We start from the raw sequence: 72089 nt of genomic DNA on the forward strand, positions 1-72089 counted from the left end.
AGGCCTTAAATGACAGCTTGTCCTTACTGAATACTGAAATGCCTCTAAGAGAAATGTTGTCATCCAAAATAGGATGGCCTTCAATATTATCACTGCCTAGCAAGGAGGCACCTGTGCCATTATCCAAATGGATATTACATGTTCATACTTGATGAGTCTGCTAATAAATGATCTCCATTTAATCACATGAGGACACAAGTGAATGCCCTGTGTGATCTGACCCATAGCCTAGGGGACTTAATAAGTCAATGATTTGGATCATAGGGCTCTTGATAGGAAAAGTTGCCACTGATTTGGGGAATCAATTTCTTAATCTGTGTTTCCTCTTGCATGTACCTATATTGTTGCTGTGGCATCTGCTCCACTGCAGCCAGACAGCTGGCCAAAGGAGCCACCTCCATGCTACCAAAACCTCTTGCTGACTGCTCAGGACACATTGCAAAAGAGGGGGGCATATGAGATCATAAGAACTGCTCATAGGGTTGAAATGTCAGAAAAGATCATGGAGTGGACACGACTGCCAATTGGCCTGTGAGCTAGATGCAGGCCTTTACATTACCCTTACCTCTACCCCTGTCTTTGGAATGTACATTCTGCTTGTCTTCCTGTGCTAAAAGCTGCCCAAGACACAGCCTTGAAGTAGTAATGTGATGTTGAGACCAACAGAATGGTATACCTAAGCTCAGTTAAGGCCTCTGTATAAGCTTTTAAGATTTAGTGGGCAGGTGCAGACATCTACTCTTAAGGCCATCCAAGACAAGTCTGGTATGTAAGTTCTCTTGCTTACTAAACCTGCCACCTAACAAATCTATCTGGAGTGGCCTGCCTCTTTCTTCATTTTCTCCTAGCCCTCAACATACAGGGTCTGGTTTCAGATTATTTCCAGGAAGCTCCTAAGGTTTCAAACTAACACAAGAATACTACAATACCATTTATGTACTATCATCTATATATTTCTCTCTTCTTATTGTCAACATTCACTATTGTTGCTTTCTTTCTCCCTCCTTTTCATCCTTCTCCTCTTTCTCCATAAGTGTGTGCTTCTGAGTGTGTGTGTGTGTATAGACACACATTATTTTTCCTAAGAGGGAGAGCATTAGGGTTATTAGTGAGGCATATATTACCAATGAACAAGTATATTCTCCAAAATAAAATAAAACAATAAACACACTCTGTAATAAAATAATAAAATAAACAGTCTGTAAAATTAACATATATGTAATACTTCTACTTAATCTATAACCCAGATTCTAATTTCCCCAGTTCTCTCAATAATACACTATAGCTGTTATTTTTTTTATGACCCAGGATCTGTAAGCTAGAATCATTTACTTTTACTTGTAATGAATTTAATTCTCTCTTAATCTAAGGTAATTTCTCCAAGAATTTTCTGCCTTTCATGACACTGAAGCCTTGCAAAAGTATACAGTTGATGTTTTAATAACTGCTTTTCCCATAGAAGCATGTTTTTGTGTGTTTCATACAAGTGGGAATGTGTATGTAAATTCAGAATATAAATTAGAATGATAAAGGCTAGTTCTTTCTAGTTTGTGCTCAATTCAGTGGATAACTACTTTAAAAATAATAGCACTGTTTATTTTCCTAAGAAATCTCATTTGTGCTTTGTAATACAATTTACTTAAATGTACAAGGTAATATGAACAGTAATATTTAAAAAGAAAACAGAAAAGCTTATCTCACACTCTTTCTTCACCATTAAAACTTTTCCACAAAAATTAAGCCCGTTGATTCCATCTGAAAAGTAATAAAGGTTTTATTTTGAAGCAATTTCACTAATATATCTCAATGCTGAAAGTGATTAGTATGATTTATTATATACCTTCCTTAAATGCAACAAAATATAATTATTGGGTTTTCTGTATTTTATTGTGCTTTAGTATGTAAAAATTGGCATGCATTTATCTACCCTGTAATTTCATGGTGTTACAATGTTATTACTCAATAATGACTTAGCAATTACTCTATAATTACCCTATCACTGAATAGTAATTATCACATAATTCAAGGATCAATTTCCAAAGATTGGAAAAATATACAGCAATTTGGGCCACATAAAGTGAGTGTAAACTTACATGTATTTATAAGATTATTGTTTGCATATAAAATAAAACCAATAAACATAATTTAGAATCCTATAACAAGATTGCAAGACAAGTTGAGGATTAAGTTCATGAAAAATAAATAGTAGTGTGCTTATATTAATGGAGCAATTATTCACTCCTCATTAAAAACCTATTAGTAAAACATTGTTGTTATTTATAATAAATAATGTGCACACTTGGAAAACAGTTGGTATTAGGAACTAATAAGTGATAGTTTTTATTAGTGGGAAAACAATAAATGAAATGCCACCAGAGAGGATTCCCTTCATATGTCATTATACAAAAATATTATTCACAAGCATTAATTGTGGTAACAATTTGAATAAAAATCAAAATAAGTATATATAAAATGAAATAATTTGAGTTTCATTGTTTTTGTTTTTTGCTTGCGCTGCATGCTACTGCTGGTAAGTCTTTAAATCAAAATTCTAAAGTAAATAAATTTCATTTAAATCTAATAAAAATGCTACAGCTGCCCCAGATTATTAATTCTAGAATATTACACTTTTATTTTTGCTTTTTGCATTAGAAATTTCCTCGTCCTCAACCATCTATAAAGTGTTTCCTAGGAGGATTGATGAGTCTTTTGTTCCTGCCACAAAGGACTTTAATATTTTCTTCTTTTTTTTTTCAGTTTATTTATTTATTTATTTTGAGAGAGATGGAGAGAGAGAACCAGCAGGGGAGGGGAAGAGAGCGAAAGGGGGACAGAGGATCTGAAGTGGGCTCTGTACTGACAGCACAGAGCCCGATGCAGGGCTTGAACTCACAAACCGTGAGATCATGACCTGAGCCAAAGTCAGACGCTTAACCGACTGAGCCACCCAGGTACCCCTTTCTTCTTTTTATCTTGAAATTCACTGGCAGTGTGAACTTTTGAAAGTATATTAATGGAGTTGTAGCATGGGCAGCAGGTACAAAGAACCAAATGGAATCTTACACAACCTAACCCCAGCAGACTCATTGAACTGTCACCTGTGAGTAGAGTATGAACAAGAACATAGTCCTTGCTTTCAAGACCTTTCCAGTCATTATTCCCTCTCTGGAACCTCCTACCCCTCCATGCATTAAAGATGTTTTCTTAAAAGCCAGATCATCTCTTTTGTTTATGGTCTTATTTTCAGCTAATGTGTTATTATTAAAAAAAACCCTGCTCCCTCGATTAAACTCCTTAACACTGATACCAGCTACTTTTGAATGACAGACTTTGAGACAGACTGTGAGAAGCCTAAAAGCAGGTCTTGTTGACAGAAAATTGGTCTTGTTTACTTCTAGAAAATTGCTTTCAATTCACTTATTAACTTTCAATTTACCTATTTGCACTTTAGTTTCTTGGAAATGTGCTATGGATGTTATCATGTAAATGTACCTGATAGGTGAACAGGTATTCAAGAGTCTCTCAATGAAACAGAAAATCAGTAGAGGGCAAAAACCCAGTGGAATTAGTAAAAGTAGATTGAGAATTGATGAATTCTAAGAATGATAGGGTGATGTGGGCAGTGGCACATCTCCCATGGTACCTTGAAGACCAGAGATGCTTAACTCCAACCAGCAGTGCTACAGTATCTGAGGAAAATTTCAGTTTTCATCTGCATGGAACATCTCATTCATGAGACCCATACTGTTGGAAAATAGCGAAGGCTGCAGTGAGTGGTGAGGGAGGAATGAGGAGGGTGGCATTCCCTCCTAGCACCTCTCCTCTGTCTAGGGACTCAAATCATCCTCTCAGAGCCTCTTGATAATCCCAGGGGGACAGGAGAGTGGGATGACAGTCCTCACTTTACAGATGGGGAAATGCCAATTTTAAGATGCCAAGTTTCTCCAAATTGATCTACAGATTCAATGAAGGAGAAATCATTTTACACCAGAACTATTTACCCACATTAAGAGATCTTATATCTTATGGGGTGCCGGGGTGGCTCAGTCTGCTAAGCGTCCAACTTTGGCTCAGGTCATGATCTCGTGGTCTGTGGGTTTGAGCCCCATGTCAGGCTCTGTGCTGACAGCTCAGAGTCTGGAGCATAATTCTAATTCTGCGTTTCCCTCTCTTTCTACCCCTCCCTGCTCGTGCTCCGTGTGTGTATGTGTCCCTCTCAAAAATAAATAAACATTAGAAAAAATTTAAAAAAAGATCTTTTATCTTATGATTTTACCTATTGATGTCATTCACTCAATCACATTATCATTCCACTGTGGCAACCACGCAGTCAATATTGGACATTTAATATATGCATCTTTTTATGATTATCATCTTTTAAAATAGGTGTTTTATTAGGGATCTTTAAATGTCTATTTATTTTGAAAGAGAGAGAGAGACAGAGAGACGAGAGAGAGAGAGAGAGAGCGTCAGTGGGGGAGTGGCAGAGAGAGATGGAGAGAGAGAATCCCAAGTAGACACAGGGCTTGGTCTCAAGAACCCAGATCAGGACCTGAGCTGAAATCGAGTCAATTGCTTAATGGGCTGAGCTGCTCCGGCGCCCTGGGGTTGAATTTATACAACTCTCTATCTTCAGTGTCTTGCATTGTGATCTGCAGAGTTGGTGCTTAATAGAGTCTGAGAGTCTCAGTGAGTTAAGTAGATTAAGATCAGAGTTATCTTTTTCTCTAGCTTTATTGAGGTGTAATTGAAGAAAATTGTAGTAATCTAAAGTATACAATGTGATGATTTGATGATTTGATATGTGTGTACTTGTGAAATGCTTCTCACAATAAGTTAATTAATATCCATCAACTCACCTAATTACTTTTTTTTTTTTTTTTGGTTAGAATGCTTGAGACCTACTCTTAGCAAATTTAATTTATACAATACAGTATTATTAACTATAGTCACCATGATTGTACATTAGATCCTGAGAGCTTATTTTAACTGGAATTTGTATATCCTTTAACCAACTTCCACATTTCTCCCACTCCTCAGACCCTGGTAATCACCATTTTACTATCTGTTTCTAAGAGAGCAACTTTTTTCTTGTTGTTGTTTAGAGTTCTTGTATAAGTGATACCATGCAGTATTTGTCTTTCTCTGTCTTGCTTGTTCTACTTAGCATAATGCCCTCTGACTTCATCCATGTTATTACAAATGGAAAGATTTCTTTATTTTGTATGGCTGAAGAATATCCCATTGTGTCTATAGCTAAATCTATATTTATATATCACATTTTCTTTATTCATTAAATCTTCAATGGACACTTTGTTGTTCCCATATTTTGACTACTGTGAATAATGCTGCAATGAACATGTGAATACAGACATCTTTTCTTTTTTCTTTTTTTTTAATGCCTATTTACTTATTTTTAGAGAGAGAGGGAGAGAGAGAATCCCAAGGAGGCTCTGAACTGTCATCACAAAGCCGGATACAGGGCTCAATCTCATGAATGGTGAGATTATGACTTGAGCTGAAATCAAGAGTCAGACGCTTAATTGACGGAGCTACTGAGGCACCCTCAGATATCTTTTCAAGATACTAATTTTATTTCCTTTGGATATTTAACCCAAAGTGGGATTACATGATTGGATCGTATGTTTATTCTCAGAATGATTTTTTTAAGTATATAATGGCAAAAGCACTGGCAACAAATGCTAAAATAAACAAGTGGGATTATATCAAACTAAAAAGCTCCTGCACAGAAAGGAAACAATGAAATGAGAAGGCAATCTATGGAATGGGAGAATATATTTGCAAACCATACATGTGATAAAGAGTTAAAATCCAAAATATATATAGAACTCATACAACTCAATAGGCAAACAAAATAAAACCGAAGCCAAAAACAAATAACAAAACTAAATAGCCCCATTAAAAATGAGTAAAGGGTGGAGTGGACATTTTCCCAAGGAAGATATACAGATGGCCAACAGACACATGAAAACCTTCTAAATGTCACTAGTCATTAGGGCCATGCAAATCCAAAACACAATGAGATATCACCTCACACCTATTAGAAGGCTATTTTAAAAAAGACAAGAGATGCAGGTATCTGTTACTTGAGATACTTGTGAGGTGTGAAGTGTGGAAAAAAGGGAACCTTGTGCACTCTTGGTGGGAATGTAAATTGGTGAGGTCACTATGTAAAACACTCTGGAGGTTCCTCAAAAAATTAAAAGTAGACCTACCATATGATCCATCAATCCCATTTCTGAATATAAATCCAAAGAAAACAAAAATCACTATTTCAGGGAAATCTGTGCTCCCGTGTTCATTGCAGCATTATTCATAATAGTCAAGATATAGAAATCACCTCAGAATTAGATTTTAAAGACCCATTTGTAATGTTTTCAAATAATAAAAATTCTGAAGAATAAATTTAACAGATACTTGCACTAAAAATGACCAAATGAGCAAAATTAAAGAATCATGAAATCCACGTAAAGATATATCATATTCATGTACTGAAAAGCACAGCATTGTTAAGATGCCAATTTTCTACAAATTGATCTACAGATTTAATACAAGAAAAATAATTTTCCCCAAAAAATATTTAGTAGAAGCTGAAAATCTGCTTTTAAATTGTATGTGAAAAGGGAAGAGATTATTATATACAAAGCAATCTTAGAAAAGAAGAGCAAAATTTGACTTCAAGATGTACTAAAAAGATACAATAATTAAGAAAGTTTGGTACTGGCATTACCAGTATAATACTTATTATGAATAAGTAGACACATGAAACATAGGAGCAAGCCATGAAATACACCTAAACTAAAATGGCTATTTGATTTTTGATGAGGGCACCATAACCATCCAGTAGGGAAAGGAAAAGTTGCTATAAATGATCTTGGAAGAACTGGCTACCTATGAACAAAACCCACACCTCTATTCCTACCTCACATCTGAAACAGCAGCTAACTTCTAATAGATTGTGAGCCTAAATTTGAGAGAAAAAGCATAAAGATTATAGAGAAAAAGTCGACTAATTTCTTTGTGATTTGGTAATAAAGCAATATTTCTTTAAAGAGGTCACTGAATAGGGTAGCTGCATGGCTCAGTCAGTTAAGTGTCCAACTCTCGATCTCAGTTAAGGTCATGAGCTCACGATTTGTGAGTTCAAGCTGTCATTGGGCTCTTCACTGATGACATAGAGCCTGCTTGGCATTCTGCCCCTAATCTGATTGTGCTCTCTCTTTCTCAAAATAAATAAACTTAAAAAAGAACCCAAAATTAAAATAAAATATATAGAGGTCACTGAAAACAATAAACAGAAAAAAAAATAATCAATCTCCTTCAAACTTAGAAATGTCTCCTCATCAAGAGACATCAATAATAAAATAAAATCATTTGGGGTATATTACAAATTATTATAATTAAATAATAAAATAAGTGAAAATGTAGTAAAAATTAGGCAAATGATTTGAACAATCAGCTCAAGAAAGAAGGTATAAACATGGACAATAAGCACCTGGAAAAGTGTTCAGTATTATTATTTATGATGGAAATTTAAGTAGAACCATAATGAGATATTGCTACACACCTCTCAGGGTACCTGTCAGATGGACGAAATATAAAAATCTAATATAACACCAAAGTGGAACAACTGATACTTTTATCCATTGTTGGTGGACATATTTAAAAAAATACAACTACTTTATAAAAAGTTCAGTCACTTTCATACAGAATTAAAGATATACCTAGCCTATGACTAGAAATTCAAATATTAAGTATTTATCCAAGAGAAATGAAAATATGTATTCACAAAAGAAGACTTATACAAAAATGATCATTGCAGCAAAAAATTTTAAATACCCTAAATTGGAACTAATAAAGGGTGAGAAAATGGTGGTATATTCACAGAATGAAGCATAACTGACATGATGAAGGTACAGACTACTGATTATATGTAACAACATGGATGAATCTAATCTTTGTTTTTAATGTTTACTTTATTTTTGAGAGAGAGAGAGGAGAGAGAGAATCCCAAGCAGGCTCCACATTATCAGTGCAGAGTTGGACATGGGGCTCAAACTCACAAACTTGTGAGATCATGACCTGAGCCAAAACCAAGAGTCAGATGCTTAACTGATTGAACACCCAGGTGCTCCTGGATGAATCTAATCTAACTTATCAAAGTGGAACAAACCATACACACAAGAGTGCATATTCTCTTTTTTCCTTATTTTTTTCTGAAGCTCTAGGACAGTCAAATGAAGTCTATGGTTAAAAAAGAGAGTGATATGGTTACATTGGGCACAAGATGGTGGGAAGTAACTGGGGAGTAACAATGGAGAACTTTCCTGGATGGTAGTAATACTGTATCTTGACAGGCATTTTGTTTACATGGGTATATGCATTTCAAAAAACTAAGCAAATACACTAAGATCTGTGCATTTCAATGTATATAAATTTTGCATAGAATTGATAAATAAATACTGAACATTAGGTAACAATAAACATACTGAAGTATTTATGGAAAGTATACAGAAGCCTACAACTTATATTAAAACAAACAAACAAACAAACATTGCCTTTGACTTCATACCATACACGTAAAAATAGAGCATCCACAGAATGGAAGAAAATATTTGGAAAGCATATATCTGATAAAGGATGTACATTTAGAACAAATTGGGGAACTTCTAAAAGTCAACAACAGAAAAACAACAACCAATTTAAAAATGAGCCAAGAATTTGAATAGTCATTTTTTCAAAGAAAATATACAAGTGGCCAATAAATCCAAGAAAAGATGCCCCAAATCACTAATCATTAAGTAAAAGCAAATTAAAAACACAATGAAATAGCATACACACACACACACACACACACATAAAAAAGCTTGTATGCAAACATTCATGCATCGTCATTTGTAATAGGAACATTTGAAACAAAGTTAATGTTCATCAATAGTGCATTAATATACACATTTTATACAGACCTAAAATGGAATAATAGCATTCTGCTATAAAAATGAACTATTGATTCAAAAAACTACATGGATGAATTTCAAAAGCATTATGTGCAGTGAATGCAACCAAGCAAAAATACGTACATACTATGATTCCATTTATATAAAGTTTCAGGAAATTCAAGCTAATGTATAATGGCAGAAATCAAATAATTGCTTGCCTGTTGACATGAGTGGATGTAGACATAAGTTACAATAGAGCAAAAGAAAAATTGGGGGATGACAGAAGTGTTTATTTATTTGATTATTTTCATGGTTTCAAATTTTGTGTGCATTTGTGTGTGTGTGTGTACACATATATAAGTAAAGATTGATAAAATAGCACACTTTTAATATGTATAGCTTATTGTGCTTCAATTATACATAGAAGAGATATTTTAAAAGACATTGTTAATAAATTAAAAAGGCAAGTCAGATACTGGATGAAATTATTTGTAAAGCATGTATCTCAACTACAAATCATTTCTGGAATATATATATAAACTCTTAAAATTCAATAACAACAACCAAAGAAGACAAACATTCAATAAAAAAAATAGGTAAACATTTGAACAGACACTTCTGCAAAAGAGTTGCAAAGCTGAGAAACTAGTCCAGAAAAAGATGCACACCTTAGTTACCGAGGAAATGCAAATGAATTCTCCAATGAGATATCCCAGCACGTATTAAAAAGACTAAACGTAAAAGGACTGACAATGCCAAGTATTAGTGTGGATGTGGAACAAGTAGAACCATCATATATAACTGATTGAAAATCAGTTTAGGATTTTACTAGAAAGTTAAAAATATGCTTCCCATCGGACCCATCTATTCTACTCCTTTGTATTTTTCCAAGATGACCCATGTCTACACAAAGGCTTGTATGCAAATATTCATAGCAGCTTTATTCTTAGTAGTAAAAAATGGGAAAAACATCAATCCTCTGGGAACAATAGTAAACATATTTTGGTATAACCATCAATTTATAACTTGGTAAAGAAATTGTGTTTTACTCAGACAATGGAGTAATACTCAACAATAAAAAAGGCTGCAACAATGTGAATGAATCTCAAAAGCTTTATATTAAGTGAAAGAAGCCAGACACAATAGGTTACATATTATATTATCCCATTTATATGAAATCTGAGGAAAGCCGATACTAATAGAAACCAGATTAGTGGCTTCCTGAAGCTGGGATGTGGGAATGTGGTTGAATTTAAAGGGGAATAATGAAATTTTTTGTAGTTACAGAAATGTTACATATCTTTTGTGGTAGTGGTGATTACTTGACTGTATGTATTTGTAAAATCTATTTAATTATACACTTAAACTGGGGCATCTGGATGACTCAGTCAATTGAGTGTCCGACTTTTGATTTTGGCTTAGGTCATGATCCAGGGTTGTGGGATTGAGCCCCACATCAGGCTCCATGCTGAGAGTGTAGTTTGCTTAAGATTCTCTCTCTCCCTCTGCCCCTCTCCCCAACTTGTGTGCTCTATCTTTCTAAAATAAAAAAATAAATAAACTAAATTTAAAAAAAGAAAATAAATTGTACACTTAAAATGTAAAAAAAAAAAACTTAGATAAAGTATAACTCAATATAACTGATCAAAATGAAAACAAAATATTACAAAATAATGAAGTTGAATTGGCACAGCATTGTCATCAGTACATATTTAGAGTTTTCTCCAGGTCTAGCTACATCTTCTTATACTATTCAGAAGAGATTTGGACATCACATTGAATTATTAAATCAATGATCTGTGATGATGCTGCAGGACCAGCAGGAAGTGGCTAGCATGAGGGAGGCCTTGGGAAAACACATAGACCCCAGAAGGTTGAATGTAAGCTCCATGATTATTTAGGAGCCTGCAACATAAGTAAAGTTGTTAGAAGTCCAGGTGTTAAGAGCATACTGGCACATCCCTTATAAATTGGGAAGATTTCCTGAATCGTTCATCCCATGCCACGAGAATCAAAAATCCATGGTAGGCACACATAAGTTCCCAAAGCATATATATGCCATATGTAGGAATTATGTTCCAGCCCGTATATTAATTGACACTGAAAGAATTTTGCATCAGGGCCAGGCAGAAGTGAAAAGAGTCTTGTCATCCAACCCAGGTGGTCCAATAAAGCTTCCATATGTCTAATCTAACTTGGCACCTGCTTCTCAGAAACACCCTAAACTAATAGGGCATGACTCCTCCCTGTCACAGGAAATCTTTGCGCCGGGACTTACTATTGAGTTGGTTGAAACGTTGTCGGGTCTATATTTGAGTTGGAGACTCTCCCTGCCCAACTTTGTTTTATTTCCTTTTTCCTTTGCAAGCTCCAGGTCTGCACTATAGTCCTCTGCAATCCTCTGACCCACCCAACCCTTTGTATTCCATGGGTTTTACCTCCAAGTAGAGGTTTTGCACTCCTAACTCTGTCTCAGCATCTGCTTACTGGAATATCAGAGCTGCAAAACATGTCCATACCAGATTTATGCATGACTGCTCATAGCAGTTTCTGCCATAATAACTCCAAAATGGAAACAGTCCCATCTCTTTTATTGTTGAAAAGGTAAACAAAAGTAGAATATTGGCATGGTGGAATACCACTCAGTGATGAATTTCATATACACAGTAACGTGGATAAATTTCAAGCATATTATGCTGATTGAAAGAAGCTGACCAAAATGCATACTGTATGATTCCATTTATATGACTTTCGATAAAAGAAAAAAATATAATCTGGGGCACCTGGGTGACTCAGTAGGTTAAGCATCAACCTCTTGGTTTTGGCTCAGGTCATGATCTCACTGTTGGTGAATTTGAGCCCAGCATCAGTCTCTGTGCTGACAGCAGGACCCTGCTTGGGATTCTATCTCTCCCTCTCTTTGCCCCTACCTGCTCTCACCTTCTCTCACTGTCTCTCCCTTTCTCAAAATAAATAAATAAGTTTAAAAAAATATATATATAATCCATTGGGCAGATGCTCTGTGGCTGTATGAAAACAGGCATAGAGTAGGGATTAACTGGGAACTTTCTGAAGTAACGGAAATATTTTATCAATTATGGTGATGGATATATGAGTGCCTGTATATTTTAAAAATTCATCAAAACGTTCACTTAGGACGTTTTATGATATGTAAATCATACTTAAATAACTTATTTTTTTTTTTTTTTTTTTTTTTTTTTTTGGTAAAGAGTGTATGTCAAGGCAGTTTGTAGTTCACAATGGCAAATAAAACCATGCATGTATGCATACATATGGTTGACCCTTGAGCAACACAGTCTAGAACTGCATGTATCCACTTATATGTGGATTTTTATTTTATAAATACAGTACACTACTATAAATGTTTTTTTATTCCTTATGATTTTAACGACATTTTCTTCTTTATTGTGAGAATTCAATATATACAAAATATGTGTTAATTGATTGCTTGTGTTATGGGTAAGTCTTCTAGTCCACAGTAGGCTCTTATTGGTTAAGGTTTTGGTGGGCTCAAAAGCTGTATGCGGATTTTTGGCTGCGTGGAGGGTGGGTGCTTCTCACGTTGATACGCAAAAGAGAGAAAGTCCTTATCCTCAGAACCTATACTTTCATGACAAATAGAGTTCTAGAGGTGTCATTTAAAGTGGGATGTTTATGGAAAGACACTCTGAGAAGCAAATATTGGAAAAATTCATGACTTTGGCTCAGGTCACCATCTCATCACAGTTTGTGAGTTCGAGTCCCGTATCTGGCTCTCTGCTGTCAGTGCAGAGATCCTCTTTCCCCCTCTCTCTCGGCCCCACCCCCACTAACATTCTCTCTCAAAAATAAATAAACAGTTAAAAATATATATTTTAAAAGGGGGCCCCATCTCTTATTAAAATAGTATTAAATAATATAATTAAATAATATATAAATAAATATAATTCATATATCAAATAAATACAATTAAATAATTAAAAATTATTAAATAATTAAAAATTATTAAACATTAAATAATATGTTATCAAAATAAAATATACAAAAATAAAAGAATTTCAAATTCTTGTTCAAAAGATATGCGATTCAAGAAGTCTCTGTTACTGGAAATTATTAGGATTTTTATGGCTTTGGTGATCTGGAATATTAGCTATCAGCAAGCATTTCTGATTACCTCTATATAGGATTAAATGAATACAAATATCACTATAAAGCTCTACTAATTACTACATAAGCTTCCTTGTTGTATTTGCCACTCAGTTTCTCAAGAACCATTAGCTATCAAATCCAGTGATTAAACAAGAAACATCTAAATAGCCAATATCTCTAACAGGTATTACAGCAGCCTTAAAAACCTGAGGTTTATTGATTTTGCTCAAATATGATGGCTATCGGAAGCTTCATTAATTCTTGAAAGGCCAGGGGAAAAAATGTATTATTGCTTTAGGTACACAAGAGCTGAAAGTGTTCAAATACCAGTGAGCTTCAGAATATATATCAAGATAAAAATCAATGTCTTTCAGGTTAATCTTCATTATACATTTACAGTGGTGAGTGGTTTTCTAAGTGTGCCCCAAACCTTCCAATTCAGACTAAAAAGCGTTACTTTCGGTCTGGTCAACTCTCTCATAAGAGTTAAATTACACAGTGTATTGAATTTAGCTCTGAAATGAGAACACCAAAATTGATTAGAGGGTTGCCTTATCAGGAAAGATTAAAGGGAATACGTATTTATAGCTCAGCTGAAGGGGGAATAGGTTAATTTGTACACATATTTGAATAGAGCAAATGTCAAAGTAAAAGAGGAGTTATTTATTTTGGTATGAGGTATTAGACAGCTGAGAGTGTTGAGATGAAATATAGAAAAAGGGATATTTGGTGAAATTTGAACTGTAAGATATACACAGTCTTTGTAGGAAAGTAGTAAAACTAGAATGGACTGACTTAGTTCTAAGACAGGTGTTAAACTTTACTCAATGAGTGGTGGAAACTGGATGTTTTATGCTCTCATTGCTACTGTTTTTACAACAATTTTGTGTGTATATATGCGTGGAGAGGTGGAGGTCTTTGAATAATCTCTGAGGATCTGTTCATTTTAGATTTTAAGTAAGATGCATCCACCAAAAAAAAAATAACATTAAGTAATATATGGATGGTCTATGATATGTCATTTGAATTGTAATAAAACCGCATTAATTAAGCTGTATTAAATACTTCAGTGTAAATAATTCCAATATTTGGATTCAAATGAATTTCACTCCGCATTCCTTAAAAGAGAAAAAAACAGACAAAAAATAATGACACAACAGCAAACAACAAAAGCAATAATGACAACAATAGAAAAAATTATTTTAATTCCCTTATGCACAGGAGAGAACTAAGAGTGTAAAGTATGAATTAATTGCACCTTCATTAGACTCAGTTCATGGCCCTACCACAGAATAAGCCACGCTGCACTCTGCGTAAGTCTTGTGTTAAAAACAACTTTTGGGATGGGGTGCCTGGGTGGTTCAGTCAGTTCGGTTTGCCTCTTGATTTTGGCTCAGGTCATGATCTCAGGATCATGAAATCAAGCCCTGCCCTGGGTGTGGAGCCTGCTTAAGTTTCTCTGCCTCACTCTCTCTCTCCTCTCCCCACTCATGCTCTCTAGAGTGTTCTCTGTAAAAAAATTTAAAAAAATAATAAAAATAGCAAAAATAACTTTTTATATAATGCAGTCTAAATACAACCTAAGGGTTGTATCTGGTACTTGACTGAAGAAAGAGAGATCTCTTTCTATGATGGAAGAATGGAGGATACATTGGTCATTCAGACATGCGTAAGGAATTCGCTAGGGTGATTTTGGTCTATAGAGAATAATGCCCTAAGTACTGACTTCACGACTTAAATCCTGTATGAGATGCAACTCCACTGTATTCAAATTAGCTCCTTTGATTCTCACACCATTATGCAGACACTTTCATTGACTCTTACGAAAAGGAAATGAATAAATACAGAACTAATGTAACTTGCCCAAAACCAAATTAGTAATCCAGGAAGTGGCAGAGACCTACCTTATCCAACAAACTGAAACATATCTGATGTTCAAGTCTGTGCTTTCCCCCGCCGCCCCAGCCTATGCTCTTATCCACTTTCCTGCAGTTCAACATTGTGATTTTCAAACTATAGTGTGCATCAATATCATCTACAGGCAGTGGTATAAATCACTTCCCAGCTCTGGACCCAGCGATGTTACATTTGCATCTTGAAATTGACTGTGGTGGGAGTATTTATACCACAGAAATAGACAAATACTATAAATCAGGGTCTTTCTTCTTTTCTTAAAGAAAGATTTCTGGGGCCCACCACAAAGTTTCTGACTCAGTAGGTCTTAAATTGGTTCCAATAATTTGCATTTCTCGGAATTTTTCAGGTGATGTTGTTGCTGATGATCTGGGACCAAATTTTGAGAACCGCTAATACAATTAATTTTTTAATCCATATATTGATAGGTTTATTTAAAAGGCCAAATAATATATTAAGGCACTATGAATTCATAAAATCATATTTATCTTTGTTTTTAATTGAATACTGAATGATGTTAATTTAATCTTTCACCACATTTTAGGAGACTACAGACAACGTTAAAAAGTAAAAGGGAAAAATATAAACTTTCATTAATGGTATGGGGAAAAATAAACTATAGCTTTATTAGGTGATTAGGTTGAAATATATATTTTTTTAATTTTATTAGTTAGGTGATATATACAGTCTCTTTTTTAATGTAATGATTTTTATGAATTTAAATTGGACTAAGCATTTACTTAATACTAGAACAAGTTAACCTATATCTTTCTGTAGGCTGGAAAAAAAAAGAGCAAGTTAGTACCTGAACTTACACACTATTTGTTAAGAGTTATAAGAGAAATAAAGTTAACATGTAGTCTCAGAAGTTTTAATTACATTCTTGAGTTTATCCATAAGCTTATTTGTTTCAATTTTTATTTTCCCAAATTTCAGTGATTCATTCTCATACAATATTCTCTTTAAAAAAATTTTTTTAATGTTTATTATTTATCGTAGAGAGAGATACAGAGAGTGATGGGGGAGGGGCAGAGAGAGAGGGAGACACAGAATCTGAAGCAGGCTCCAGGCTCTGAGCTGTCAACACAGAGCCCATCTCAGGGCTAGAACCCACAAACCGTGAAATCATAACCTGAGCCAAAGTCAGACGCTCAACCAACCGAGCCACGCAGGCGCCCTCCCATACAATATTCTTAAGTATGTCCTTAAAATTATTTATCTCTGAATTATTTATCTCAAAATTTTTTATCTACACCAAAAGTCAAAAGAGGGGAAATCTAGTGGTGTGAAAAATAATAAAAAAATAACTAAATATAAAATAATTGAGTAAATTTATGAGTATATTTAAAGAATCGTAAAATTTATAATGGTCATTAAAATTCTGGGTCAGTTAGGGTGTCTGTGTGGCTCAGTCAGCTAAGCATCTGAGTTCGTCTCAGGTCATGACCTCATGGTTCATGGGTTTAAGCCCTGCATCAGGCTCTGTGCTGACAGCTCAGAGTCTGGGGCCTGCTTTGGATTCTGTCTCTTGCTCTCTTCCTGCCCCTCCCCACTCATGTTCTGTGTCTCAAAAATGAATAAATTCTACAAAACATTTTGAAAAAAAAAATTGTGTCAATTTTTTTGTTTTTACTATCACTCAATCCTTTATGAAATAACAATGTATTGAACACAATTTGGAAGCACCTTAAGTAAGTAACTTTTTTAAAAAAGATTTTTTATTTTTAATCTCTGCATGCAATGTGAGGCTCAAACATACAACCCCAAGATCAAGAGTCGCATGCTCCATTGACTGAGCCAGCCAAGAGCTCCTAAATGAGTGACTTTTTAAGAAAACATTTGCAAATTGTAAAATTTATAAAATGAAACTTACATTAAATTAAAAATTATACATAGAAACTCTATTGGGCATTGTCAGCTAGGTTAAGTTGTACACAGGATGCTTGGTTCTCTAGATAGATAGATCGATTAGATAGATAGATAGATGATAGATAGATAAAAATAGATAAATAGATGACAGATGATAGAGTGATATAAAGATAAAGATAGAGGGGCCTGGGTGGCTCAGTCCTTTGCGTGTCCAACTTCAGATCATGCTCTCAGGGTTTGTGAGTTTGAGTTCCACATCAGGCTTGCTACGGTCAGCATGGAGCCTGCTTTGGATCCTCTGTCTCCCTCTCTCTCTGCCCCTCCTCTGCTCACATTCTCTGTCTCAAAAATTAATAAACATTTATTTTTTTATTTTTTTATTTTTTTATTTTATTTTTTTTTTAATTTTTTTTTCAACGTTTATTTATTTTTGGGACAGAGAGAGAGAGACAGAGCATGAACGGGGGAGGGGCAGAGAGAGAGGGAGACACAGAATCGGAAACAGGCTCCAGGCTCTGAGCCATCAGCCCAGAGCCTGACGCGGGGCTCGAACTCACGGACCGCGAGATCGTGACCTGGTTGAAGTCGGACGCTTAACCGACTGCGCCACCCAGGCGCCCCAACATTTATTTTTTTAAAAAAGAGATACAGATGTATAAGTATAGGTATAAACAAAGATATAGATGAAGGCATAAATACAAGTACAGATATAGATACATCTATATCTATATCTATATCTATATACTTATACCTACACACACATCACATATATAATATGAGGGGGGAGGTAGGGAGTGTGTGTGTGTGTGTGAGAGACAGAGTGTGTATATCTTTAACATCCAAAATATTTAGGAAAAACTTTTTTGATCCTGTCTTCTGTGCATTAGGGCTACCACATTGCCAAACTCCAGGGTGGGGACATTGTACTCACAAGCAGTACCCGGGGTACTGGCAAACATGGTGGCCTTGCCACCGTATTTTTGAATGAGATGCAATTATTGGAACTGCTCCTAGAAGATCGTTTGTAATTGTTAAAACTGCATGTGTGTCAAATACATTTTCAGTGTTAAATTTAGCTCTGTCATTCTCAGAGGCATAAAATGCTGCACACCATACCCTTGTCACAGATACACGCTTATTGTTACATAATGGATAGACCATATATATCCTTGTGACTACAAGGATTAGATCATCGGGATGTTGGAACTATGGTTAGGCTGGGATTTGCACAGCCATACTGCCTACTTGTTTTCTTCTTGATTAGTAAGTTTTACAGAATTTGTTTTTTAGGGGTTGCTAAGTGAATTGTTCCTTTTAAAAATAGTTCATCTTCAGGGAAATGTTTCAAGAATTCATGGTAAAATCATATATAATACTTATTTGAGGTTCACCAATCACCTGCACTGAAAGGCATTATAAAACAGTTAAGCTTCTTTTGGTGATAAGAGATAAATAAAATATCTTAGCTCTTGGTTCCAAATGCACAACATGATATGAGCTGGAAAGGAAGGCAGACTCATTGCTTTCTTGCTCCAAATCTCTTCATTGCTGGCTGCTGTGAAAGAAGTATGTTTTGAGCAGGCAGAAATTGACAGGAATACATAAGCTGTTTTGGCAAACATATTTGCATTTGGCCTTTTCCAGCTGATGCACCAAGATGATGAAAGCCCCAAATAAATTAACAATCTTTTTTTTTTTTATTTACCACCTTAAAGTCAATGAAAATATAGGGCAAATTGAAAAAAGATTCAAAAATGAAAAGAAACAATGAGAAAAAGGGATAGCTAGAAGAATGAAAAAAAAACATTAAAGCAAATTAATTTCCACCTGATATGCTGGAAAAATAATTTAACCCTTATTTATTCAATGCTTACTATATGTTGGGCATTGAGCTGACAATTCAAATACACAGTTCTTGTTCTAATGAAGAGTCTAAGTCACATTAACAAGCATTTATAATGTTATGAATCCTGTATTAATTGTATGAACAAAAACCTAGAAGCACATAGAACCCAGTTAGTCCCTACTCTCCTCTGCTTCGCTGTGTATCTTTCATTGAGCAAGACATTTCTTTCTTTTTCTTTCCTAGTTTTTAATGTTTATTGAAGATTCTTGTCCAAATTTGTCTATATCATGATGATTACAAACTTTCAACTCTATGGCTCCTTCTAGTGCATTTTGGAAGGGGGAAAAAGTCTCATAATCTCAAAATCCATAATAAAACAATGTTGGAAACTGCCATGAAACACAAGACAAGTGAAAACACATCTTTTCTTTTCTTTTTAATCTTTTTTTAAAAAGGTTTATTTTTGTGGGAAATAGAGCGTGAGTAGGGGAAGGGCAGAGAGAGAGAGAGAGAGAGAATCTGAAGCAGGCTCCAGCCTCTGAGCTGTCAGCACAGAGCCTGAGGTGGTCTTGAAGCTACAAGTCGCGAGATCATGACTTGAGCAGAAGTTGGATGCTGAAGCGACTAAGCCACCCAGGTGCCTCAAAACACATCTCTTCTAAGAGTCACAGAACTATGAATTCAGGAAGTACACAAAAAAGTAAAAATGAAGCCAACTTATCAAATTCTATGCTTTAAATGCATAGCTTTTTGTGTTGATCACATCTCATTTGAGTGGTTTAAAAAAACAAAAGAATCATGCCAAAGAAAATCATTGTTCTGGCTTAATTCTGAGTTAAGAATATTAACAATAATCTGCCCACAAGGCATGTGATCTGCTATAAACAATAGATGATTTTATATATACATTTAAAAACCAAATACATAATATATTTCTGATTCAGAAGTAATCTTAAACATTTTTAAGTAGCAGAAACATACATAACAGTTACAAGTGGAAATAATACGGGCAACGTGCCCTGTGTTTTTATCCCAGAGACACAGCACAGCAGTCTCAGGTTCTTAAGAAAACATCAAAAAATGTTGTTTTTTATATTAACAGTATGTTTTGGGGAGTGGGGAAAGAATAACCGCTTTCCCTTTGGTTTAAAATACTCAACAGTTTAAGGGTGTCCGGATGGCTCAATTGGTTAAGCATCTGACTCCTGATTTTGGCTCAGGTTATGGTCTCATGATTCGTTGGATCAAGCCCCACGTAGGAGTCCACACTGACAGCTGGGAGCCTGCTTGGGATTTTCTCTCTCCTCTCTCTCTCTCTCTCTCAATAAATAAAGTAAAACATTAACAAAATACTCAACAGCTTGAAGTCAGGAAACTGAGAAGGTAGCCGCCTCCCAAGAGAATCCCAAGAGAAGGGAGATCCAGCATGGAAACACAGCTGTTTTCCACTTCACCCCTGCCATGATGGTGGTAGCTCAGGCTCCCACTTCAATTTCAGAAGGGTAAACATTTGGTAGTATGAATGACCTTTTATTTTTATTAACTGGAATGAATGGTAATTGCTGTAATGCTTTTCCAATTTCAAACATAAGAACCTCTGTATCCCAACCCACAAAGCTTCAGGCCTTGTTGACGTTCTGAGGATAACACCTGTAACCCACCAGCTTGTGTGTTCTGTAAGCAGGAAGCATGGGAGGTGTGGAGCCGCCTTCCATCCAGCTGTCAGTGTACTATGGAGTTGATCATGGTTCCCTTCCCACCGTTAATTATAATCACAGCATGGGGCACCTGGGTGGCTCAATCGGTTGACACCCAACTCTTGATTTCGGCTCATGTCGTGATCTCATGAACAGTGAGATCAAGCCCTACATTGGGCTCTGTGTTGACAGCAAGGAGCCCGCTTAGGACTCTCTCTTTCCTCTCTCTCTACTCCTCCCTTACGCCTGCATGCTCACTCTCAAAAATAAATAAAAATAAAAATTTATAATCACAGATGTACCTCTTTTCCTGGTATTATAATCTCATTGAGGCTTTTCATTAATACTTTATTCTTCTGAACACATTTGGGGTACAGGATATTGTCCTCCAGGTGGGGGGGGGGGCGGGTAGAAAATTGCAGGCCAGAAGCCAGAAGAGAGCACATACTCTCCCGTTTTTCAGGCACTCAGGCTTGTCCTGCATGAAATTGCAGGTGAACCCAACCCTCTGTGTCTTCAGGCAGACTTCTCCCAATGAAACTATCTGACACCATAGGCCTCCTGTGGCTATTCCATTGTCTCCATCTTCCCAGTCCTGGTTGCAGTTCTGGACCAGGAGGTAATCACAGCATCTGGGCCCAACATTGTCACAACAATGGTATGGATTCCCTTCAGGAGGCAGGCACCCCCAACCCTTAGGGGGAGCAGCCACTTCAGGGGTGTGCATTCCATCAGAAGATACCTTTTTTCCAGAACTTTCCAGGGACATTTCCCTCTTGTCTGTCTTTGGTCTTCTTTCCGTGAGATTCCTGGCCTCCTTTGTGATGATAGGAATGTTCTTATTTTGATTAGGGTAAGCATATTCACAGAGTTGCTTACATGCATCTAATTTCCAGCCTTTGGTGCTCAGCTTTTGCTGTTGGCACCAGGCCCACAGGATGTCTCCACGAAGCAGGTCGGCTGGTGGAACTTCAGAAAGTACTGAAGGAATCAGGACCTTCTTCCAAAGTCTTACTCCTCCATTGCCTTGTGCTGTCTTTTCTGAACAGGAAGCTTTATCTTCCACAGATCTTTTTTGTTTGGTCCTATTCACTGAGATTCTTTGTAACTTTAGTTTACTAGAAGCCTGCTATTTTTCTTTGGCTTCTCCTGACACAGGTTGGGATTTGCAAGTCAGATATTCTTCCCCTGACTTCTTCATGGAGTTCTTTTATGCCCTTTGCTCTCTCCATATCCAAAGAGAAGTCAAGGGTGACAAAAAGAAAATTCTTCTGAAATGTGAGCAACACATTTCTTATCCCTGTCCAACTGAATGATGACTAGAAGACAATGTAAAGCTCCCTCCATCTCTCAGTTTAGTGGAATGAGAAACTTATCTCTGTTCTGTACTCTAAGGAAGATATACAGAATAGAATAATCAAATTAAGCACCCACAGTGGTCAGCAAGAAAATAAATAGAATGGGTATACATCTGTGGGATATTCTAGGAACTCTGTTCAAATGGAGAATATATGTTTCTTCGGAATGCATTCAAACTAAACAACAATGACAACAAAAAGAACTCCTACAGTCAAGAAGTGAGAGATAAACATGTACCAAAACAAAAAAAGCAAAAAAGGACAGTTATTAACTAAGTCTCACATGAATCTTACAGAATAATGTAGGAAGAGACACAACTGACTGAATAGTCAAAAAAGGTGTCATAGAGGAGATGGATCTTTGTTCAGCTTTGACAGATTAGTATTTAGAAGGTTCTAGAGGAACAGGGGATATTTTGATGTGAAAACCATGACTGATAATGTGCACTAACTCAGAGATTGGAATATTCAGGGTTTTTTTCAGACGAGTTTGAGTAGATTGGACAAGAAGGCCCAGAAAAAGCAGCTTGCAATGAGTTAAAAATATAGATTACGTTGAAATTTTATTGAAACTATCAATATAAACTTTAAATTATTAGGAAATGTTGAGGATGTAGGAGCTGGAAGTAATGTAGTTTTGTAAAAGTGACAGCTTGGATATAAAAATGTATTATTTGTCCAGACATACTCTTTATATTAAATTAAATATTGAATTAACCATATTTAAAAAAATCAAAGCCAGTTAAAGAGATTTAGTGTTCTATTCTGTACATGGCTATTACAGGCACAAGAGGGCTTGAGCTACAGTTGAAAATTATTTAGCATGGCTTGAAGAAAGTTCTGCCTCAAAGAAAGGAGCTGGAGTAGAAATAGTTGGAGCTGATTTTAGATCTCCAAATATATGACTTTTGTCCTTTAACATGAAAATATATATTATATATGCATAGGCTATATTTCTTCCATGTATAATGGGGCTTTCCAACTTCTAAAATTAAAAGTTAGAAATGGGCCATAGATGTGCATTTAAAAAGGTAGAATTATGTACATTAATACTGACATATAAAATTTGTTCCACTAAAATGATCTCTTGTTAAAGGCTTTGTGATAGAGATTATAAAGATGCATTTAGAAATCTTTGTTAAAGGAAAAACTAAAAATTCACAAATAACTTTCTTGGTCATATTTCAAATCTTAATTTGTCAAAAGAACTTATTCAGCAAATTGGCCTCCAACCCTGAAAGAGCTGCCAAACTCACCATATATAATCTATATGAAAGAAAATTATATTTTTAAAAATTACATTCCTCCTTTTCTATTCCAGGCTCAGAAGTGAAAGTATAGTCTCACATATACTGATTTATTAAGATCCAGATGTGGTTTTCTTTCCAACCTGGTCGACGCTGTCCACGATTAAATGAAAAACAAACAAATTATATTAATTAGGAATGAAAACTAATTGAAGGGATACATGAGAATCTAAAAATGTAATATCAAGAGCAAATACTCGCAGAGGTTCAATTTAATTGAAGACTTAAAAGCCAAGCAATGAATCTGAGTGTTGGCTGCTCTGCTCGATCTCTACCATTACCACCTGGTCCACGCATCAGTGTCAGCATCCTCACCTGGACTATGCAGATAGCTCCCTAATGGTCTGAAGGCTGTCTTCCTTGTTCTTCTATGATCCATCTCCTACACAGCTGCCTCTCGGTGCTCCCACCACAGGAACTTCTTTCCGTTACTGAAACATGTGAATCTCCTTTGGGTGAAGGGCCTGCTGTTCCTCTGCTGGGGGGCTCTGCTACCTGCTCATAGCCTCGGTTGCTTTTTGTCATCTGGTCTCTGCTCATAGATCACCACCTCTGCAAGTCATATTTGCATACTTAAATTGCTCCTCACCCAACTCACACTCACATTGTTCATAATCTTCATAAGACTTAATTTTTTTCTTCGTAGACTCATTTTTATTCAGGGAAAAAAAAAAAAAAAGTTTTCTAACCACACACAGGAGGGGGGGGGGGGGGGGGGGGGGGGAGGGGAGGGGAGGGTGCATCCAGCCCCAGCCCCAGCCCCTAGCCCACGCGGTTTTGGCAGCAATAACGGATGTGGGGTAATGCCCCCTGCCAAATAAAAATGATGTATGTTCTGCATGGGAAGGAGACGGGTGGAAAACCAGTGGGGAGTAGTTGGGGAAAGACACAGAGAGGTCAGCACTGGGAACATGGCAGGTGGGAGGCCATTTCATAACATTTCTTGTTGATCACACCACAGGGGACACCTTCTTTGCCCATCAGCACGACTGGCGTCTTGGCAGTCGTGGTGATAGTGGCTCTGAAAGTGAGAGCTCCACCAGCCCTTCCGGTAGGAAGATCCGTGGTAAATTCCCCGTTGTGCAGCAGCGAGTCCTGGATAACAATATTTTTGGCCCCCAAGTGTCAGCTCATTCACGAAGAAACCTTGACCTGTCTTTTCCAACTAGGACACCAACCTCAGCTGGCATGATGCTGATCACGTTTTTCCCTGGGACTGCTGGCAGATAGAAGGCGAGTCCTTATAGCACACAATGGCCGCATCCTGGCAGGTGCCGGCTGCCCTGAGGTTGTGGGGGGAAGATGTTCCACCCGGTGGGGGCGCTGCTGCTGGGGCCCTGGGCTATAGGCAGCGGAGGCGGACCGCTTGGGGCACGCATCTCGGCTCTGCCAGCAGATGTAATTTTTTATGTCTATTTTCCCTTGAGTGAATTATAAGCTCCATGAGGGCAGCGTTTTCTCTGTATTATTTACTACTATGGTTCCAGGGTCTACAAAGGTATTGGCATGTAATAGACTCTCAACACTTTCCAAATAAAGGAACAAGCTTTTTCAGGACCATCTTAGAAAAGTGAGTATTTTTGTAAGATTTAAATAGTTTACTGATTCTGAATATTGTTAATCAAATTTTTAAATTTGGAAGATACAAAGCACAACTGGGGCTGTCTTTCATCACTTCTTTTGACCTTAGAATGTGCAGAAGCATAAAAAAATATCAATAATGGTGATTATCATTAACACATTAAATGACTTAAACATAATTGCAGTGTTATGAATAGGTTTAAATAAGAAATCATTTTTTCATGTTTTAAATATCTCTGTTAATAAAATCCTGGTAACTATGAAAAAAGTAAAATGCTCTCTTTCATTCTTTTTTTCTAATTTCTGTTTGTATAATTAAATGTCACTTTCCTATTTGCATGCTTAGTTTTATTTGGGTGTAAAATATAGTGACCCTGCTTCATTTGATTACATATTTCCTACTTAACCTATTTTAGAAAATCCATTCTAAATGACTTAAGAATATCTAATACAATGAATGCAATTAATATTTATTTGGTAAGTCAAAGAAATCTTTTTCAGGCACTTCTGAGAGAAAATCTCTACTCTTTTTTTTTTTTTTTTATTAATGGTCTGTATTGGACAATTTGTTAAAAAACAGAAAGTGAATAGATACTTTTAGGAAGGTCAACAAGAACAGAAGACATGTATTAAGGCTACAGGGGATATAAAATATGTTTCTTTGAGTGAGACCTGGCAGTTTTATTTATTTATTTTTTTTCAACGTTTATTTATTTTTGGGACAGAGAGAGAGCATGAACGGGGGAAGGGCAGAGAGAGAGGGAGACACAGAATCGGAAACAGGCTCCAGGCTCTGAGCCATCAGCCCAGAGCCTGATGCGGGGCTCGAACTCACGGACCGCGAGATCGTGACCTGGCTGAAGTCGGACACTTAACCGACTGCGCCACCCAGGCGCCCCGAGACCTGGCAGTTTTAAATATTTGTATCCCCCAAACCCCAAACATTTATAGTCAAATGGATTATCTATGTGATGCTTGTAACTCTCTTCATTTTTCAAGTAGTTCACAATTTTAAACACTGTGATGAAATATTTCAAACACTAGCATTTTTAGAGCATAAAATGTAGAAATACAAATTATTTGTTGTGTCAGTGACTTTTTAATTTTCAAGACTGCAAATTCTCTCAAAGTTGGGGATGTCAGACACACTTGGTAATGACCTGGGGATACTGTCACTACTCAATATCAGCATATATTCCATGTGTGATCAATAGAACTCCCTCTGCTTGTTTTTAATAAAACCTTTAGACAATCTCTCAAATGTCTACTTTGCATTTCATATGCTTCCTCAACATTAGCTCATTAATCTAGACTTTCTGACAAGTTATAGACAAGTGACTCTATTATTCCCAGTACAAAAATCCACAGTAAAAAATTGGCATTAAGTTGCTTGCTATTGAAAGTTATAGAAACTATGATGATGTTAAATAATATTATGGATAATAAAGTTAGGGATGTAGACCAGATGCCATTTTTCCCTTTCTCCATCCTATACTAATATCAAAATGATCAAGATTTTACTTTCATAGGAACACTTCCTTTTACATGTAGAAAAGAAATGGAAAACTTTGAAAAGATAACTGAGAAAGTAGACAGGCATCCTTCTCTTCCTCTTTCCCATTCTCTCCCTCAAATCCTTTTTGCTTGTTTTTTTTTCATCAGCTTATTGACACTTATCTTTTTGAGAATCAGTATAATAGGATTAAGTTGATTAAGAGTTGATATTGACTATTCACTAAATATATGACCTCAAACAACTTAGTCATTTTTATTATTTTTAAGTAATCTCTACACCCAGAGTGGGGCTAGAACCTACAACCCCGGGATCACATGCTCCACTGACTGAGCTAGTCAGACGCCCTTACTTAATCTTTTGTGCTCCAGTTTATCATCTATAAAATGAGGACAACACTAGTTATCTCTTAATTAAATTCTAGTATAAATCAAATGGATTAACACATTCAAGTTTTCATAATCATGCCCAGCACATAGTGAGTGTTCAATAATTGCTAACCGGTATTTTGAAGCTAGAAATAGTAGTATTGGTAGTAATAGTAATAATAATAAGCAGTAATAAGTACTAGTAGTAGAAGTGGTAGATGCCTACTATGTTTAAGAATTGTGCTAGTTACTCTATGTATAGTGGCAAATCAAGCAAACAAGACAATTCTTGTGTCAGTCTAGATATTTTCTGGTAACCTGTCTTCAGTTTCCTTAATTCTCTCTTCAGCTGTGTCCCTTTGATTATCATATCCACTTAACTTGTTCTTAGCTTTCTATCTTGGATTTTCCACTTACATGGTTTTAACTTTTTCTTCATAGATTGTCATTCTCTGCCAAAATTCTCCTTCTCATTGTCTGTTTTATTGAACATTTTAGTAACACTTGTTTTAATATTCCCACTTAATAACTCCAAACTGCTGGGCTAATTGTCATTAAGTACTGGAAAATTTTAATAAAATTTTATAAAGATTATTAGAAGTTCTATATCATGTTATCTTTCTCTAGAAGGGAAAAACTTCCAGTTTTTGAACTCCTCTAGGCCTGGCTTGTTTTATGAGGCCTTTCTACTTTAGCAGGTGTGATGCCCAATTTCTGTCTCTGCAGTCTAGTGGAACCACTAGAAAAGATTCATCTTTTCAGTCCCCTCTCCACATTTGGAACGAACAGATGTATCTAGAGGGAAAAGGGTGTTAAGTGCCATGTTCCTCTCTCTGTGTTTCCCTCCTACCTACCCTCTCAGATTTTGATTGTATGGAGAACCCTCAGACTCCTTAGAATAGTTGTTTAAGTTGTTAGTATTGGTCTGATACAATCTCATTCAACACATTCAGAAACATAAGTGATTTCTAAAAAAGTTGGTAAACTTCATATATTTTTAAATTTTATTTTTTTTAATTTACATCCAAATTAGTTAGCATATAGTGCAACAATGATTTCAGGAGTATATTCCTTAATGCCCCTTACCTATTTAGCTCTTCCCCCCCTCCCATACCCCCTCCAGTAACCCTCTGTTTGTTCTCCATATTTATGAGTCTCTTATGCTTTGTCCCCCTCCCTGTTTTTGTATTATTTTTGTTTCCCTTCCCTTATGTTTGAACATCTGTTTTGTCTCTTAAACTCCTAGTATTAGTGAATTCATATGATATTTGTCTTTCTCTGACTAATTTCACTGAGCATAATACCCTCTAGTTCCATCCATGTAGTTGCAAATGGCAAGATTTCTGAGTAATACTCCACCGTATATATATACCCACACCTTCTCTACCCATTCATCCATCGATGGACATTTGGGCTCTTTCTATACTTTGGTTATTGCTGATAGTGCTGCTATAAACATTGGGGTGCATGTGTCCTTTTGAAACAGCATACCTGTATCCTTTGGATAAATACCTAGTAATTCAATTGCTGGGTCATAGGGTAATTCTATTTTTAGTTTTTTTTGAGGACCCTACATACTGTTTTCCAGAGTGGCTGCACCAGTTTACATTTCCAGGGAAACTTCATATTTTTAAGCATGAGAAAATTAAAATAGTAAAATTATTTCCACTAAAAGTGTCTGAGAATTCCTTATGTAAGAGTGAAACTTACATTTACACAAAAACTGTCTTTATTATCAAAGATGGAGTGTATGAATTCAAATGAGTAAAGTATTTGAGATAGCTTATGACCAAGCCTATAATTATCCTCTTGGGGGAAATCAACTTTTTCAGTCTTAATTTCTCTATGAATTACGATTATTTGATAAATGAGAAAAACACTGTGCTCCCCAGAAGGAGGGTGCAATATAAAACAAAGCATCTATCTAAAGGATTGCTATATTGGGCGATATGAAAACTTATTGTGATACAACTGTAAAATGATTCTATATTATTGGTCTGTGCCACCAATTGTGATATGTAAAATCTCTGTGCCCTCAGTATTCAATCACGTTTTTCAGATCTAATGACTTTCTGTGCAATTTTAATTATTTAGGAGTCCTAATTAAATCAGTTATCCCTCCATTTCATATCTGTTTTAATTATATTTCTTTTCTTCTTTCATGGTTTGGAAAGGTAGTGGTCTTGTTCACTCCTTTCATCCTTCTTTTGGTTCTAGGTTCTCAGATACTGGTGCCATAAAGCAGAATTTTTGGCAAAGTGTCATTGTCAATATCCTTTGTGTAGCAGGCATTCAAAAGCTACTTCTTTTTTTTTTTTTAATTTTTTTTTAACGTTTTATTTATTTTTGAGACAGAGAGAGACAGAGCATGAACGGGGGAGGGGCAGAGAGAGAGGGAGACACAGAATCGGAAACAGGCTCCAGGCTCTGAGCCATCAGCCCAGAGCCCGACGGGGGCTCGAACCCACGGACCGCGAGATGGTGACCTGAGCTGAAGTCGGATGCTTAACCGACTGAGCCACCCAGGCGCCCCACAAAAGCTACTTCTGTCAGTGGGTACATGCACTGCTAAAACCCACTACATGATTCTCTGGAGACATCTAGCTCAATATGAAACTCTTCGCCAGCCTACTTTGACTCTCATCATTTGATGCATATTCCACGCTTCTTACTCTGTCAGCTCACATCAAATTGATCAAGTGGGTTGAGGCAACAGCAAGGCGTATCGATTACAGCTATATTATGCAATTGCACTTCACCCATACAAAATTTCACCCTTTTCACCTCCTGTTGGGAGAGGAGTATGTGTGCAGGTTGTTCACTGACATCCCTTCTTTACATCTGGCCATCTCTGTCTAAATCTTTTTGCTGCTAAATAAGCACAGGAAACAGGTTAGCACATCTGCATTAGTGAATGTTCAAATTAAAGACACCAGTTTCCCCTTTTTGCAAATACTTCCAATTCCTATCAGTAGCTCTTGGAAGCCTTCTCACTTTGGCTTTAGGGTAAGGCATCTCCCGTGGGGATCAGGAAGGAAAACACACAGCTCTCCATTTGTTACAAGTCCCACAGTTCTCCTTTTTTTTCCTTCTCCCCTGTCATTTGCTTATTCAGGTGGCCAAAAAGGGTGTGGGAAAATTAAGTTGATATTTAAGTATACCAAAGCCTGTTCAATCATTTTTTAGTAAGTTCTTAAAAAGTTATGATCCCAATTCTTTGCAGCTTTCTTTAAAATACGGGTTGCACGGCACCTGGGTGACTCAGTGGTTAAGTGTCCGACTCTTGATTTCGGCTCAGATCATGAGCTCATGGTCATGAGATTGAGCCCTGCATCAGGCATAGAGCCTGCTTAAAATTCTCTCTCTTCCCTCCCTCTGTACCTTCCCTGCTCACTTGCATGTGCTCTCTCCTTCTCTAAAACAAACAAATAAAATAAAATAAAATAAAATAAAATAAAATAAAATACAGGTTGTATTTACATACTCCTCAGCTTCTCAATTTTGTGTCTCATACATATTGGGCTGCCATCTTAGCCGTGGCATCAGCGAGAATGGGGGTGTGTAGATTATATAGAAATTTATAGGCTAGTCTATGTACTTTGCCATTTAGAATGAGACAGGAAACCACCTGAGGTTGTGAGTAAAGATGCATCATGATTTGACTTCCTTTTAAAGGTTTTCCTTTTTAAGTGGCTGCCATATTAGGAATAGACTACAGAGAAGCAAGAACAGCCAGAAGGGGCAGTAGGAGCTAATACAATAATCTTTACTCATCACTCTCATTTTGTCAAGGAGGATAATGTTTGTGAGAAGCTCTGTAATAGGTCATGTCTCAGGTTCAGCTGGCCAAGATTGAGTTATTTGCTGACTCTCGAGCTGCAAACACATCTAGGAAAGGAAGTATCATTTTCAGTGAGTATTATAGGGGATAGGCTCCTCTGGCCAGAAAAATAGGAGGACTGGCTGTTGGTTGGGTAATCGATAATGTTTTTCATGGTGGACTAAGAGCATTAAAATGTTTTGAAGCTTTTAATGAGAATATTACATTGATAAAGTTTTATTTTAGAATAGCTTTTCTAAATACCTAGAAAATAAACCAAAGAAGAGGAAGACTAGAAGCATGGAATCTAATTAGATGCTATTTCCATAATCAAGATAAGACATGGTAGTCTATGATAGTGACCTGGGAATGATGGTGAGAAGCGAGGGTAATGGAGAGGAGGCATCAATGGTGTGCTCAGACTAGATAGTGCTGCCATTCTTTGAAATCTATACTTTTTAAAAAAGGGGATTGCGTTTAGGAAGAAAATTAGTTTATTTTTGCATATGCTGTGTTTAAGATGTGTTTGAGAAAATCTAAACAATTTTGTACAGTAGACAGAGTCTGATAGGAAATATATCAAAGCTCAAACTATATATTTTAAGATTACACACACATGATTATGTTCAAAGTATAAAAAAACATTAATTCAGAAAAAAATGGGATTAGAGCAAGATGATGTTCTGAACATATACTTTTATTCTCTCCTGCTCTGCATACAATGAGATGAGAGAGTGAGAGAAAGAGAGATATATATATAAATAGCAGATAGAAATTTAAAATAACATTTGAAAGAGAAATATTAACAATGAGCTTGAAATGTTTAGTCTCAGAATATAAAGAATATATACAATATAATCTTCAGAAGTAAAGTGAGAAGAAACCACAATGTCAAAACACGTGAGAGAAAATATTGCTGCAGAATTAGAATTCCAGGAGTCAATCTGAGAATTTCTCCTCGAGAGGAGAAAGTATAAAATTATTGTCTCTAAAACTAGAAAAGGGAATTGCCAATGAAAACAAGTATTATTGACAGGCTCCTGTGATCATGCATGCCAAATTTGTAGTTATAAATTTAAAGGGAGGCAAATCAGTTTCAGTCCTTATTTCTGGAAGTTAGGTGAAGTTTTGCATGTAATCACAGTTGGGATTTTGCCAAGCGAGAAACCCAGAGGAATAGTGGGTTATGTGTCTTGATTATATTGAGCAAGAAATTATGGTGATGGACAAAGGAATATAAGTTGTGTACAAGAGTACATATCAGACCACAGATTGGGTATGCTGGTAAACACTTAAAAAAGTGATAAATTTAATGGATTGTACGATTCAGGGAAAGAAAAGAATTGTTGAAATGTATGCAAAGTCAGTGAGTTGAAATGTTAGAAGATTAGGGGCTCCTGGGTGGCTTAGTTGGTTAAGTGTCGGACTTTGGCTCAGGTCATGATCTCACGGTTTGTGAGTTCCAGACCCACGTCAGGCTCTGTGCTGACAGCTAGCTCAAGGCCTGGAGCCTGTCTTTGGATTCTGTGTCTCCATCTCTCTCTGTCCCTCCCCTGCTCTCTCTCAAAAAAAAATAAAACATAAAATTTTTTTTTTAAATGTTAGAAGGTTGTAGTAAGAGAGGATATTTTATTTATTAAAAAATTTTTTAATGTTTATTCATTTTTGAGAGACCAGAGAGACAGAGCATGAATGGGGGAAGGGCAGAGAGAGAGGGAGACACAGAACCCAAGGCAGGATCCAGGCTCTGAGCTGTCAGCACAGAGCCCAATGTGGGCTCGAACTCCCAAACCGTGAGATCATGACCTGAGCCGAAGCCAGATGCTTAACCTACTGAGCCACCCAGGCACCCCAAGAGAGGATACTTTAAATCAAGATTTGAGATGCCATATATTTATTGGAAGTAAAAAAAAAAATCTAGAAATTACTATGAGATGAAGTGGATAGACAGGCAAGAGGAAAAATTTATATCAAATAAATTTTAAATAAGGATGACAAGATCTGAAAGCCCCAGTGACATGAACCTTCAATCTACTAAATGCTGAAGACCATATAATAAAGCAACAATTACAGGTAAAGAGGAGAATGACTCAGATGTTAATACTTAAGTGAATGATTTCTATTGACTACAAAATTTTGAAATGTTATGTAGTATAGTCAGATAACGTGAATTTCAAAATAGTTGGGATTTAAGGGAGTGTTATGAATTACATGACTGTGTGTCCCCTTCAATTCTTCTGTCAAAGCCCTAACTCCGAATGTGAAGGTATGTGGAGGCTGGGTCTTTAGAAGTTAATTAGGGTTAGATGAGGTCATGTGCAGGGTGCCCTCATGAGTTTAGTGCCCTATAGAAAGAGACATGAGAGTTCTCTCTCTCCTGTGCACAAAAAACAAAAACAGAAACAAAAACAAAAACAAAAAACGTCGTGTGAGCACACAGTGAGATAGCAGCTACCTGAAATCAAAGAAGAGAGCCCCCACCAGGAAATGGCACCTTCATCTTTGACTTCCAAGCCTTAAGAACTGTGAGAAATACATGTCAGTTGTTTAAGTCACCTAGTCTGTGATGTTAAGCCATAGCAGCCCAAGCTTATTAAGACGGGGAGTGATGAGAAATCATTCGGAGCCAGGAATGAGAGCAAGTAGAATACTCCTCCACCTTCAGCCCCAGCCCCATAGAAAGTATGTAGTGTGAGAGAAAGAAGTAGTCACCCTTAAGAGAGCTTCGGGGCTTTGTCACTCCAATTCACAGAGAGGTGTTGTGGGAAAGAATGTTGGAGTGGAGGCTTATAGTGTAGAAGATCTGTTTTAGACCACATGTATTAGAGGGCATGGGAGAAGGGCTCTAGGAGTTGGGGAAGTCTGAGATTAGGAGATGTACACAGGGGACAGAAATCCAGCTGACAGCTTAGAGAGTTGGGTCAGAACTGAGGTAAAGAAGTGTGACAAGAATATCTTCATTGTCTTTTAATTAAGCATGGATAATTGATTCTGATCACAACCTCCTGCAGACTGGCTTCAGTGGTGAGTCTTCTGGGGTTACAGGTGGCTCAAGCGCTGGTCATCTTGGAGGACATGCAGTTCTGTCAGCATCCCTCACACGCCACCGAGTGTGACGGCAGAGTTGGGAAATGGGTGGTTGCACCACAGCACGAGACCTCACTGGTGTCACATCACCCCTAGAACATCTGGATCTTTGTAGGCTGTCTCTAAATATATATTCGGGCTGATACTTTCACACTAGCATTCTGTATGTTTAGTGCTAATGACTGTCTTAAATATGTGTCCAGCTTTGGGGTTTTTTCCTAACGTGCCTATTAGTAAAGTGGTATTTGCTTTTGATAAAATTTTATATAAACCTAATTTTTCTCACAACAGTTGTTTGAAACTCCTTTCAAATTTAAAATTATATATATATATATATTTTTTTTTTGGGGGGGGTGCTATGTATAAATACTTCATGAGGACATTTGTATAAACATTTTGGTGACAAACACATGAACACAAATAGATGTACTAAAGATGTAATTTCATAAAAATCATGTGAAATATATGTAATAAATAAAATAAGATGAATTTGTGACATGTAATAATAAGAAAAGCTAACCTTTATTGAGCTCAAGGTACAAGCTAGATGCAATCCTCAGACTCTTACCTGTGTTATCTGATGTCCATAATGACACTATAAAGTAAGTACCTTTATCAACTGCATTTTTACATGAGGACATTGAGGCACAAAGAGATTAGAGAATTTACACAAGAACACTCACACATTATGGGGAGAAGTCAAGATTTAAACCTTGACCCCAGACCGAATGCTGAAACATACACATATATGCACACTTATATTCCCGTATACTTCTATCATACATACGTGCATATATATTTATATATCACATATAAATAAATTATATATTTACATATCATATATAAAAATAAATTATATATTTATCTGCTGCATATATAAATTATGTAGGTCCCATGCCATTTGAAAGAATTGAAGCACCAGGACAGTTCAGGAAAGAAGGCGATTACTTCCGAAAGAAAGGACGAGAAACAAGAGGAATTAACAAGCTAGAGCTGAGGTGAACTATGAATACAGAGTATGAAGATTTCAAGTAGAAGTGCCAACACGCACACACACAATATGTAAAGTGCATATTTACAGAATGGCAAGTGGCTTCACTTTATTGAAGAGCTTGTGTGTATGCAAAAGAGGTTAACAGTCAATAGGAATGGAATGATAAATTAGGACAGCATTACTGAAGATTTGCATTATATGCTCTTTTCCTGGCCTAACGCATAGTGGAGAAATGGAGATATCTGACCAGAGAAGTTTTGTTTTGATAATGGCCGTATTTTGGAAAGACTAACCTGGAAGAGGTTAATGATATCAATCAGCACAAGAATTGCTCAGTTCTAAAATCACCACAGGCATTTCTATAATAAATAATGAAAAAAGGAGGAAGGATCTTTTCATACTTTGCTATAACTTAAAAAGTAACTTCTGTAGCTTTAATTTTACAGCTATATGACCTTAGTTGGAAATTATTAACCTAACATTTCAAACCCTTAAAACTTCTGGCAAGAATTTAAAGACAAAAATTAAACCTGAACTAATATTAAATTTTGAAGTACTAAATAAATAAAATATTCTTAGAATGAATTCCTCAGTTCAATTTTTCCCATAATTTTAATTCTCTCCCTTTCTCTGTACTTCCATGAGGCTTATAATATGTGATAAATGTCACTTTGCTTGTTTTCTAAAAGGAAAGAGGCAGAGATTAGAAAAATAACATGAAACTCAATATACCTGTTTCTTTCATCATTTGTTTAAATAACTGTTTAATAGACCCAACATAATAAGACGAACAGCCACGTTCTGCAAGGTGTTATGCAAGGACACCTAAAGATCTTTCCAACCAAAATTGGTCATTGATGGTTACAGTTACCCCTATATCCACCCACCATCTTTGAAAGTTTTTACTAAAACTTTTACGTTTTCTCATTTGAATGATTGACACATAAGAAATGAGGTATTTCTACATTATTGACAAATCCCAGATAGAACAATAACTTTGTGATGCAAAGATTCATGACATTAATACTTTTATATAATTTGTTCTATTATATTTTAGGTAACTCAACATCTTCTGAGAATATACTGACCTCAGAAAATGTATAATAATTTTCAAAATCTTTCATAGTCAAGAATTAATAACGGCTTGAAAAGTACTTGCAAGTAAAGTCACTTCTCTTGAAGGAAGATAAAAACCCACCACAGGTCAGCAGAACTGAATATTTCTTTTTCTCTCATTAGTGAGAAAGCTTTTATCTTTGGTCCATTTATTATCCACAAACTTCTTCAGATTGCTCCTGCAGTTCGAGCTATTTTGATAATGGAAATTACTCCCAGGAAGCTGTACCTTTATTTATTATTATTTTTTTTAGGAAGCTGTACCTTTAAAATAATCTTGACAAACCAAAATAATTTGCTTTGTAATACTCTATTATTAGATAAGCACAGAGCATAACAGAAAAACTTGAAGAATTTGTAGAAAAACAAATAAAAGTGGCAGATCTTGGCCAGACAACTGAACCATATACACTCTCTCATTCACTTCTCTATTTGGGATGAAAGCAACATGACATTCATTGTGCCTAACGTTGCTGTGGTTAAACATGCAATTTGAAAGTAAGAACACATTATAAATAGGGCTAAACAAAACCCCCCTCCTTCATGTAGGAGGGGTAATTAGGCATATGCCGCAGACAACTCTGAAAGCCCCAAAGAGGGATTTTCTTCCCAGTAATCTAAAATTGTCAAATATATTTTTAAATGAAATGTTTTCCTGCTTTCTTTGTTTTAAAATTCAGAAAGTTGTTTGCATATATCAAGCCCAAATATCTAAATGTGTTGAAAATGATCTTTGCAGTATCTAAAAACAGTTGTTTTTAAAGCAAGCAGAACATGTATTTAAAATCAATCAGTTATTTCTCTTTTTTTGGTCTTTTTCTAGATATAAAAATTAAATTAGTGTCTTCCCCATTCAATACCCTTCAGCTGGAGCAGGGCATTTCTATACCAGTGTCAGGACTCTTTTTGGCACAAAGTAACTGTGTGGTTTTAATAATGAAGCCTAAGTTTTTTGCCTGTTTTTCTGAACTATTTTATAACCTCTTATGAGAGGAATTCATAAATTCTTTCCAGCCTGCCAAGATATTTGATGTTGCCAATACTCGGGAAGTGCATTAGACACTTAGTTACCCGGGGTTAAGATTTCCTGCAAAACTGGTGAGTCAACTAAGACCCAATCTCTATGGAGATTCACCAGCCATCATCCAATCTTCTTTTTCTTTCCTTCCCCACCACCCCCCACCCAAACTACATGCCTTATTCTCGAAGAGACTCTTGACTCTTGCTCCAGACTTAACTCAATGATGCTGTTGTAATAATCTTAATGCACTTGTCTTGAAATATTTTCTCCCACAGTAGGTTACGGACAATAAGTCAGAAGAATTGATGGGAAGCTAAATTTAGTCCTAAAGATCCTAGGCAGGGGAGGTGAAGTGGATGACAATGTGACCAAAGGTACCAAAAAGCAGAGACTCTACCACAGCAGGTCCTCACTCCCCTCGCCTCTCACAGGGTCACTATATGACACTCCATTTAGTCACTTGTGTTTCTCGCAAGTGAGAAGTCATTAAGAAAAAAGCTAAGTTTGGTTCCATATATTATGTTTAAAGAGCCATGGCTGTGTGTCAGATATTAGATGAGTATCTCTGAGGAGGGAAATGGGCTACTCTTTCTTTCAAACTGCCTGGCTTAAATGTGTTTTTAAGGAACTGCTGTCCTGGTAAAAGCTCGTCTCCCAAAGACGGAAATGGAAAGCAGAGTTTGGGTTGAGGACACCATGTATTCAAAACTGAGATTGGAATGATTTATCACTAACTGTGCTAAGCAACCAGTCGATGCTTCCACTTGGAAAACGGTTTTAGTATACATTGATGTCATCTGGTGGTCACAACTCTGTAAATCGTTATGTCCGGATTTTACACACGAGGAAACTGAAGATCACAGAGGTGAAGGGAATCATCCCAAGTCACAGAGCTGATAGATGTCAGAACGTGACCATAGACACATTGTCATAAAAGTGCATTTGTTACAGCTTCCTTCAAAACCTGCCACTTCCCATTTTCCCAGATATTATACATATCAGTATGAATATCTGTCATATTATAGACTAGATAAAATTCAGCAATTTGATGAAAGTCACGGCTTACTACAGCAAATCATCTTATTCTTTTGAATTCTAAAATGAAATTGAAAATACTTTCCCATGGGAAAAACAATCTGCACTATCCTGAGTTTCCAATTCTTACCGGAGAAGCCTTCATTTAAAAGTCCTAGTGCCCCAACTAAGGTAGTACAAGAGGGGCTTTTGCTGGTTTCCAGGAATATAAAAAAATGTTGCACTCCTTCCTTTTTCAAATGGCTTCAATGTCATGGTATATCCCCACAAGGAAAGCATAGCGGAACAATACAACTAAGTGGTTAGGAGTATTCTAGAACCAGATTCTCTAGGTACACATCCAGCCCTTTCATTCCCTTAGGTTTGTGTCCTCGAGCAAATTACTTCCTCGCTCAGTGCCTCCTATTTTCTTCTACAAATGGGGATAATAATATTACTTACCTCATAGTTTGTTGTGAAGAATAATTGAATGTAAGCTCATTTACATGAGGTTAGGAGCCTTGTGTAAAATGTACTTTTCAGGCTTCAAAACAACCCTAAGATATAGGCATTTTTAATCCTTATTTTAGAGATGAGATCACTGAGGCTTAGAAAGTTAATTAACTTTCCCAATGTCAAACAGGTGTGTGTGGCAGAGCAGGAAATGAAACACAAGTCTGGTTATAAAGCATCTGTTTAACCAGTATGATACATTTTAACCCGGAACTAGCTGATGTGTAAAATATCATATTCCCGAAAGTAGTGCATTATTTAATCAGTTCAGAAAACGCGGAATTCTATGAAATGAATTTTTCTTTTCCAAAAACTTGACATTCCACTGATTTCTTGAAATATATATATATATATATATATGTATGTGTGTGTGTGTGTGTGTATATATATATATATATTATTTTTAGTTTCTTTTTAAGGGGCATCATAGAGTTCAAGGTTAGGTGGTTTACCAAAGATAACAGGGTATGGCAATGGTTGTCCTCACCACATCATATTAGTTACTGTTTATGAACATCTATTATATATCAGCACTTTTCATGCACTATGTCAATAACTGTGACAACAACATAACATAAATACCTATGTTTGCAGATGGGAACACTGAGGCTTGTGTAGGTTAAGAAATGTACTTATAGTTATTCATATACAGAGTGGCAGACTTGTGAAATAAAATCAGATTTAGCTCCCAAACCTGTACCTTTTCTACTATGCAAAATTGCCTCTTATCATAAATTTCTGCCAGCAAAACGAACAATACCCTTACTATGCTCATGACTATCTAATGGTCATGTTTTCATTCATGGAAATAACACATCTAGTGGGCCTCCATATTCTTCTTCACTTATTTTTTTAAATATTTTTTAATGTTTAATTTTTGAGAGAGAGAGAAAGAGGGAGCGAGAGAACACAAGTTGGGGAAGGACAAAGTGACAGGGAGACACAGAATCTGAAGCAGGCTCCAGGCTCTGAGAGGTCAGCACAGAGCCGGAAGTGAGGCTTGAACTCAGGAACCATGAGATCATGACCCGGGCTGAGGTCTGACGCTTAGCTGACTGAGCCACCCAGGCACCCCTTCTTCACTTATTTTAGACTCAATAATATTTTAGTTTAATTCCTTTATTTATTTATTTATTTATTTATTATTGTTTGAATGAGGAGGACGAATTCCCATAACATTTGTCTTTGAAAGCAAAAGGGGCCTAATTTCCTGAGCTCTTGCAAACAGTGGGACTTAAAACCTAGAATTTTAAAAACCAGCATGCTCCGCTCTGGTAGAGCCCTGAGGACATCAGGAAGGGAGTCCCCACCCTTAAAAGACAGCAAGACCAGGGCACTTGGGTGGCTCAGTCAGGTCAGCATCTGACTTCAGCTCAGGTTGTGACCTCACAGTTCGTGGGTTTGAACCTCACAGTTCATGGGTTTGAACCCCATGTGGGACTTTGTGCTGACAGCTCAGAGCCTAGAACCTGCTTCGGATTCTGTGTCTCTTTCTCTGTCTCTCTCTTTCTCTCTCTCTTTTTATTTATTGTTTAATTTACATCCAAGTTAGTTAGCATATAGGGTATCAATGATTTCAGGAGTAGATTCTTTAATGCCCCTTACCCATTGAAACCATTCCCCTCCCACAAACCCTCCAGTAACCCTCTGTTTGTTCTCTATATTTAAAAGTCTCTTCTGTTTTGTCCCCCTCCCTGTTTTTATATTAGTTTTACTTCCCTTCCTTATGTTCATCTGTTTTGTATATTAAATTCCTCATATGAGTGAAATCATGTATTTGTCTTTCTCTAACTGACTCATTTCGCTTAGCATAATAGCCTCTAGTTCCATCCACATAATTGCAAATGGCAAGATTTCATTCTTTTTGATTGCCAACTAATATTCCATATATCACCTCTTCTTTATCCATTCATCTGTCAGTGGAGATTTAGGCTCTTTCCATACTTGGTTTATTGTCGATAGCACTTCTATAAACATTGGAGTGCATCTGCCCCTTCAAAACAGCACACCTATATCCCTTGGATAAATACCTAGTAGTGCAATTGCTAGGACATAGGGTAGTTCTATTTTTAACTGTTTTCCAGAGTGACAGCACCAATTTTCATTCCCATAGTTTAATTCCTTTATTCCCACATCATCCATACATCCATCCATCCATCCATCCACCTCCACTTATCTTTTACTTTGCCCATCCGTTTAACAAATGATTATTGACCAACCTTCTCTGTGTTAGCACTCTACTTAGTATTTAGGAGGTAGATATTATTTCAATGTGTGTGTGTGTGTGTGTGTGTGTGTGTGCGTGTGTGTGTGTTTCCCTGATGGACCAGTTTTTATATAATCTGGATTCTCCTGAATATATTTTGCAAACATAATTACTTTCTCTTCTGAGTTCTTTTGTTTCAGATTTTTCCTTTTACATGTGAAACGTTGTTACAAACGTACATTCTGGTATATGATCTATTCACTTACTTATTCTTTAAAGAAATATTCATCATGTGCCTATCCTGTATCAGACATTCACTAAATCCTGTATATAGAAGAAAGAAAAGCAGACAAAATACTTTTCCTTCTATTACATGTAGAAATAACAGAACATAGGCCAGCTGTGTGGTGAGACTGTGTTAGGTGGGACAATGGAGAAAATTAAGGCCAAGTGGTAACAGGACATGTGACTAATATAAATTAGATGATCAGAAAAGACTTCTCCAATAGAGTGGCATTTTAACTAGTACCTGAAAGAAATGAGTCATACTAATGTTAGGCAAAAGCCTTTAAAGCAGACAAAGTAAGAGCAAAGATCCTGAGGCAGAGACTTCCTTGTCATGTTCAGAAATATGGCCATGTTGCCTGGAACAAGAAGCAGGGAGATAAAGTGGTAGATAATGGGGCCAGAGAAAAGGTGGGAGGTATTGAGGATGAAAGTCTAATCATTCTGGACATTATAAACCATTTTAAGACTTTGATTTTCGATCCAAGTGAGTTGAGAAGATGGTCAAATAATTTAAATTAATAATTTAAGGTGGTCAAATAAGAGTGACTTGGCTGGACTTCGATTTTTCAAATGTCATTCTGATGGTTGTATTGAGAATAAACTGTACAGAAACGAGTATAGATAAGAGACATGGGTGCCTTAGGGCCAAGGTAATGGTAGATAGAGACCAGTATACAAAAAGTGGAACAAAAAAGTTTTCTGCAGACATGAGATGTGGTGTGTGTGTCAAGGACAAGAGTTAGTAGTAAGTCCACATCTGGACTGTGTAGCTGAAAAGATGCAGTTGCTATTTACTAAGATGACAAAGACAGGAGATTCTCACAGGAAAAATCAGGAAAATCACAAGCAACACCCCTACTATATGCCAACACTTTTTATATATTACCCCATTTAGTCTTTACATAAAAACATGCAGTTCAGTTATTAACCTCCACCTTTATAACAGAGGAAACCAAGAATAAGTGAGGTTAATTATTTTCCTAAATTCACACAATTAGGATAGCAAATCAGTACTCCAAATCATGTCTGTATCATCATAATGCCAGTGTTGCATTCATTATATGAGTCTATCTCTCCCACTACTTGGGATTATGTAAATGTTTGCCTGGTCTTTTCCTGACTTTCTGATCCAACATTACAGTTGGATTACATGCCTTAGTGTAAATCTGGTTTCATTGTCATTTCCGGGAATGTTGTGTCCAAAGTAGGTACACAGTAAGAGTTTAGAACAGAAGTATACCATGCCTTGACAAAGAAAATTAATTCCTATCATCCTGCTGGAAGCAAGATGACCAGTGTCGCCTCTGTGGCCATGATACGGTATTTAATTGTGTGAGTTTATCACTTAGAACAATATTGTTAATAATGGAATGTTAAAGTTGTGAAAATAAGACCTAGAAAGCACGTGCATTGCACACATATACACAAACCAAATAAGAATCATTGAATATTAATGCTAGAAAGAACACAGCAATAACTATGTTATTATAGAAATGACAAAACAGGGCTCGGAATAATTAAACTATTTTTCAAGGTCACAATACTAAAGAATTTGGTTTCAGAGTTTCTTCATTTCTTTGCAAAGAGACATTTTGTGTTGCACTATATTCCTAGTATTTAAAAAAGTGGATGAAAGTTTAAAAAGTATAATTTGGCAGCGTAGAAGGCAAATATCAGTAACACAGGTTAATATCAGAAAGAAAAAATATGATGGATTATGTGTCTCAAACTTTTCTGCAAGGTTTGGTTTTCCTAGGATTAGAAATTTGGGTGGATTGGCTGCAAGTTTATCTAAGCGAATAGTATTTTTGTTTGGATAGCATGGCAACTTTGCTCAGGGAGTTAGTTGATCTCTGTGTCTCAGCATTCACCTGAAGTAAAATTTCCATAAAGGTTATTGTTTGAGAAATGGGTAGTTTGTTAGAATCTTTCAATTAGTAAGACATTGTTTGCTGATTCTGTGTCACTTGGAAGCTTCATTAACTCTTTCAATCCACTGGAGCCCTGTCAGGCAATAACTATTTCAGTGAATGAAGAAAACCCACTAGATTTTGAAAACCATTCAAAAGAATGACTCCAATGAAGAGCTGACATGCGATTCTTAATCTCTATCCCACACATACTGCTTTCTCTCATTGCAGATGTTTACACATAAAATGTATGCATAACCTTCTGATGTCAAAATCATGTTACTTTTTGAACCAAGGAAAGGTAATATATTTAATAGTTGAGAATTAGCTACTACCAGAATCCTATGTACACTCTCCCAACTTATTAGAACATTTTAAAGGCAATTGTATCTAGAAATGTGTGTGTTTTGAGTAAGACTCAAGGTTAAGTGGTAATGAATTGCTTATTAAAGCAAGCTCTTTCATGTGACATTAATACCTTTAATTAAAACTGGAACATTTTTTAAAATAATGGAAATTTCAGATTGTTTCACCACTTTTTTTTTTTTTTTTTGGCAAAAGTTCATGTCTAGAATGGAGGAGGAGGATTGTCTGAGAATTCAGTGATGTAAGGTCCTCAAAAAACACATTAGGTAAATTAAGAAAGGAACTGGAGACCTAACATAATAATTCTTGTGTGTCTAGACTCAGTTGTCTAGAATGGATGCTTGAATATATTTGAATCTTTCTGTTTTATTTTATTTTATCCTTGCGTTTTTTATGTCACTATCTTTAGGTTCAAGCTGTATGGCAAATTTTCACCATTAAATAGAAGTCATATAAATAAAGTCAGGTTTAATTAACAAATGCATACCTTTTATGGAACAAATAACTCATTCATTGTAAATTATTCACAAAGGGCATTCAGAATGTCATAGAAATTAATCATTATGGTTATATTTGTGTATATATGTGTGTTTGTACATATGCATGTGTGTGTATAAATATTTCTTTGACTAAAGCTCTGAAGGTTAAGATACTGTTAGTGGGTTTTTAAATAATATTTTTAAGAAAAGTGATTAGGAATACTGGAATATATTAAGCATCAACACTGCTTATTTTATTCTTTTAGGGTTTTGCTTATTGGAGCCAGACTTCCTGAGTTTGAAACTTGACTCCAATGCTCGTTAGCTGAGCAATTTTCTTATTCATAAATTGCTTCATCTTCCTAAAATGTTAAATGAAGGAGAAAATAATACTATGTCATAGGGTGGTTGTCATAATTTAGATAATGAATATATGGGAATTTCTTAGAACATTGTCTATAATTCAATACATGTGCAAATAATGTTAGCAGCTGTCATTATATTTTACTTTAACTGGCATTTGGCATTATTGTCTTGGGTTTTTATAAAATATATTTGATTTGACTCTACTAGGTTATATCTTATGTTAGATTACAACTCTTCTATTTAAAGTCTAAGATATTTTATGTATTTATAAAAATATTTATTGCACAAATATTGGAAATAAATTTATCAATAAGCAAGAAGAAAAATACATAATCTCATCAACAAAAATGATCACTATTTATATCTGGTGATTTGTGGGTTTCTTTTCAGTCATGTCTTTCATTAGTATTTTACATAGTTTAAGTCATTATCTACATGAACTTTTATATTATAATTACCTAGTTAGCATTTAATAAAAGCATTTTGGTATATCATCACAAAAAATATTTTAATGTGTGTATAATATTCCATATGGTAAATAAAGCATGATTTAATCATATTTCTATCATTGGTCATTTAGCCTATTGCCAATTTTAGCATTAAGAGCCAACCTATCGCATGACTTTGTTACATTAACATTTGTTAAATAAAGCCTTGTTAAATAGTTCAGGATGTAAAACAAAAGACCACAAGAGAAATTGACATATAGAGAGATTTATTACTCACAGGTCACGGAGGAACTATTAGGCATGTCAGGGAAGTCAAGGCAGGAGGTAGGCAGAAAGAGCCATAAGAGTTGGGCCACATGATCTTATTAGGGTCTTATTAGGGTCTGTGGGTGGAGTGCTTTGGGGTGCCCCAGTTAAGACCCAATTGGTCAATTCAAAACAAGAGTGGAGTTTGGGTAAACTCTAAGCAGGGGGTGGGGTCTTAGGGGCACACAAGAAGAAGGCCCAAGGAGGAGGGGAGACTTCAATCAGAAGGGCAATTGGGAAGTCATTTCTAGCACTTATATTTGCTTGTGACTCTGAGGGCTGTTATCTAGAGCATACACTTGCATGAGGGGTTTAGTGGCAGCTTAAGACTCTTGGGAAGTTACTGGCCAAACAAAATGGATGCCAAGACAGCAGTACTATGGAGCAGCTTAGCTAAACTCTCGACATCCTAAAAATGGCATTATTACTCATACAGGTTTGTTTTCCTTTTGTATTTTTTATTATGAAACATTTCCAGAAGATTACAAGGACAATTTATATAAATGCATGAGGAGCTCAAACTATTTTTCAAAAAAAATTGAACAAAATTTCAGTACTACAAATGGCATCTCACTGATTCCTACCCATTTTTAGTGAAACTCTAGAAAATTGTAATACTCTAAAGAAAATGGCAGATTATCCTTTTTTTCTTGTTATGCAAATAGCACACATATCTAAAATAGAAATATAGATATAGTACAATAAAATAACACATGGAAACATACAATAAAAAGTGTCTTCTATCCACCCCACATTCCCAGAACCAGGTGGATAACCAGAGTACCAGAAAATGACCTCTAACTCTTTATTTGGGAATAGCCACAATCTCTCTCCACTTTTCTTTTCCCTTGCTCCCTTGTCTGGCTGCCAAGCTAGCCATTGGCAGTATGAGAGAACAGCCAATGGATAATGGGCTTCATCTCTGCTATGTGATTATAGACCCTGAAAAATTGCAGTCTGCACCACACCAATACAAGATGCTTGATGTGTTACTTCCCTAGCACAACTCAACAAGGTGACTGTCATCTCCTTTATACAACAAAGCAATCATCATCAACAACAAAACTGAATTGCTTGTCCAGTGTCACATAGTTGGTAAACGTAGGGCTTAATTTCATACCCTGATCACTCTTGCCCACAGCACCACGCAAGTTGGAAAATGTAATCACTGTATAAATTCACGAACTTTTTTTTTTTAACATTTATTTATTTTTGAGAGACACAGCACAATCGGGGGAGGGGCAGAGAGAGAGAGGGAGAGACAGAATCCGAAGCAAATCTGCTTGCTGTCAGCACAGAGCTCAACGTAGGGCTTGAACTCACAAACTGTGAGATCATGACCTGAGCCGAAGTCAGAAGCTCAACCGACTGAGCCACCCCGGCACCCCTTTGCTAACTTTTTAAATAAAAAATCCTATCAATCAATTTGAATTTATTTAGTTATTACTATACTTAATAACTACGTTTATTTTCTCTTGTCTGTTTTTTTAATTTATGTGAAGTCATATAACATAATTTCCTGTTATAGATTTGAAATTCACTCTACTTTGTGAAATCTAAAGTTAATTAATGATGTAACAAAAATAACAAATCATTTTGATCCAAGGAGTTGAGTAATTAGATAAATTTAGAAAAGTTACAGAAATATAATTAATATTTAGTCTAGATTTCCCTAAGAGTTCCTAATTTTAGAAAATATGCATATGTTATCCAGAGATAAATTTCTACAACGTAATCCATCTGTAATCCAAATAAAAATGTTGATATAAAAAAGTAACTCTTAAAAATCATAATAACATGGAGGTCCTAATGACTGGGTATTTAGTTCCAGTGACAGGGCTGTATCTAGAGACAGTGACGGGAATTGGGCTGAAAGTATCTCCTATACATGTAATGAACACTGCATTTCCAAAAGTTGCCATTAATCTTATGCTTTCAGAGTCAGAATTTTATGTACATTTAATTTTTGATTTCTTATATTTTTATCGTACTAAGAACACTTAATGCAAGATCTAAGTGGTTAACAAAGTATGCGATACAGTATTGTTAATTCTAATCACAGTGTTGAACAGTCAGTCCTACTGAACAGCGAACTCCCCATTTCCTCCACCCCAGCTCCTGACATTCTACTACCTTCTATGAGTTTGACTCTTTGAAATAACTCATGAAAGTACAATCATGCAGCATTTGTCCAACTATGACTGACTTATTTCACTTTGCGTACTGTCTCAAGGTTCATCTATGTTGTAGCATGTGGCAGAATTTCCTCTTCTTTTTTTTTTGACTAATATTCCACTGTTTGCATATATTTCATTTTCTTTATCCATTCATCTATCAATGTAAATTGAAGTTTTCAAACATCCTGCCTGTTCATGAAAAGATGTTCAACGTCGCTCCTTATCAGGGAAATACAAATCAAAACCACACTCAGATATCACCTCACGCCAGTCAGAGTGGCCAAAATGAACAAATCAGGAGACTATAGATGCTGGAGAGGATGTGGAGAAACGGGAACCCTCTTGCACTCTTGGTGGGAATGCAAATTGGTGCAGACGCTCTGGAAAGCAGTGTGGAGGTTCCTCAGAAAATTAAAAATAGACCTACCCTATGACCCAGCAATAGCACTGCTAGGAATTTACCCAAGGGATACAGGAGTACTGATGCATAGAGGCACTTGTACCCCAATGCTTATAGCAGCACTCTCAACAATAGCCAAATTGTGGAAAGAGCCTAAATGTCCATCAACTGATGAATGGATAAAGAAATTGTGGTTTATATACACAATGGAATGCTACGTGGCAATGAGAAAGAATGAAATATGGCCTTTTGTAGAATGTGGATGGAAGTGGAGAGTGTGATGCTAAGTGAAATAAGCCATACAGAGAAAGACAGATACCATATGGTTTCACTCTTATGTGGATCTTGAGAAACTTAACAGAAACCCATGGGGGAGGGGAAGAAAAAAAAAAAAAAAGAGGTTAGAGTGGGAGAGAGCCAAAGCAGAAGAGACTGTTAAAAACTGAGAACAAACTGAGGGTTGATGGGGGTGGGAGGGAGGGGAGGGTGGGTGATGGGTATTGAGGAGGGCACCTTTTGGGATGAGCACTGGGTGTTGTATGGAAACCAATTTGACAATAAATTTCATATATTGAAAAAAAAATCCTGCCTGTTTTAAACAATGCCACAAAGAACACAGGAGTGCAAATAGGTCTTTTAGATTTTAATTCCTATGGATAAATACCCAAAAGTAGGAAGACTGTGTCACATCGTAGTTCTATTTTAAATTTTTTGGGGGAACTCCATACTGTTTATCATTCTTTTTTTTTAAATTTTTTTAGTGTTTATTTATTTTTGAGAGACAGAGAGAGACAGAGTGTAAACAAGGGAGGGGCAGAGAGAGAGGAAGACAAAGAACTCGAAGCAGGCTCCAGGCTCTGAGCTGTCAGCACAGAGCTCAATGTCGGGCTCGAACTCATGGACTGCAAAATCATGACCTGAGCTGAAGTCGAATGCTTAACCAACCAACTGAGCCACCAGGTGCCCCTGTTTATTGTTTCTAATTTCATAATTCTACTTTCTGGACGCTATTGCTGATAAGAGATTAGAAGAAGCTGGATGGCTGTAACTGCTTTTCATGTTAAAATGACAAAATTTAGAACAATTAGAAAAGAAATGACAAAAGTGTTATTTTCATTGCGGGACAAGCACTCATTCACACTTCAGCAGTTATCACAAGAAATTTTTTCTTGCAGGGTATTACTAAATAAAGTCAGGGATTACTAATGTCATATAGAATAATTTCCAGTGGATGGTTTAAGTTCATAGTCTTAATGATTAGGCCATAGGTAGTAAAAATTGGAAAAATGAACTTACGTTACTAGATAAATTAGGCTGCTGCACATCTGACACTCATAGCAGCAGTAAACTCAAACACATAAGTTCAGGAAGAACTAAAAAAATTAATGTATTTACTAAGAGGTATGTTTTTAAAGAGTAAAAACATCTCATTTGGCAATAATGCATTTGCTAAATACATTATTAGTGTTCAGCGTACAACATTCCATGCACTTCTGTCTAAATATGCATAAATATAACAGCCAGATGGATTGTGCTAATGCCAGCATTGCAAAACATTATCTCAAGCAGAGGCACTCTATAATAACTAGATTAATCAGTAATTGCTTTGGTGTTCATCAAAATATCATTAATCCTTATAAATTAAATGGTTATTAATGCACATGAAATATGGATTTACAAAGAAAAAAATCTTTGTAATTATTGCCTTTATTGTTCTCTGTGTTTACGAGTTATTTTAAAGGTAGGAATGCAACATTCTAGGTCCTTATAACAGGCACACTTTAAATCAGAGTATACAAGTTGTTTGTTTTAATTTCTCCCTGACCTCAGCCGCAGCAATTTCTTACTTGACACACCTCCAAAGGCAAGAGAATTAAAAGCAAAAATGAACTATTGGGACCTCATCAAGATAAAAAGCTTCTGCACTGCAAAGGCAACAATCAACAAAACTAAAAGGCAACCGACGGAATGGGAAAAGATATTTGCAAATGACATATTGGACAAAGGCTAGTATCGAAAATCTATAAAGAACTCACTAAACTCCACACCAGAAAAACAAATAATCCAGTGAAGAAATGGGCAGAAGACATGAATAGACACTTCTCTAAAGAAGACATCCCGATGGCCAACAGGCACATGAAAAGATGGTCAACATCACTCTTCTTCAGGGAAATACAAATCAAAACCACACTGAGATACCACCTCATGCCAGTCAGAGTGGCTAAAATGAACAAATCAGGAGACTATAGATGCTGAAGGGGATGTGGAGAAACGGGAACCCTCTTGCACTGTTGGTGGGAATGCAAATTGGTGCAGCCGCTCTGGAAAACAGTGTGAAGGTTCCTCAAAAAATTAAAAATAGATCTACCCTAGGACCCAGCAACAGCACTGCTAGGAATTTACCCAAGGAATACAGGAGTGCTGATGCACAGGGGCACTGGTACCCCAATGTTTATAGCAGCACTTTCAACAATAGCCAAATTATGGAAAGAGCCTAACTGTCCATCAACTGATGAATGGATAAAGAAGTTGTGGTTTATATATGCAATGGAATACTACTTGGCAATGAGAAAGAATGAAGTATGGCCTTTTGTAGCAACGTGGATGGAACTGGAGAGCTAAGTGAAATAAGTCATACAGAGAAAGACAGATACCATATGTTTTCACTCTTATGTGGATCCTGAGAAACTTAACAGAAGACCATGGGGAAGGGGAAGGGGAAGAAAAAAAAGTTAGAGAGGGAGGGAGGCAAACCATTAGAGACTCTTAAAAAATGAGAATAAACTGAGGGTTGATTGGGGGTTAAAGGGAGGGGAAAGTGGGTGATGGGCATTGAGGAGGGCACCTGTTGGGATGAGCACTGGGTGTTGTATGGAAACCAATTTGACAATAAATTTCATATTAAAAAAATAATAATTCCTGGCACTTTTCTCTGAAGCACACCTTTCCTTTAAAAGAATATGCCTCTGGTATCTTTATCTTGCAAAACCCTAAATTTATCTTTATTCCAAGTAACACTTTTTTTTCAATAGGTAGATGAGGCAAATTTCATGCTATTCAGTGACAGAAAGACATACCACCTTGCTTATAGATCTTTTAATTCCCTTTATCCTTATTTTTACATTTGCTTTTTAATTTTCTTTAATTAAAACATCATATATGTACAGAAAATTGCTTAACTTTAAGTCTATAGATCTATGATAATTCTCACACTCATGTAAATACCACCAAGATCAAGAAATAAACTGTTACCAACACCCAAAAAGATAGACAAGGCTCCTTGTAAACACTGCCCTCCTTTTCAAACCCAGAGAAAGGATTCTTCTGATTTCTAACACAGTATATAAACTTTACTTATCCTTGAACTTTATGTAAATGGAATTATAAATTAGGTGGGCTTTTTTAAAACATTTGATATTTTGACCATTTTTTCATTACAGTTTAGTATTGCATTGCATGAATATAACATGATTAATTTTTTCATGCTACTCTTAATGTATATTTAGTTTGATTCCCATAGGGGCTATTAAACCTGCTATGACAACTCTTAGACATGTCTTTTGGCCACAGGTGCACATATTTCCACGGAATACATACCTGAGTATATTTAGAATTTTATGTTTGTAATTAATTTATTTATTTTTGAGAGAGAAAGAGAGAGAGAGAGAGAGAGAAGGAGAGGGAGAGAGAGAAAGCAGGGGAGGGGCAGAGAGTGAGGGAGAGAGAGAAAATCCCAAGCAGGCTCCATGCTGTCAGTGAAGAGCCTGATGTGGGGTTTGATTCCACCACCCAAGAGATCATGATCTGAGCCTTGTTCAAGAGGTGGATGCTTAACAGACTGAACCATCTGGGTGCCCCATAACTGAGTATGTTTAAATTTAGTAGATAATGCTAATAGTTTTTCAAGGGGTTGTACCAATAAATCCATCCACAGAAGTTAATAAGAATTATTATTGTGTTATGTCTTTGCCACCACATTACTTTTCAGTCTTTAAAACTTGAACCATTCTGATGATCCTGTGGTGATATCTCATTTTAGTTTTAATTTTCACTTGACAACTAATGAAATAGAGGTCATTTTCATATAATTATTTGATGACTTGGTATCTCTATACAATATCCTTATTTATACACAAAATATTTATATCTATAAACATGTATATAGAGAGAAATATTAGGAAAAAAGCGAAACCAAACAGCATGAAACCAAGTTGGTAATTTAACATTCTCCAATGAATATTTTATTTATGGAATGAAATGGAGGAAAAAGCACAGATATTTTGAAATATATTTTTATCTATGGGAAGAAGTTGTGAAAATGTTTTAATCAGAGTGTTATTCCTTAAACATTTTTTTTTAATTGAACACTAACTCCCTCATTACTAGGGCTCTGACAAGTGGCTAGTGACCATGGGTAAGGAGGATGAGTGGGTTTTAGACAGTATTACTCTATGAGATCTTCAATCTGATTCCCTCTGTCAATGACCAACAGTATCCACTGATGCTGGAAGAACTGAACGCAGTAGAAAAAGTCCAGGTTCAGGTGAGTGACTCCAAGAGCACAATGGCCATTGCCTTCATACATATCATTTTGTACCACAGCATGGCCACCTTTATTGGCCTGTCCATCAAAGTCAAGCTTTTGCAATCCCTTCCTTAGCATTTCAAGAGGGATGTCCACATTACACCAAGGACCCATGCCTTGGAGCATGCAGTGAACAAGCAGCTGTGGACAAGGACTGGGTGGCTGCTGCACTGGAGGAGACCCATGAGCTAGAGGTTGTGAACTAGTGCCTGATGGAGACTCCTGAGTCTAGCTTTTATCCTCCAGCCCTACCCATAGCTCATGCATGGCCTTCGTTTCTTGAATTGCTGACAGAAAGAAACTATTTTTTATTCTGTAATAAATCCTTTAGTTTATGATTAAAAGTTCAAGTTTTGGGACCCTATTTCTTATAGGCTATTGTCCCTAATATTACTGCTTTGCAAGAGTTCTTTTTACATTCAGGATACAAACTCATTAGCAGTTACAAATGGGAAAAATTTCGCCTTTTAAATAAATTATTGTAGGTCATTAGATATTTGTATAGAAGAAGTTTGGCTCATAAATCATGACATATGCAAATAACAAAATCAGGAAGATTGAAGATCTCATGTAAATAATTGTGGGAAATAAAACAATACACTTTTGAAAAAGTATAATGTAAATATCTAATGGATTTGGAACAGTGAAAGTTTTATTAAGCACAACATTAAAAAATTGAAATTTGGGCAACATTCACACCTATAGAGTTCCTTGGAGAAATAGGTACTTCTAGGACTGAAATAGTGAAAACACAAGATAAGCCTGGGGCATCTGTTAGTGCCAGACAGTAAGAAAGCACTAAAAAATGTAAACAAATGAACACACAAAAACACACAACCAAGAGAGTATGTCAAAAGAGCACAGGAGCCATTTGAAAGACCTCTCAATGACCAAAGCCGGAACAGTTTGAGCAGAATAAATAAATATTGGCTGGTCACCCGAAGTTTAAAATTACTATCTGTGAGTCCATACTAGCATAAGTAAATGATAAAATTGGGGCACCTGAGTGGCTCAGTCAGTTAAGCGTCCGACTTCAGCTTAGGTCATGATATTGTGGTTTGTAAGTTCAAGCCCCTAGATGGGCTCTGTGCTGACAGCTCAGAGACTGGAGCCTGCTTCGGATTCTGTGTGATTCTCTCTGCCCCTACCCCAGTCGCACTCTGTCTCTCTATCTATCTCAAAAACAAGTAAATACTTAAAAATATTAAAAAAAAATAAATGATTAAATACATAAATAACTAAATGGGATTTCTTAGTTAATTTAGGCTGCTATAACAAAAATACCATAAACTGTGTGGCTTATACATAACATTTATTTCTCAATGTTCTGGAGTCTGAGAAGTTCAGGACGATGGTGCCGGCAGATTCAGTGTTTGCTGAGGACTTCCAGGTTCACAGACAGCTATCTTTTCACCATGTCCTCACAGAGCAGAAAGAGCTAGGGAGCTCTGTGGGATCTTTTAGAAGAATACTAATCTCATTCATAAAACTTATCCATCCTCATGACCTAAGCACTTCCTAACGGTGCTATCTACAAATACCATCATATTGGATATTAAGATTTCAACATGAGTTTTGGGGAGATGCAAAAATCGGGCCGTAGCACGGGGGCAGAAGAAGCACATTTCCTATGGAGAAGAATTCCAAAACATGTATGCATATACTCTGCTCTCAAGGACTTGAGTATATTTCCCCACTCTTTAAATATGTGCTGCTCATACTGACTCCCTTCCAAAGAGCATAGCATGAAAAGGGAAAAAAAGAATTACTCTACAATGGAGAAAGCCAACAAATTTTAGCCAATGAGTCAAGAGTGTATACTCTTGATGTGTTAGAATGAAAATGGAACTTTACTTCTATGGACTTCCTCCAAAAATCACACATAATCCCAGCCTAATCATGAGAAAAACATGAAGCAAATCTCAGTTATGGGGCAATCTAAAAAATATCTAACTCCTCAAAATTGCTAAGGTTATCAAAATCAAGGTCTGAGAAACATTATGGTCAAGGCTCAGCACACATGTCAGATAAATGTACTCTGGGATCCTGCATGGGATCATGGAACAGGAAAAGAACATTAAGTAAAAACTAAGGAAATATGAATAAAGTGTGAATATGATTAATGATAATGTATCAACATCAGTTCATTAGTTATGACAAATGTACCATACTGATATATTTACAATAGGGAAAACAGGATGTGGGGGTATACAACAACCCTTGCAACTTTTCTGTAAATCTAAAACTATTTTAATGTAAAAATCTTATTGCAAGTATTACAAGAAAGTGAAAAGTCTAGCCATTGAATGTGAGCATATGTTAAAATACATATAAACAATAAAGCCCTTGTATTTGGAATATATAATGTAAGTAATAATGTAAGTAATTTTTAAAAAGAAGCTTTTCTGATGTTATAAGGTTATCCATTTTTAGGATACTGTTTGATTAGTTTTGACAAAAATGTATGGTCATTTGACTAATAGAACAATAAACATTAAGAATATTCCAACCACAGGGGTGCCTGTGTGACTCAATCAATTAAGCGTCCAACTTCAGCTCAGGTCATGATCTCATGGTTCATGAGTTTGAGCCCCTGCGTAGGACTCTGTGCTGACAGCTCAGAGCCTGGAACCTGCTTCAGATTCTGTGTCTCCCCCCTCTCTCTGCCCCTCCCATACTAATGCTCTGTCTCTCAATAATAAATAAACATTAAAAAATTAATATTCCAATCACTTAAACCCTTTTGCAATCAATGGCTTTCCCCCATCCTAACCATTCCAATGATTTTACTCATTATTTTTCTGTTTTCTCATTCATTGATATCTGCTCTTAAGTTTATTATTTTCTTCCTTCTGCTTACTTTGAATTGAATTCACTCACTTATTCTCATTTCCTAAGGTAGAAGCTTACATCATTACCTTTCATATTTTTTTTCTGCTTTAATATACACACTGCTATTAATTTCCCTGTAAACATTGCTTTAGCTTGATACCACAAATTTAATTGAGTGTGTTTTTATTTTCATTTAGTTCAAAATATTTTCTAATTTTCTTTGTGAATTTTTTTTCTCTGTAACATAGGTCTTAATTCAAAAAATACTGTTGAATTTCAAAATAGTTCAATATTGTCAGTCATCTTTCTACTATTGAGTCATAGTTTGATGCCAATGTAGTCAGATAATATAATCTCTATGATTTCAATCCTTTTAAAATTAATAAGACTTACTTTTATAGCCCAGGATATGGTCTGTTTGGGTGAATGTTCCATGCGTACTAGAGAACAGTGTGCATTCTGTGATGGGTAGCTGAAGTGTTCTATGAACATTATATTGCTTGCTCATGTTGTTCAAATGTACTATAGGATCATTGAATTTTAATCTAATTGTTCTTTTTATTACTGAGGGAGCAATGATGAGATATCATACTATGATCGTGGATTTTCTGTTTCTCCTTTCATATATTTTGATATTTTCAAATAGTGTGAAGCACAGTTACTAGACTTATACACACTTAAAATTGCTATGTCCTCTTGAGGAATTGTCCCTTTTATTAACATGAAGTATTCCTTCTCCCCCCACCCAGTAATATTTATCATTCCCAAGTCTAACTTTGTTAGTACAGTCCCTCAAGATTTATTTTCATTAGTGTTTTCATTGCATATATTTTATTATTTATATATAATGTATTTTATCTTTGTTTTTAAAGTCTGTTTTTGTTGGGAAGGAGACAAGATGGCAGAGCAGCATGGAAGTTTTTTGTGTGTCTCACGCCCATGAAATACAGCCAGACCAAAACTAAGCCATCCTACACACCTAGAAAACTGATAGGATTAACACAACAATCTGCATGACCTGAACCACAGAATTCAGCAGGTATGCGGTGTGGAGAGGTGAACTTGAGGAGTGAGAAGGAGCAGGAAGGAAAGTGCTTTTGTGAATGGAGACAGGACGGAGGCCGGGGCAGGGGAGAATACAGGAAAAGCACCCCTCCCCAAAAGCAGCTGGAGAGAAAGTGGAAAATTGGAAACACCCACAGGGACTAAACTAAAAGGGGATAAAGGAGAAAGGAGAAAGGAGAGGGTTTAAATTCCATTAAGACTGTAAACAAGGGGGGCACAAAGTCTGCAACTTTGCAGCTCAATACCTGACAGTGCTCTGGTGGGAGGGGCAAATCCCCAGGAGCAGATTGGGGTCCAGGAGGTTCTTGGGCCACACGGGGAGAAGCGGTTCCACTGCTGGAAGGACATTTGGTAGGGGCTGTGAGGCCACCAGGGCCCAGCAGACCCCAGAGAACAGCCACATTTGCTGGTGCTAGAACAAAGTCATTGGGCGTGAAGCCTGGTGCCAGACGTGTGTTGTGATTTTCCATAATCCCTGAGGTGCTGCTGCTACACTGTCTCGCGAACATTTTCTGGGGCGGGCTGGCACCTGGCCACAGTCTTGGGGCACCGGCAGCAGCAGGATCCAGCAAGCATTCCTGGGTGCAGCTGACATTCGGCCATTGCCCATTCGGCCATTGCTTGGTGAGACCCTCCCGCAGGGGGGCAGAACGGGTCAAAGCTGCAGTCCTTTGGAAGTAAGGACCAGGGAAAACAGCCACATCTGAGACAAAACTCAGGAGAGAGGTACTGCTTGGGGCCTGGTCACGGAGAGTGAAAAAGCAGGGAGTGGAAGAAAGCTGAAGACAGAGGATGGGTGCATGATTGCTGATCCAGGAGAACAGAGTTCCAAAACTAGAGACTGGGTATCTGGGTGGAGCCATTTTCACCACTCCAGTGCATGCGCATAGGCACCTATGAGTGCTGCAACACTCCACCCCCTGTAGGCTAACAGCGCCATCTAGTGGAGAGCAGAGCCCTTACATTGATCCCTGCCCAACTGGGCCAACTTCACTCTTCAACAACACAAGTCTCACTGCCTGCTCAGTTTATGGACTATAAAGTCCTACATAGTCTGACTTCTAGGGGAAAACAAAGTAATTTCAGTCAATCTGTTGGGTCCATCTATTCAATTTTCTTTCTTTTTTTTTTTTTATACTTTTCTTTTTCTTGAATGCAGAAAGAGAAAAAATTCATTTTTATTTTCAATTTTTATTAAAATATTTTTATTTAATTTTTATTACTATATTTTTAAATTTTGTGTAAATTTTTTCAAATTCTATTTCACTTCCATCATTTTAGTCTATTTCAGTGTATTCACCTTTTCAAATTTTTAAACAATTTCCTTTTCTTTTTCTTTTTTTTCTTCTTTTTCTTTTTTCTCTTTTTTGTTTCTTTACTTTTTCTTGAATGCAGAAAGAGAAAAACTTAATTTTTACTTTCAATTTCTATTAAAAATATTTTTCTTAATTTTTTACTATATTTTTTGCTTTTATGTAAATCTTTTCAGTTGTATTTTACTTCCATCATTTTATTTTAGTCTACTATAGTGAATTCACTTTTTTCAAATTTTCAAACGATTTCCTTTGTTCCTTTTTTAAATCTTTTTTCTCTTTTTCATTTCTTTTCTTTTTCTTGAATACAGAAAAAGAAAAATTCATTTTTATTTTTATTTTTATTAAAAATATTTTTCTTTAATTTTTTTTCTACGATATGCTTTACTTTTGTGTATATTTTTTCAAATTCTATTTTAATCCCATCATCTCATTTTAGTCTACTTCAGTGTATTCATTTTTTCAAATTCTCAAACGATTTCCTTTTTTTCTCTCTTCCCCCCACTTTTTTTCTCTAATCTGTCAAACCACTTTCAACACCCATACCAAACACACCTAGAATCTAGCATCATTTATTCTATTTGTGTGTGTGTGTTTTTAATACTTTAATTTTAATATTTTTTTAATTTTAATTTTTTATTTTAATTTTTCTACTTCATTAATTCCTGTCCTCCATTCAAAATGACAAATGAAGGAATTCACCCCAAAAGAAAGCATGAAGAAATGACAGCCAGGCATTTAACCAACACAGATACAAGCAAGATGTCTGAACCAGAATTTAGAATCACAATAATGACAATACTGGTGTTATTAGTCGAATATAGTAAAAAATAGATTAGAATTCCTTCTGCAGAGATAAAAGAAGTAAAAAATTGTCGGAATGAAATTAAAGATGCTATACTGAGCTGCAATCACAGATGGATGCAGCAGCGGCAAGGATGGATGAGGTAGAACAGAGAATCAGCGATATAGAGGACAAACTTACAGAGAAAAATGAGGCAGAAAAAAAGAGGGAGATTAAGGCAAAAGGGCATGATTTAAGAATTAGAGAAATCAGTGACTGATTAAAAAGGAACAACATCAGAATCATAGGGGTCCCAGAAGAGGAAGAGAGAGAAATAGGGGTAGAAGGGTTATGTGAGCAAATCATAGTGGAAAGCTTTCCTAACCTGGGGAAAGACACAGACATCAAAATCCAGGAAGCACAGGTTTATATCAAAAGCAACAAAGATTAGAAAGGACCAGAGAACACCCCCAGAAACTCCGACTCTACAAGCATCATAATGGCAATAAATTCATATCTTTCAGTACTCACTCTCCAATCACTCCACTCACTCTCCAATCCACTCTCCAATGGACTCAATGCTCCAATAAAAAGACATAAGGTAACAGAATAGATAAGAAAACAAGATCCATCTATATTTTGTTTATAAGAGACCAACTTTAGACTTAAAGACACCTTCAGATTGAAAATAAGGGGATGGAGAACCATCTATCATGCTAATGGTCAACAAAAGAAAGCCAGAGTAGCCATACTTATATCAGACAATCTAGACTTTAAAATAAAGGCTGTATCAAGAGATGCGGAAGGGCATTATGTCATAATCAAGGGGTGTATCCACCAAGAAGACCTAACAATTGTAAACATTTATGCGCCAAATGTGAAAGCATTCAAATATATAAATCAATTAATCACAAACATAAAGGAACTCATTGATAATAATACCATAATGGTAGGAGACTTCACCCCACTCACAGCAATGGACAGATCATCTAATCAAAAAATCAACAAGGAAACAATGGCTTTGGATGACACACTGGGCCGGATGGACTTAATGGATATATTCAGAACATTTCATCCTAAAGCAGCAGAATATACATTCTTCTCCAGTGCACATGGAACGTTCTTCAGAATAGACCATATACTGGGACACAAATCAGCCCTCAGCAAATACAAAAAGATCGAGATCATACTGTGCATATTTTCAGACCACAACGCTATGAAACTCGAAATCAACCACAAGAAAAAATTTGGAAATGTAACAAATACTTGGAGACTGAAGAACATCCTACTAAAGAATGAATGGGCTAACCAAGAAGTTAAAGAGGAGATTAAAAAGTATATCGAAGTAAATGAAAATGATAACACCACATCCCAAAACCTCTGGGACACAGCAAAGGTAGTCATACGAGGAAAGTATATAGCAATCCAGGCCTTCCTAAAGAAGGAAGAAAGATCTCAGATACACAACCTAACCTTATGCCTTAAGGAGCTGGAAAAAGAACAGCAAATGAAACCCAAAACCAGCAGAAAAGAGGGAATAATAAAGATTAGAGCAGAAATTAATGCCATCGAAACAAACAAACAAACAAAAAAAAAACCAGTAGAACACATCAATGAAACCAGAAGTTGGTTCTTTGAAAGAATTAACAAAATTGATAAACCACTAGCCAGTTTGATCAAAAAGAAAAAGGAAAGGACCCAAATAAATAAAATCAAGAATGAAAGAGGAGAGATCACAACCAACACAGCAGAAATAAAAACAATAATAAGAGAATATCATGAACAATTATATGCCAATAAAATGGGCAATCTGGAAGAAATGGACAAATTCCTAGAAACATATATACTACCAAAACTGAAACAGGAAGAAATAGAAAATTTGAACAGACCCATAACCAGTAAGGAAATCGAATTGGTAATAAAAAATCTCCAAAAAACAAGAGTCCAGGGCCAGATGGCTTTCCAGGGGATTTCTACCAAACATTTAAGGAAGAGTTAACACCTATTCTCTTGAAGCTATTCCAAAAAATAATAACAGAAGGAAAACTTCCAAACTCTATGAAGCCAGCATTACCTTGATTCCAAAACCAGACAGAGACCCCACTAAACAGGAGAACTATAGACCAATTTCCCTGATGAATATGGATGCAAAAATCCTCAACAAGATATTAGTCAACCGGCTCCAACAATACATTAAAAAAATTATTCACCACGACCAAGTGGGATTTATACCTGGGATGTAGGGCTGGTTCCATATCTGCAAAACAATTAACGTGATTTATCACATCAATAAAAGGAAGGACAAGAACCAAATGATCCTCTCAATAGATGCAGAGAAAGCATTTGACAAAATACAACATCCTTTCTTGATAAAACCTTCAAGAAAGTAGGGATAGAAGGAGCATACCTTGACATCATAAAAGCCATATATGAACGACCCAATGCTAATATCATCCTCAATGGGGTAAACCTGACAGCTTTCCCCCTAAGGTCAGGAACAAGACAGGGATGTCCACTGTCACCACTGTTATTCAACATAGTTTTGGAAGTCTTAGCTTCTGCAATCAGACAACACAAAGAAATAAAAGGCATCCAAATCGGCCAGGAGAAGGTCAAACTTTCACTCTTTGCAGATGACATGATACTCTATATGGAAAACTCAAAAGATTCCACCAAAAAACTGCTAGAATTGATTCATGAATTCAGCAAAGTTGCAGGATATAAAATCAATGCACAGAAATCGGTTGCAGTCCTATACACCAACAATGAAGTGACAGAGAAATCAAGGAATCGATCCCATTTGCAGTTGCACAAAAAAACATAAAATACCTAGGAATACATCTAACCAAAGAGGTGAAAAATCTGTACTCTGAAAACTATAGAAAGCTTATGAAAGAAATTGAAGAAAACACAAAAAAATGGAAAAAGATTCCATGCTCTTGGATAGGAAGAACAAATATTGTTAAAATGTTAATACTACCCAAAGCAATGTACATATTCAATGCAATCCCTATCAAAATAACACCAGCATTCTTCACAGAGCTAGAACAAATAATTCTAAAATTTGTACGGAACCAGAAAAGACCCCGAATAGCCAAAGAAATCTTGAAAAAGAAAACCAAAGTAGGAGGCATCACCATCCCAGACTTCAAGCTATACTACAAAGCTATAATCAAGACAGTATGGTAGTGGCACAAGAACAGACACTCAGATCAATGGAACAGAATAGAGAACCCCGAAATGGACCCACAAACGTGTGGCCAACTAATCTTTGACAAAGCAAGAAAGACTATCCAATGGAATAAAGACAGTCTCTTCAGCAAGTGGTGCTGAGAAAACTGGACAGCAACATGCAGAAAAATGAACCTGGACCACTTTCTTACACCATACACAAAAATAAACTCAAAATGGATGAAAGACATCAATGTAAGACAGGAAGCCATCAAAATCCTCAAGGAGAAAGCAGGCAAAAACCTCTTTGATCTTGGCCACAGCAACTTCTTACTCAACACGTCTCCAGAGGCAAGGGAAACAAAAGCAAAAATGAACTATTGGGACCTCCTCAAAATAAAAAGCTTCTGCACAGCAAAGGAAACAATCAGCAAAACTAAAGGCAACCAACAGAATGGGAGAAGTTATTTGCAAATGAAATATCAGATAAAGGATTAGTATCCAAAATCTATAAAGGACTTAACAAACTCGACACCCAAAAAACAAATAATCCAGTGAAGAAATGGGCAAAAGACATGAACAGACACTTCTCCAAAGAAGACATCCAGATGGACAACCAACACATGAAAACATGCTCCACATCACTCATCATCAGGGAAATACAAATCAAAACCGCAAGGGGATACCACCTCACACCTGTCAGAATGGCTAATATTAACAACTCAGGCAACAACAGATGTTGGCGGGGATGCGGAGAAAGAGGATCTGTTTTGCATTGTTGGTGGGAATGCAAGCTGGTGCAGCCACTCTGGAAAACAGTATGGAGGTTCCTCAAAAAACTAAAAATAGAACTACCCTATGACCCAGCAATTGCACTACTAGGCATTTATCCACGGGATATAGGTGTGTTGTTTCAAAGGGACACATATACCCCCACATTTATAGCAGAACTATCAAAAGCCAAAGTATGGAAAGACCCCAAATGTCCACCGATGGATGAATGGATAAAGAAGATGTCATACAATGGAGTATTACTTGGCAATCAAAAAGAATGAAATCTTGCCATTTGCAACTACATGGATGGAACTGGAGGATATTATGCTAAGTGAAATTAGTCAGAAAAGACAAAAATCATATGACTTCACTCATATGAGGACTTTAAGAGACAAAACAGATGAACATAGGGAAGGGAAACAAAAATAATATAAAAACAGGGAGGGGGACAAAGCATAAGAGTCTCATAAATATGGAGAACAAACTGAGGGTTACTGGAGGGGTTGTGGGAGGGGGATGGGCTAAATGGGTAAGGGGCACTAAGGAATCTACTTCTGAAATCATTGTTGCACTATATGCTAATTTGATTGTAAATTTAAAAAAATAAAAAATAAAATTAAAAAAAATAAAGTCTGTTTTTATTGACAGCATAAAAAGCAATGCATTGTTAACATTAATATAAAAGACACACATCCTCATTAAAATCCATAGATATACTATGATTAAGGTAAAATCGATTTAAAATCATGCAATATGGATGAAAAAACTATTGTATCTATCTCCTTCCAGATATTATATGTACCTACCCCCTAAACTTGTTCTCTTATGGTTTTGAAACTCCTAAATCACTTGGCCTTCTATGTTTTTTTTTTCCCTCTAAACAAGAATCCTAGGAATCATCTTGGAAACTTCCCACTCCCTCACATTTTCCTTCCCATTTGATATCCTCTCAAACTGCATGAGTTCTCCAAATGTGAGCATTCTTCACCATACCCGCTTTAGTTCAAATGATCCTTACATTATCTATTGTCTGAACCATGATGATATCCTCCTAACTTGTCTTGACACTTTTCTTTCCTCTTACCCTAGGGCAGATAAAATTTAGAGAATGATAGGAACAGATCTGGAGAGGCAGTGGAAGATAACTACAATATATGTTATGACAGGCTTAATCAATATTTAATACATGTGACTTTTATTCACCCTCAATGGAAAAAAGATGCAGAATATTTTTTGTGAAAGCAGTCTTGCATTTGAGTCAGAAACAGGAAGAAACCTTAAGTCCCAGGTTCTACAGTGGATTCTTTGGTGCCAAGTTTAGTGTATTTCTAGCTGTACAACTTAGACTCCATTTGTCTTATCCTTTTGATTCCTCCACAGTTGTAGGAGGAAGGAATTATTAGTCTTATTTTTAAATCAGGTAGCTAAGCTTTGTAAGGATTAAACAAGTAAGTGTTGGAGTTAGGGTCAGAACTACATTAAAAATAATCATGCATGGTCTCCATGACACCATCTTGCCTTACCAGTGGCAGGAAGTCTTTATAATTTCTCAGATTTGAAATAATGAGGCTAATTGCTGGCTATGGGAATGGGTAACTTCTGTAATTAGAGAATCAAGTTGAAGGAAGAATCTATAGAACTTGATGAAAAGATAAACAACACATAATGACTTTAGAGAAGGCAAGATAAATGGTATAGTTTGAGGCCCTTGGAGAATTGTGCCTAGTTTATTGTAGAGGTGCCTGGGATTACACATCATCATTCTATGTTTCTTTACCTGGGTTATTGATTAGAGGAGCCTGTGCAAACTCTATTCCCAGTTGTAATTCAGCTGCTGATGATTTTATGCTGAAAACACCTACCGCACCCCCTAATCCAATGAAAGAGAACTTCATTGATATATTTGCCAGATTTTTGTGGCTGTTGCTTTTGTTGTTATTTTCATCTTTCTTCCTAGACTCCAGCTGTCCCTAGGTCCATCTGTTTTTATTGCACTTACCATATACTGTTCAGCATGAAGCTTACTGAAAGCACATTCATGTAAATCTGCAGGTGCAAAGTTGATGCATTAGGCACCTGCAAACATTTGGAAAATTCACCAAGAGACATTTTCAGCCGTTAGGGTATGGGGGAAAAAAACAATTAGTGGATAACATAAACTCTTAATATTGTTATTCTTATTATTTTTTCAAAACCAAATGTCTTCCAGTTTGTCTCCTAGAGGACCAAATCTAAGCCAAGTTTGAATTAAAAATAAAATAATAACTCGTTTTGGGTTCTCCATACACATTAAAGCACTGGAAATTCTCTTAGCTGCCTGCAAGAGAAAACCATTCTTCTTAATGGTCATATAATTAAAATTGGAAAAATACATTTTTTACAGAGCTCTTTGTAAGTAAAAATTACCTGTGGGGAAACAATATGAGGTATTTCCAGTTGAAATGTTTTCTCAAATAAAGTTCATTCTCTCTTTCAATGCCTTTATCAACTAGCATCAATAAGCATTTGTCCCAACCACTTATTAAAAGATGAGAACCCTCCATGCAGTAAAAAAGAAAGTAAAAATTTAAATATCTCTCTTCTCTTTTACTTTTAATTAACCACCGATCCTTTTACTGTGTATATTCATTCTTTCATACATAGTGTGATGGCTGACCTTTAAGAGTGTACATAAGTTAAGGAATGCAAAGCTACAACTCCTTTAGCAATCAAGAAACTAGATTGGTATTTTTTTCATTTATTTTGTTTGTGGTATCATATATATTCACTCAAAAAAGTAGGTGAAGAACACAGGCACTTTGATTGATCCGACCTTCTGGGAAGTACTTTGGAATTGACACTTAGCCCCATATGGCAGAACTAAAGGGGTATTAAGAGAATAATGAAAATCTATCAAAATGTAACTTATTATAATTTAAATTGCCTTTACAATAGAAAACAATATAGATCAACTCTTTCTGCATCATCCTTTCTTTATAATGACCAGATTTTCCATATCCAGCCACAAAAGCATAGTTTGAGAATCTCTTGGGTTTTATTGCAATGGAAATGGGACAGTAAAGAAGAGAGGTACTTCACTTATTGAAAATGCCACGACCAGGTACTTTCCTTTATATTATTTTATTAATCCTTCAATAATCTCCAGAAGTTGAAATCATTGTTTTCCATAGCAGAGCTACAAAAATATCATTTACTTAGCACATATTATATAGTCCAAGTGATTTATGTATGTTGCTTATCGAATATGCTAAATTATCTTAGAAGGCAGATACCATTATAATCTCCATGTTATAAATGAGGACACAGAGGCACAGAGGAATTACACAATTCACCCAAAGTCACACACCTAGTAAGTGGTAGAGATGGAATTTGAAGACAGGGAGCCTTGATCATCATTCCCATAGGTAGCCACAAAGTGATAGCACTTAGATCACTCATGCACTTGTCCATCAAAATTACAGAAAATGCAATGGATGGAATGAAATAAAAAGACAAGATAATACCATTTAGTGGTTCTATTCAAAGGCATACTAGAGAATGACAGTATTGTTAATACAGATGATAGTGGGCTGTGGCGTCACCTAATCCTAGAAGAGCTGTGACACCAACATATTTCAGAATAATCTCCCAATTTCTTTGACATAATCTAAATTTAGCATTTAATCAAGATGTAATCCAAAATATAACCTAGCAGAAAGGGTCCAAACTGAGAATTCAAGTGTACCAATGACAGCAATTCCTCAATTGTAAAGATATTCACTCGTGTCTTCACTTTTTTTTTGTGCTAACCTCTGCAGGCAGTTTAGATCAAGAGGAGTGGAGGGATTAAAAAAATAATTTGTGAAAGATAAATAACTGGGCATGATAAGTAAGAACATTTATTTTTATCCTTTTACCTCTAATGAGGTCAAAGTCTTATCTTTGACTTTAACTTACTTTATTTAGTTTTTAAATATCAAAGACAAAAAAAGATATTTGACATCATTAGCCATTAGAATTGCAAATTAATATCACAGTAAGATACCACTGCACCTCCACTAATATGGCTAAAATTAAAAAGAGTGACCATACCACCCACTGTCAAGGACATGGAAAAATTGGAACTGTTATATTTCAATATAACTGACGAACTGTAAAAGTTGAACCGTCACTTTAGAAAACAGTTTGGCAGCTTCTTAAAAAGTTCAAACATACAAAGGCCATATTGCTAGGGGTTCTGTGACAAATTTGCGCAAGTGGTATAAAGTTTTAAAAATTTGAACAGTGTTGACACATTGTTCTTTTTGTGTTATTCTTGTGAACTCCTGAAGCCACCACTTGCTTTCCAAATTAAGCTTCTCACTTCTCTATATTTTTTTATTTGGGCCTCCATTTATTATCTCACACATCTTACTCTTTTCTACCTATAAAATCCATATTTATCTTTCAAAATCCAATTCACATATTTCCTCCTCTGTGAAGCCCTCCCTAATGTATTCTCCATAGTGTTAGTTTACTAAGACTGTCATGATGAATTTCCACAAACTTGGTGGAAAAACAGAAATTTATTCTCTCACAGTTCTGGAAGTTCAGACTCTGAAAGCAAGGTGTTGGTAGGGGCATGCTCTTTCCACAGGTTTTAAAGAAGTCTCCTTCCTTGCCTCTTCCAGCTTTCGGTTGCTTAACTCTAATTTGTGCCTTTGCATTCACATGGCTGCCTTCTCCCTATGTGTCTGTGTCTCTGTATCCACTTTTCCTCTTATTATTATAAGGACACCAGTCATGCTGAATTTAGAGTTGCTTTAGCCCAATTTGAACTTATCTTAACTAATTAAATCTGCAAAGACCCTATTTTCAAGTAAGCTCACAGTTTGAGGTCCTGGACAAGAATTTTGAGGAGATGCTGTTCAACCCAGGGGAATCTACCCTGTGGCCACCAAAAATTTACATCTATCCCACATCCCACAAAATACATTCAGCTAATCCCAATATCCCAAAAGGCTTAACCCCATTTGAGTATTAACTCTAAATCCAAAATCTCATATACATATCAAATCAAAAAGTTCCAAATTTTATAATCTAAATAATCTAAATCATCTATGGGTAAGTTCTGGGTATGATCAATTCTGGGACAAAATTTGTCACCATCTTGGAACCTGTGAAACTGGAAAACAGATGATCTGATCCCAAGTACAATAGTGGGTCAGGCATAGGATAGACACTTATATTCTGAGTGCGAGAAAATGAAGAAAGGAGTCACTTATGTAAAGCAAATTTGGAATCCAACAGGGCAAATTCCATTAGGTTTTAAGCCCTGAGAAAAATTTCTGTGGTACAATCCACCCCTGGGTTTATGGAGGCTCTGTCTTCTGGGTGCAATATGGCCTCATCACCTCATCCTCTCTGCCTACAGAATGCCCATTATCCCATGCCTCTAGGCCTGCCTACCTACCTGACCTCTGCTTCTTCCCTTGAGGGAAGTACATTTTTCTTTTTTCTTGAGGGTAGTACATGCTGCTACCCTGAGTAGTTGTATCAACTTGTTTCCTGCTTAGGGAATCCCAGAATCCAACAGCCTACCTTCATTTCACCCCATCTCTGGTCCCTTCAGTCCAAGCTGGCAGTGTTTCTGTTGATAGAACATTCTCAAAAATCTGTCAGTCTTCCATGTATGTTGATGGAATCCATAGAATTATACCAGAAGCTTCTCTACAGATTTTACCCATATAACCTATCTCTATTCCTAGATCCTCCTGAGATGGGTGATTAGATCTATGTGTCACATACATCATCTCTTCAGCAAAAGTTTTTTAAGCCACAACCTTGGACATATTTCCAGAACATTCTATCCAAGTGGGGTGAAAATTTCCCAAATACTTGCTTGTTTATGCTTAGAAATTCTTTCCTCTATTTTTCTCTCTTCCTTGAATTTTGCTATAAACTTAACATGAAACCAGGCCACACTTTACAGAATTTGGTGGGAATCTCCTTAGCTAACACAAGTTCATGGTTTGCAAGTTGTATGTTCCACACAATACTAGAACTGAACTTAGCCAAGTTTTCTGCTACATATGACAAGTCTCCCTTGCCATCCAATGTTAAATTACAAGTTTCTTCTTTCCTTCTGATACCTCACTAGAAATATTTTTAGTGCTAATATTTATGTCAACACTCTGTTGATGATCATATACATAGTTCTTTAAGACAATAGAAGATTTATCTTACTCTCTACTTTCTTCTGATCCCTCACCAAAATTACCTCTAAAACTCATTTCTATAAATTTTCTCATCAAGGCAATCTAAGATTTTTCAATCATGCACCTCACAATTCTCCCAGCCTTTCTACTTATTACCTAATTCTCAAAGCTACTTCCACATTTTTAGGTATTTGTTATAGAGCCATCCAACTTCTGATACCAAAAGCTGCATTAGTGTTTGAGGGCCACTGTAAAAATTACCCTAAAGTAGGAGACTTAACACAACAAAATTATTATCTCACAGTTCTCAAAGCTAAAGTGTAGAATCAAGGTGTAAGCAAGGCCAGGCTCCCTCTGAAGGCCCTAGAGAAGAATCCTTCCTTGTCTCTTCCAGTATCCAATGGCCCCAGTCATTCCTCCAGTTGGTACAGCATAACTACAATATTTATCTGCTTCTTCAAAGGACATCTCCCTCTGTGTCCCTGTATCCACATTTCCCTCTTTATAATAAAGATACCAGTCATATTGGATTTAGAAACCATCCTAATCCAGTACAGCCTCATTTTAAACTAACAGATTACACTAGCAAAGACAATTTCCAAATAAGGTCACATTCTGAGGTTCCAATATGAATTCGGGGGGGGGGGGCAATTATGCAACCCTGTACAAACACAAAACAAAACAAGCTCCCTTCATTTGAGTGTTCTTATACTATCCCATATCAAATTCTACTATAGAATGTACCATATTTGATGACAATTGTTTGTATAAATATATGTCTGTTTTATGAAACAATAAAGACCATGAATGACAGATTTTATCTTTAATTTCTTACCTCATTGCATCCCCGTTGCTTAGAATAATGTCTAAAACATGATCAATAAGTGATTATTTAATGACCTACAAATGAGTGAATGCTGCATAAACCCTGGAGCTAAAGTTTAATTGAACAAAATGGTTTACAATCATCAATAAGGTTATATTGAACATATTTTAGTATCAAAGCCTCTGTTAGCTTTGCACAAAAGTAGTTTGAAAGATTGTCATAAAAAAGTAAACATAAGTGTTGCATCCAAAGTAAAGGAAATTGCAATTAAAAATAGATGGGTCTTGTTGTAATGAAAGTCATTTTACTTATGTCAACAGTTTTTCTGTGAAATAGAACACATTAAAGGCCAAAATGTTTTTTTTTTTAAAGGGCAGAGTTGTAGTATTATCAACTTCTCAAACTATTTGTACTTTTGTAAAATGGAGCTCCAATTTCATAAATTGCAGAAGTTTGATTTTTTTTTTTAATTTTCTTATTCTCTCCTTAATGTTATTTGGCAGGAAAATTTTTCTTCATGTGATCTTGTTTACTTGTGCCCCTGCCAAATAGCTTATTCACATTAAAAAAAAAAAAAACTAAATCAATAACAATAGCAAAAAACAAACATAAAGATCTTAATAAAGAACTTCCAGATAGTCTCTTAAACCAATCACTATTTCAGTGAAAAATGGGGGTTATGGAATAAACAGTTCCATACATTGATTCCTGTAAGAATTGTAAGTTAACATTGTGAATTTTAAAGATATTTTCAAGATTTTCTAAAGCTAATGGAAATAGGATATTTTATCTGTGATAAATCTATACAAGTCAATGTATCTTACTGAGTAAAGGTATGGGGTTCTGTAGTAAGACTGCATGTGTTTTAAGCTTATATCTCACACTTACTAGATCTGGAATCTTAGAGGATACATTTTTAAGCCTTAAGTTCTTCATCTGTAAAATCTGTATAATATCAGCATTCAGTTAATTTGGCTGAAGGAATAGACTCAATGAAATTATCACTTATAGTGCCTGTCCCACAGAAAGTGCTATTTTTCATTTCCTTTTGTTTTTATTTTTATTTTTCTTTGTTCCTGACCAACAGACTTACTAAAATATTGTTTTTACTTGCAATTAATAAGATCGTTATCAGCTGGTATCATCACTTTCGATGGTAGAATTTAATTGATGTGGTAAGAGTGGTGATCTCATTCCGACCAAGTGCTGAGATTGGTATCTAGCTTTGATAAAGCTAAAACAAGAAATAACATTTAATGCTGCTTAATAAACATATTTTAATAAGTCACATTTTTCTGGTAATAACTGGGTGATAAGAAACAAGAAAATGCATCTTTGGTGATAAAAATTAGGGATAGTAAAAACTTTGAATGTTTAATTTCTTATCCTTAGTCATACATGAGATAGTAACACCTAATTTCCTCTTTCTCTTTTTGTCCTATCATTCACTTCATGCACAAAAAAAGGGGCATATGTAGTGGAAGCAACTGTTGTTGAGTTAATTAATTAATTAATTACGGTGGAGAGTGTCATGTGATTTGCGAGGTAGAGGAGTTGGTATGTCTCCACTTGTCATAGAGAAAGTTATCTTGTTTGACTAGAAAATATAGAATCCAATTGCTAGTAGTTTTCCAGATCAAAATTAATGTAGTTACATACAAAAAAAATCAGTTATTCTTCAGTATTAACATTTACAATGTGACAACAGTTTATCTGGGCCTATGAACTTTTGTTTCAGCTTGTGATCTTATCACTCAGATCATGAGTGTTCATCAGAAATGAATAAATTTTGAAGGACCTTTGATCAGCTCAGTAGAGTATGCCAGTTGTGAATGTGTTTGTATAAGTGGAAATAGGCATGTCTTCTCTTCTGCAGGCCATTTGTTTTTGACCTAGTTGCTGGAAAAGACTAAAAAAGAAGTGTGCACTGGTTATTCCAGATTTCATATTTAATTTCATACTGTCAGAAGATTTCTATATAACATATATTGTGATATAAGTAAGAAAAGTGATAACATTCAAAACACTTTTGTGCTTTCTCATTTCCTAAAAAAACAGTGTAGACTAAAAGATTAGTTCTTTCTTGAGATTCCACAAGAGAAAGCTGATTTACCACTCAGAAATGTTTTAAAAATATGTTTACATTTGCCAAGAAGATAATTATTATAAGTTAATGTTCCAATACAAATTCCTAACATGGAATTATAGCAACACAATTACTCCAATGGATTCTTCCATGTACCTACTTTAAAATTTTGTTGGCTAGAAATACAAGAGAAACCTACAACTGGAAATTATCCCATGACATTGAATTGATGCTATTTTTGGAAACACTGTTTTATTGGGTTTGCTTTGTTTTGTTTTTTGGTGAGACATGAATGTTTCTTGTGCATTCTGGCAATTAAAGCTTTCCTACAAATAAGCAAGAATATTTGCTCCAAACTGGCTATATAACTGCATGTTCTTTCAACACACGAAATAAATCCCCTTTCTATTGAATTGCCAGTAGTTCTGCTCACTTGGAAGAAATGGGGAGTGTTCAGGTACACACAGAGCAGCTGAGTTATGGGGCTCTCTCGATCTCTTTACTTCACTCCTTGGATAAACTGGTTTTGCTTTCGAAAGAGTTCCTGAAGACTCAGGGGAAGGAAAATGTAAATTTTATTTAATTTTCCCAGAAATCTCACAAATGCTCCCTCCAGTTAAGACCACATTTCTGAAAAAAATATGGTGGGTTGTACAGCAATATACATTACAGAGACAAAACAGAAAAACAAGCCAAAACGATAACAAAGTTAACTGGGTGAATTAATTAAGACATTTAATATAGAGTTTGGTTTTGTTTTCTTTTGTATCATGCTTGCTTTCACCAACAATAAGAGATAGGGATGCCTGGATGGCTTAGTCAGTTAAGCATCTGACTCTTGATTTTGGCTCTGGTCATGATGGCAAGGTTTTTGGGATGGAGCCCTGCATCAAGTCCCTCATGGACAAAACAGAGCCTGATTGGGATTCTCTCTCTGCCCCTCCCATGCTTGCACACTCTCTTACTCTCAAAATAACTGAATAAACAAATCAAAAAAAGATATTTATACAATTCTTTAAATACATTATCATAGTCTTTTAGTTATGTTTCTCCACTTCAAAGATCAAACTGAAAATGCCCTTAGGAATGAGAAGATGTTTATGCAATTTAAAAGGCCAACTTTGTGAGGTGTCTGGGTGGCTCAGTCAGTTAAGTGTCGACTTTTGATTTCAGCTCAGGTCTGATCTCACAGGTCCTGGATGTCTATGCTGACAATGTGGGGCCTCCTTGGACTCCCTCTCTCTCTCCCTCATTCTTCCCCTCCACCGTGCTCTCTCTCTCTTTCAAAATAAATACCCATTAAAAAAAAGGCCAACTTTGCATGACTACTCTAAATTTCTTGGTTTAAGTTATGAGTACTCAAAATTTAAACTTTCTTTGACCACTAGCCTTCAATTTACATA

At 36.1% G+C, this 72089-nt stretch overlaps 1 pseudogene; it reads right to left on the reverse strand.

Moving 5' to 3' along the window:
* Window positions 1-23997: 23997 nt before the first annotated feature.
* LOC121043961 (profilin-1-like) lies at window positions 23998-30557 on the reverse strand (annotated as a pseudogene).
* Between the last annotated feature and the right edge of the window lie 41532 nt (window positions 30558-72089).

The sequence above is a fragment of the Herpailurus yagouaroundi genome, unplaced genomic scaffold (genome assembly GCF_014898765.1).
Source record: "Herpailurus yagouaroundi ecotype Mexico unplaced genomic scaffold, PumYag 187, whole genome shotgun sequence".
NCBI classification, from domain to species: domain Eukaryota; kingdom Metazoa; phylum Chordata; class Mammalia; order Carnivora; family Felidae; genus Herpailurus; species Herpailurus yagouaroundi.